Consider the following 72,089-nt stretch of genomic DNA (forward strand, 5'->3'; position numbering starts at 1 on the left):
TGTGATTTTATAATTGGTACCATTTTTTTTAATCTTCTAAACATTGTATCGATACCGGTACTTTACCGACAATCAATTATTTATAATTGAAGCGGCTATCAAAACTAAAATGAAACAAATCGACCATAATATAAAACCCATTTATGGTGGTTGTTACTAGTCTTTGATTGGACGAAGAAGAAGATGATGAGAAAAGAACTAAGATTTGATTGGTTTGATTAAAACTGTTGGTACTTAATATTTTGATTATCAATTGTTTTGAAAAACCTGTTTGAATCACTAAGGATATACCAATAAAAAACGGTTAGAGTTATGAGTTTTGAAAATCTCAATAAAACCCCTATACATTACAGACGGGTACCAAGTACCCGTAATACCCGTACATATACCTGAAAGTACTCGTAACTAAAATCAGTAAATGTGGCTCGTACCGGTACCGAATAGACGGGTGCGGATACCGGTACAGATACTAAACAGCTGCGGGTACTCGGAAAAGATCTCGTCCCTAGTTGCTATTGGAAAAAGTTTGATTAATTTAGATTTTGAGTTTAAGTTATACTTGTGAGACTTTAAACAAGCGGATTTATAATATGTATGCAATTACGTTTTAGTAGTACAACTAGCATTATTACCCGCGTTTCATAGCGGGGGCTTTAGTTGGTGAGTCATAGTAATAGTAAATTATGTTCGGGCATCATGGTTATTTTATCGTTTAATGAATGACAAATATTATATAAAATCAACATATGTCTGTTTATACTCACAAAAGTCTTTTGACTCGACTTTTTCATATGAAAGTACCTCTACTTATTGAATCTACCTATCTACCTATACTAATAAAAGAAAAAATTCTAGACACATGTTATTATGAGGTTATTTCTAACTATTAAATTCCCTCCAAAATCACTTCCATTCTATTGGTTCAACATATAGTATTGATTATAAATTCAACATACCGTGTTAATTGTTCAATCTTCATTAATTAGATTTTAATGTCATAACTTATATTGTAAACATACTTAATATAAAAAAAATATTAATATAATAATTATGTGTCATAAAGATATTTTCTTTAAAATTAAAATGATATAAAAAATATTATGTTTAAAGAGTACACTAGCATTCAATTTTTGAGACATATTCATATTGAAGAAAACTATAATAATTTTCTATTATTATTTTTTCACAAATATTTAATGTTTAATAAATCTTAAAAATCATAGACAAATTTTTCATTTTTTATATAAGACTATTGTGACAGAGTGTGTTTATAAGGATATCATGAAAGTTGTTCAAAAGTAAAATCTTGTGTATTTTTTGTCTATGGCCGGGTATGGAGTGAAACATTTTTGTGAAAGACTTTAGCTACATCTTTCATATCTAAATGTCTCGTTGCTTTAAATGTTGATTCCAATGGTATTGTTTCATTATTGTATAACGATGGTAAAACAGTCGATTCTCAATTTAAAATTCAAATGCATTTAATGATTTAAGCAACTATTATTGTAATATATTTTTTTTACATAATATATAGAGACTTAATTATTTTTTTTTATTTATATTAAATTATTCATTGTAATTTATACATTAACTTATCTCGTGTAATACACGGGTTTCTAAAACTAGTTAATTATATAATACAATTGATAAGTTTGGTGTCGCTAAGCCCTGATTGGGCCACTTGGCGGCACCATACTTGTCAACTGTTGTTTTTTTGTTTCAATTTCTATTTTTGTTTTTTTATCGTTTTTTTTATGTTAGTTCTAGTATCATAACGAAATAACGGAAGCCGACCAAACGTTAATTTTGTGGTTGTTTAATTGACTTTCGGTACCGTAACAAACGTGATGGAAACCGACTGATTCCTCCTAGACTCATCGCCTAAACGTCCGGGACCGACAACGCTCGAGTTTTACCAACGCCCTGAGTATACCAACGGACATCACCCCATTCGTGCACCTCAATTTTTATATTATTCGTTTTTTCGCTCTGGTACCGTAACGTAAACTGACTGAATGCCAATTTTGTTTTTTTATATAGTTCCGGTATCTAATAAACGTGACGGAAACTGACCGAATTCACGTAGACTCACCGCATTTTTTTAAATCCGGTACCGTAACGAACGTAACGAAAACCAACAGATCAATGTTTTTTTAGCTCCGGTACCATAACGAACATGACGGAAACCGATCGAATTTGCATGCAGTCACCGTCTCAACGCTCGTGATCAACAGCGCTCGGGTTATCCAACGTCTGGGTTTTACCGACCTACGCCATGCATTAGTCCACTTCATTTTTATTATATTTTTTGTTTTATTTTTGGTTTTTAGTTACGACATCATAACTCACGGACCCGAAACCGATTGAATTCGCATCGATTTATAGCCTCAATGTCCGTGTCCGACAACACTTGAGTTTACCAACTTACCCGGCACATTAGTTTATATTATATTCCATATTTTTGTGTCCAACATATTGATTTATGCATTTGGTAAAATACATGCAAAACCAAAAGAGGTTAGAAAAACTTGAATATTATGACTTAGTCTCAATAATGATATGAATTAATCTAAAAAGGGAGTGAAAGATCGAAAAGGTCTGCCCATAATTTGTGGACATACATGGTAGGAAATCCTTCAATTCCTTAAAGGCCGGATTATGGTCTCGATCGCAACTACATAGACAAAACACAAACAAGTAAACAAAATGTTAAATACTAGAAAATCGAATTTAAAACTTGCGCAGAATGGGAGATAAAAAGGGTAAAGACTTGCGAGTATCCATACTCACTTCTCTATTCTGCGTTTTCGCAGTCTTCGGTAGTGTGTTTCTTGTTCTCTATTTTTTCAATCCGCATGCGACTCACCCATGGTTTGCGGTTGCAGCCATACTCTTTATAGGGTCGCCTTGGATCTTTTGGGTGTTGACCTATACGTACATGTGCACAAAGGCTTCTTGCCGATGGCTAGTAGGACCAAAGGGTGCAATATCTCAAGAATCAAGACCAGCACTATAACCCCACCCCAACGTGGTTCATGGGCATATTAGGTAGGCATGACATTTGTTGTGGTAGTTTGTGGTGGTGGAGGATGGCCGGAGCCGAAATTCGAGTTCATGAGAATCAAGTAAAGGGCTAGAGATTCCATCCAAAAAAATTTGCTTGTAACATTTTGATGGATGAAGAACTAGCCGTATTGATATTGTTCTATGCTTTTTAATTGTTTCTCCTACTTAAATTATGTTGCGTCATGTAATACGTCAAGATTTATGTTGATGAGAGTTTTGTTATTCTTGAAAAAAATTATTCTGGTGTTGAATAAGGAGAATGTGTCGTAGCTTGTGATGGTTTAACTTGATGATCTTGGTAATGATGTTTGTGCAAATTGTGAGTTTTTTTTTAATTTATTTGGAAAGTGGCACACATCCTTAATTAATTTGATTATAACTTTGTTAGTGAAGAGATGTGATCCCGTATTCGGGCACGAACTTAAATAAACCAAAGTGTCAAAATGTGAAAACGCCGAAAAGATAACATGCCCACTGGCGCTGAAAAGATAACGTACCCACCTCCACACATAGATGAGGTACACATGGGACCATCATCAGTAACAGAGTTGTGCATGAACAACCTCCGACAGGGTAGCTCCACCGGTTTGATTATCTATCCACTCTTGCTTGGGGTAAAATCAGGGAATGAAGCATTTATTAATCGACTTAGTTGCTTATAATGTATTAAAAAGTTAAATGGTCTAGACAACTAAGTGGCTCTTAAAAGTAAACTTGAAATAATTTGTAACATAAAATCTAAATCTGTCACAAATTAATAGTCATTGCCTAGCAATGACAAGAAAAAGAAAAGGAAGTAATAGTAGTTAGTAAAGAAAACAAAAAGAAAACACTTGTAACTGGTTGCACCGGTTATTTTGCTTACATGGCATTCTTTTTTATTAGCGTGGCTTTAAAAAAACATTTTTTTAATATTAACTGGATACAATAATATTTAATTAAAAAAATGCAATATTTGGGCTAATGTGAAAATTATATTAGTACCGTTACAATCATAATATCAATTAACCGGATAAAAAGTTAGTCATAGTACAATGAATATAATTAATAAACTTAATATATTTGGAGATGCTGTTCGTCAAATAAAAAAACATATGTGGATAGATATTAAACGAGGCAATAAGTTAGTGCCCTTGCATTGATTTTGGATTACTGATATGATTTCTGATTTCAAGTTGTTTATTGATTTTGAATACGTGTCCTTGCATTGCCGTTTCAGGTGTTGGGGTTAAATATATGTTTAATCGTTCGTATGTTTGTCTTATATTAAAGTTCTTTTTATTACTTTCAACATCTGCTAACCTCTTTGACATGTTCAGATAAATGAGTTAACAAGTCATATCCTAGTTACACGGTATTAGATGTGTGCAAATTAGAGTTTATGTTATTTACACGAATAATATATAAACAATTCAACTCGACACGATTAACGAACCCGAACCCATTATGAAATAGCATATTGAAAAATTAAACCTTTTCTTACTCAAAAAATAAGATCTCAAAACATAAAGATTCAACCCTAGACCAAGATTGCAATAAACACCAAAAGAAGAAAACAATAAAACTTCAAACAACATTGCAAAAACCTTAATCTTTCCTAACAACATCTTCTTTCTGTAATCCCATCTTCATCATATCCTTAAACTCATCAAAATTAATCATACCATCACCATCCCGATCCGCTCCAGCGATCATTTTTCGACTGTCGGTAATCGTACAATTCTCCCCCAAACTCTTCAAAACATCCAACAACTCTTCAGCAGTGATCAACCCATTTTTATCAATATCAAATATAGAAAATGCATCCTTCAAATTCTCCAACACCTCACTCGAATTGATATCCTTCGTGTTCAATTCAATAAACTCCCCTAAATTAATAAACCCGTCGCCATCCGAATCCACCTCCTTGATCATGTTCTCTAGCTCCTCTTCGGTCGGGTGGTGTCCCAAACTTCCCATTATGGATCCCAATTCGGATGCGCATATTTTCCCATCACCATTTACGTCGAATTTTTTGAAAACTTGTTCTAGCTCCTCCTCTATCCGCACCCGAGAATCTAAGGGCTTGGTGGATGCCTCGGGTGTGGAATTTGGAGGGTTTGTTCGAGGGCTAGAGGGTTCTTCTTCGTGGTTTTGATCGTGGGCGCTATTGTTTTCTCCGGTTTTTTTCGATTTTTTCTTCTTTAGGAGATTCTTCAAACCCATTAAGGACCAATTTGTTATGATTTGGTGGGATGATGGTGTATGAAAATTATTGTTTTGGGTTTGTTTGTGTTTATGGTTGTAAGGTGGATGTGCATGCATGCATCCAGGAGAATTTGCATGTGATTAGGGTATCATTGAAAAAGTAAAATATATTGTTTTAAGTTATAACAATAAATTAATATATTGTGAATTAGGGAGATGAAATTGGAAATTTAAGTATATTTATTAGTAGCTTTTATCCCCCGTCTTATGTGTTTGCTTTACATTATTCGTTTATAGTATTTATATATTTTTTGGATGTTAATTTTATTTATTGTTAGAAAGTTAATAATATAATTAGAATTTGATTATGAAAGGGTTTCACAAATAAATGAGATGTTATAACCCGAATTAAAAGCTATCTGGGTGTGGCGAGACCCATGACTCGCTTTTTTTTACTGTAAAGTTGTTTCTTAATTATAAATAATAGCTTAAAAAATCATATATTAATTTTTAGTATATCCCTATTTTATATGATTTTCATATCAAATATTTGGTGAGATTAATTTATTAAAATAATGAGATGTTATACCCGTTTAAGGGATACCCGTAAATTCGAGTCAAATGCATGAGAAAACTTCATTTACAAATAAAGCAATGTGGTAGCTTGAGAGCAGATGAGGAGTGACCAGAGAGCTTTTAAATGTTTCGTTTATATATATTTAAGATTAGGGAGACGAAGTTAGAAATTTACGTATATTTATTACTTTAAAAAATGTTAACCCAGACCACAAAAGAAAATATATATGTTTAATCTAACTTAAGAAAATATGTATGTTTAATCTAAGTTATAATAAAGTTGTATAGGAGTTAAACCGAAGAGTGGGAAGCCACCAAAATTCAACATGTATTTAGTATGAAAGACATAACTGACATGTAATCACGTAACTTCTTATATAATCATGTAACATATTTATACTTTATATTTATATGTTCGAGTCATATAAACCTATACAACTCATATAGGGGCTATACGAGTCGTATGAGTTCGAAAATATGTCAGTTATGTCGGAGTGTGTCAGGTGTTGTTTCTTGTATTGTATAGCCCCTATATGAGTGGTATAGGGTTATATGACTCGTAGGGCACCTATTTAACTTGTATAGAATGATTTTTTTAGTTACTTTAATATAAAATATTGAAAATAACTGCCGAGTTGGTTATAAAATAAAATAAAAACACGTAATTTACAAGTACATATTGAATTACTACAGTTATAAAAAATTAATTTCGTTTGATGATGTAGATGTTTTGACTCGTGTTAATTCAGTTTTTGAAATATAAGCGTTATAAAAATATAGTTGTTCGATGACGAATAAAATAGAAGTTGCCGGGTGACGAATTATTTAGCGTGTATAATGCTTTTATCTTCAATTAATTTAATTTTCGCTATAATTATTGACGTTTGTAAATAAAAGTTATAATAATCCACACACGATAATCAACTAAACAACCAACAAACATGTAATCATAAGGTCTAAAACATAAGGTCCCAAGTCCCAACATGAAGTCCAAAAAATAAAGTCCAAAATACATAAACATCTAAACACCTTATATCTAGAATAAAATTCTTTGTTAGCAAAGGTAGTGCATATAATAAAAAAAACAGTTAACTAAAAATACTTTATGATTTTACCTCATTGGTTGAAAAAATAGATATCCTGCTTGAATTTTCAACACCGGTAACTCCATAATTTTCACCACGGTAACTCCACAATTATTCACAAAAGTTACATTCTTGATCATTATCGTCAAAGATCAAGGTAAAAAAACTCCATTCGTTTAAAACTTGCAAAACTACTACATGATCTAGATAATAAATAATAAGAGAACCAAGACTAAGAAAGAAAGAGTGATAAAAATTGAAAACATATACACCTATTTATATTATTTTCACCAGATTCTAAAATCTCAATATTACAAAAACGACTCGTAGTAGAAAATCATAAATCATCACACAAATATTTCATGTTTTAGGCGTATATCCCAATACTACATTATGTCAAACAACTATTGGTATAATCTTACAAAGCAGCACGCAAATCTTACATTGTAGAAGCAAGAACATCTGGAAACTGGCATGTACGGTCGTATAGCCCCTATACAACTCGTATAGTCTAGAAAATAAATGCAAATCCCCGACCAAAGTGCGTATACAGGTCGTATAGCCCCTATACGACCCGTATAGACAGACCAAGGGGATGGTGTTTGAATATAACGACCCTTTAGTAGAGTTGAACACTTGAACTCTCATTCAGTTAGTTTTCTCATAGAATACTGCAAATACGCAGGCTATACACACAAACGAAATTCATTCAAGTAACGATTTTTGCATAAATGTCAATAAATTAGCTTTCTTATAGAATAATGTATTAGAATAACAATAACCAACTTCTAAATCAATGTCCTACCTCCTTACCCTTGTGGTTTTCAACAAAAAAATCAGCACAACCACAAGACCGAATTAACCCGGATAACAAATGATTCCAAAAAAACTAGGATTATGACTTACGATATACGATTTTACAATGTATACAGCAATGGCTGTAACTGCAGATACGTATTCGACTAGTCGTCATAGAGGTTTACGCGACAGTCTAGACTGCTGTCGGTTTATATTTGCCATCATTAAAGCTCCTTTAGCTTCTTCATAATTCTGAACCTCCTTTGTTTCCTGCAAAATATTCAACTGTTCACATATATAACCCGTTTTCTAATAACCCGGCCGGGTTTGACGGTTTGCGGTCCGACTGGAACCGGTGAACCGCCGGTTGAACCGATAAAACCTTGTTTTTATTAAATAAAAAAGTTTTGGTCCCGCTGTGAATCGAACCCTGGTGCTTTCCGAGATGAAAAGAAATCCTATATAGTGAAAATAAGCATTATAAATGGAGATAGAAGTTCCTTAATATTGCTTTTTCTATATATAAAAATTATATATGTATATATAAATAGGGTGTGTGTATATATATAAATATATTTAAATTATTTATGGCGTTATCCGGGTCAAACACCGGTCCGTCCTCCCGGGTCGGTCCGACCTTTGACCCGGTAAGGCGTCTGGGTCGACGTCCGGGCCAGGTCTGAAAACATTGGTCAAGCTCGAGCTGGAAACGAGCCGCGCTAGAGCTCTCGTAAGTTAAACGAGCCGACTCTTGGCTACATCCCTAGTCATGAGTCTAGTGATCAATCATAGCTGGCCTAGTGACTTGTATCTTTAACAATATTAAGAAATCTGAAAAGGGAAGAATATAGAAACCTTCGAGGATATGGAACTGTTGGACAATTTTTGTGATTTTAAGTGGGCCCGATGCTGTTGCTGCATTTGAACAAACCGTTGCAGCCAAGAATCAAAGTTTATTCCGTTACTCATATGACGAGGATCGTCGTTCGTGTTGGAATGCACCCCAGTTGGCATGTAATTTTGAATGGGATTAAACGAATATGAAGGCACCGTCTTCAAGCGTGTTCTTAAAATCTTAAAGGCTGCACTTTGCTGCAATGATTAAAAAATAAAAAGATGCATAAAATAAATAAAGAGTGGAGTATATATATATATATACGATCATTTCAGAATTTCCAAATAATTTATGAACTCTTAACAATCAATCCTCTTATCTACTTATTATTACTATAATATAAATAAGTTTGGTGGTCGATGAATTTTGTTTTTTAGTTCAGTTACCATAATAAAATGTAATGGAAACCGACCAAATGCTAATTTTTTTTGTTTTGTTTTAGTTCCGGTAACATAACAAACTTGAAAGAAACTGACCGAGTTCACGCAGGCTCGCGGCCTTATATAAAGCCCATGACCGACAATGCCTGAGTTTTAGTGTTTTACCAATGGGCAAGTTTACCGACCAAATTCGTGTCTATATCATAACGAACGCAGCCGATACTGACTGAATTCGTGTCGATTCATCAACGTAACGCTTGGATTTTACCAACGTCCGTGTTTCAATGCTGGGGTTTTGCCAGCTGCCCCGGCACAACGCGCCAGGTAGAAAAGACTAGTTTTATATATTTGGCATTCAGTAGGTATCGGGTTGCAGCGCCAAAACTAAACCAAGAAAAAAACCCATAACGAACAAAAAAACAGAATACACCCCGCACGTCCCCGCCGCGAACGGACAGGATTCAGCCGGTATGAACAATGTCGGCACTAAATCGTAAAAAACAAAATCTCTTTAAGTAAAAAAAGAAAACACAAAACAATAAAAAATATCTGCCTGCCAACCAGGTGCCAAGTGGACCCACTAGGTGCTTGCGACACCAGATTCAATATTTATCTTTAGTAGCAAGTAATTTTTATCTTTAGTAGTAATAGTAATAGTAATACCAATGGTAATATACTAGGTAATATACTAATATATAAAATACATAAATATATAAAAATAACTAGTTCTTAAGATTTCTTGAAGTACTTAAACTTTTTGAAGTTCCAAAGGGATCCAAACCTATACATACAATACACACACACACACATATATGAAAATACAAACATGCAAACAAACAAATATAAAAGGAAATTGCATTAATGAGACATACCTGAGGAAGTAGCATCAGAAGACCATACAAGGCTTTTAACAGCCATATATATCTACCAGGTTCAAGAAGCTGCAAGAAAGACAATATAAATATAAATATATAACTTTTAATAAATATATTTGCGACATTAATAAATAAACAAATAAAATCAAAGCACCTGCAGCCTAAGATAAGCAAAAGTAGGAGTCTCCAATAGGTGTATTAATTTGTCCAACTGAACCAAGAATCTGACATTAATATCCTCTTCAGTCAGAGACTGAATAACAGAACTTGTATGCTCATAAGCCTAAATCACAGATCACAGATCACAACACAAATTAATAGATATTGAATTTGATCAAAAAAACAATAAAATAAAAGAAACTGATTCTTGCCTGTGCTAATAAGCAAAGACTTATGATAGCCATTGATGAATGGCACCACGAGGCATACAGTGAAAGAAAGAAGTCTTTTCCAGCAGCGTTTGATAGCGAAAGCTTTAAAAGATTTCGTAGACCAGCCAACTCGGATGAAGTAAGCAAAATTAAATTTAAAGCCTGAAACAAAATATATAATATATGTTATAAGCTACAGATGATTTATTTGTTTTTTATCTAAATAAATAGTCATTCAAGTATGTTGTTTGATGCAAATTTTTATATTTAAGCATGACAAGTCTCGAGAAAAAGATAAATTATTTCTTTTATTTTTAGTGTAACTAAATAAAAATAAGTTCTTAACATCAGTATTCTGTATTACTTCTAGTTAGTACATAGTTTAATACAAATAATAATTAATAACCTTTATTTGCGAATACAAAAACTGAACCTAGTGAAAGATAAGCAAATCTGAAATAAGATTATACAGAAGAAATATTTTTATATTTCTGTTAATGTTTAAAACAAGGAATTGTAAAAGGAAAACCTGAACCAAAACCGATGCATAATCCAAATCTTCTTCCCGTTCAAGAATTGTTGAGAGTTCGCGATAAACCCTTTCAGCATCTAAAAGCACACAAAGTCGGCGGATTATCAAAGCACCACGCCTGCAAAAAGAAACCATTAACTTAAGGAAATAAAAAAGTAAAAAGAATAATACCGAATAATGTGGGTTGTGATTTTCAAAAAATCAGAAAATCTAGCTAAAAGAATAACGGGTCAAACGGGTTGAAAGTCACCCACAGTCAATTTTCAAGCATGTAACCCTCAAAATCACTTTTATTAAAAAATTCAGATTAAGATTAATATTGTAACAATACTGTTTTAGCAGTTACAAATAACGCATTAACTAATATTTTAGCACCTACAACCTAAATCTATTTTGACCAGTCACTTGACCCGCCCATCTGTTTTAGCAACCTAAATCTATTTTATTATTATTTTCTTGTTTAAGAAAATAATAATAATAAATTAATAATAATAACAATAATAATAATAACTCGCTTTTCCAGGAGTGCATCATCTGTTCGAAATTTGTGAACTAAGAAAACAAGAAGCTGAGAGAAGTTTTGTTGATCTTTTGCTATGCATGCATGTACCTCCAAAACGAGGAGCACTACCTGCAAAAATACACAAAACACAGTCAACAATAATTATTATTATCTTTGAATTACCTATTTGTCTAATTATATCACCAGATATGTTTTTAAAACTAGCAAATTTAAATTGAGTCCATAAGAAAAAGGTTTTCATTTTCTCTATATTAAAGAGATAGTTGACAAACAAGTTTTTTAAACATGCTGAGATTGAATTATGTAACTGAAAACAGAATCTAAAAAGTGTCGAACTAAAAAGAAGGATTACCTCATCAGATGGATCTGAGAGTGCTTTCAAGAGTGTGTCAAAAATATCATTCAAAGACGAAAGAACCTGCCACACATTTTCAGATCACAATAAACATATACCTTATTTCAATTAATAATAATGATTAATGACAAAAGAACATAAATTCAGTGCAAACCAATAATTTTTCGTCTAACTTACACTGAAACCTTAAAAGATTACAATAACAAAAAAAATAGTAACTACTTTAAGAGACAAATACACATTCTGAAGGTTTAAGGTTACCTCGGGACGATGTCTATTCAAAAGGGTCGATATCCAGTGCAATGATTCAATTCGAGTAGCCTCGTATTCACTAGATAACTGCCTGGTAAAATGATGAAAGGGGATTTTATTTACTGCCATAATAATCTTGTCTTCAAAAGTCACATCCATTATTTATAACCCAAACTAGTTTTACCCAACCCACCCATCATACCTCTTTGCAATGGAGAGGATTGCTCCAACATCAAATCCTTCAGCTGGGTCAGCCTTAATTGCACAAAGCTCATCATTTGTTTCACGAGCTACCTAATAATCACATATATAAAATTTTATTATTATTCATAATGCTCATGAAGTCATTATACATATATGTATGTATAAGATTATTATCATTTCAAAACTTGCACAACGCTTAACAACTAACCAAGTAATCATTTTATTTTACTTTATATGCATAGTATTATTTGAGGTTAGTTTTGTTATTTATTATATGTGATTTTAAACAAATAAATAAAATGATTGGTTGTTAGGAGTTCTTGAAGGTCATAATTTTTGTAGTCCTGAAGAGATCCAAACCCTATATATACACTCAAAATGGAAGTAGAAACTTACAACTCGTATTTTTTCTTCTTTATCAGCAATGCAAGGCAAGATAGCACCCAATATATCAGCATAATAAGGAACAAGCTGGTCTCCGCCAAGTTTTACAAACTCATTTATCTGCACAAGTTGTCTAATTAATGTGTGAACAAACTACAACACATGAATAAGCCCTATAATCCTAGAGGTTGTGACGATCCACTGGCACTTTCTTATCTGTTTTCTAAAACTATTTATAAACAATTAACGTGTTAATTATGATTACAAAAACAACATTTTCACAGTACTAGATACTGTAAAAAAACCTAGATTTGTGCTGAATATGGATACGCACATAGGTCCGTTTAACTTCATTTTTTCATGATTAAATCCATAACTTTATAACTCAACGATAAAGTCATTTAATTAATCATGTGGAGAAGAAAAAAACTAAGTGTGAGAACTTTAATGTTAAGTTCTAGAAGTTAAGAAATTAAAATATGCAAAAATAAAAGCCAAGGACTAATGTGTAAATTCAGCAAAAGTCCATAGGATTCTTTTTTTCTTTATGATTGGCCTTATAATAATTGCAGTCCATGCGTTCAATACTATCTGAGGCCGACTTTCAACCCGATTGACCCTTCCCCCTTTAACCATATTTCCAGATTGACTCTTTCCTCTTTCAACTAAAATTTTTATTTGACCAGTGAATGGGTAAAAAGTGGCATACCATAAACTCTCATAAGAATGTCAACTAAAAAAATGATACATATGATCCAATTAAAAAAAAGTTACCCAAGTAATTGCAGTCCAACGGGTAAATTCATCAGGGGAAGATGCACGTTGTACAAGTATTTCAGCCATCCGACCATAATCTACAGACTTCAAGAGTAGCACTGCTCGAGTCAGGAATTAACAAATAAACAATATAATAATAAAAACAAGCATAACTTTTAATAATCATAGAAATGATTACAGATTTTGTATAGCAAAACTCTTACTGGGGAATTCTTGATTTCTTGAAGAAATTCAGAAAGTGCCAAGTCAGCTTGTTGCCGGATTTCAAGGCTGGAATCACTTAACATATTAAATAAACCTGAGAGCTAGTCATGTCAGTTGACTTCATAAACGCACGCCATTAAAAGATGTGAAATGACGATAATATCCTTTTACCATCAAGAAAATCAGGAAGAAAACCGAGCATATCTATGTCTGGAACACTGTCCAAAACTGTAATCCATCCCACCAAAAACTGGCGCACATATGGATTCAAGACATTCATACGCTCCCGCAACAATGGAATAAATTCTTCAATGCTGACAATGAAATACACTAACATTAAAATAAAATAAAAGGGTTATTTTTAATACATAACACCTGACACAAATAATAAAATCAGCGATTTCAACTAGGCCTGTAAACGAACCAAACATTCAGTGAGCGGTTCATTTATGTTCGTTCATTTAGTAGACGAACAACATGAACAGAAGTTTTGATCATTAAGTTAAACGAATGAATACGAACACTTGTCTCATTCGTTCCTTTTGCGTTCAACATTCATTTACGTTCAGTCTTTTAAATTTGTTTATGTTTGTTCGCTTACGTTCATTTATGTTTGTTAGTTTACGTTAGATTAAGATCATTTGTTTATGTAGTTAATATATATCCATTTAAATTTTTAAATTTTTTAGGCCCATTACAATTTAGTCTAGTTTTATTAGCTTTTAATGCCGATAGATTGTTTCTACATTTACTTCTAATTGGTCTTAGCTAACTTATGTTTGGTCTTCTATGTTCAATTATGTATGTTCATTTACATTCGTGAATCATTTGTTTATATTGTTAACGAACGAACATAAACGAACACGAAAGCGCTCACTTTCTAAACAAATGGAAACGAACAAGAAAACTCCATTCGTTAGGTTCGCTTACCGGCCTAATTTCAACCAGTTTTTTTCTTATGATGGATTGATTTGGGTTGTGTTTTATCTCAAGCAGGTCAAAACAAAAGAATAGCAAAAGGAGGAACTTGTCGAGCAGGTCAAAAGTTCCCCAAATTTTATCTTTAAAAGCATACAGGTATACAACCTACTAAATTGTTTTATTGGCAATTCCGATGATTATTGTAATAATATCTTTTCTGTACACATTATTAAATTATTAAAGTTTTAGATATTACAAGAATTTAAATGCAAAAAGGAAGTGCAACTGTCACTTCAGCAAATGGTAAACAGGATATAACTAGTAATAATATTAGATTTAAAACTATAAAAAAACAGAAGATGATAGATCACCTGAATTGATCACTCTCAGTCACAATGTCCTGTTGCATATTTAACAAATAAATCCATAATCCACCACATATGAAACTGATTAACAAATATCACAAAAAGACAAAAAAAAAATTACCTTCACAAGTCTATCTAAAAGATGAGCAGCACTCTGTACATTCGGATCCGAGTCTGCTGAAAGTTTACACAATGCATCAAATATCTTGTTAAAGTGTACAATAAACTCTCCTCTTACAACCTGCAAAAAGGCATGAAATACGCTCAAATTTTTGTTATTTTTAAAGCTTAGAACAGAAAGAAAAAACCTTGCTTGATGAAGTCTGAATTCACTCTCACCTTTGCAATGTTATATAGCGCTTCACAAGCATAATAACGAACTCTGCTATCTTGGTCAGAAAAAGAGTTTATCACAGGTGGTATTATTTGCTGGCAATTTGTAAGGGAGAAGAATGAGAAAAATTGAATATATTTATCATGTACTAGTAAATAATGAAAACTTCTTATAAACTGAACTCCTTAGTAACATACTGACACAAAATAGCGAATAGAGCATGATACAAGATGTGTTATTTTTAACGCAAACATATTTTTGTTAATTTTTTAGATTTATCAGATAGTATGCTTAGACTTTAAAACAAAAACCTCATTCTTGTTTCAGTTGCATATAAATATAAAACTTAATAACATCATACAAAATTACTTCTGTACTTGCTTTCGGAGCTGGTTGAAATTTAGACAGATAATGTCGCTCATGGTTTCTCGTCCGTACCACATTCATAAAGCAACTCAAAGTCTTACTGTTTGTTTATAAAAAAAATAATCAAACTGTATACTCATAAAGAACTACATAATCCGATTACATATGGGTGCTAAAAATCCAAGTTTCCATAAATCTGTATAGTAATTGATTTTTGTTAATATCTTGGCATTATTGAATAGCAGATGGTATCAAGGCTATCAAATGTGCTAGGTGCACTCAAGGCCCTTAGGCCTCGCCTGGGGCCTAGTCGCAAAAAAAAAAAAAAAAAAAAAGCGAGGGCCTGAGAAAAAAAAATATGCACTTGCATCAAAAATTTAAAATATATTATGTATATGAAAAATAATACTATTCTTCTATCAAATAAACAAGAGCTATTATATAACATTTAATATCATCTAATTAGTACCAAAAGTTCTAAAATAGTCAAGAGTCAAATGTAATTCCAAAACTTGAATAACAAAAGGTTCAATGTAATTCCTTTGACCCCTCCTAGATCTAAGTTTCAATGGAACTCCTTGGGTTATGTTCCTGTCATAGACAATGCTGAAGCGCTCGCCTAGAAACTAGAAGCGCATTTATTGAGCCTCACCTGAAAAATGGGCCTAGGCTCAAGAAGCGAGGGATTTTAATCTCACAAACCAATATAATGCACTAGTTCTCTCACATCAATAAGCTACTTTCTTTCCTAAATCCTAATTAATCTTAGCCCAACAATATTCCAACTATGCAAGAGAAAAGATAACCAGAATATCAGACAAATAAATTCAAAAGTCAAACCTCAAGATGCTGTGCAGCTTCCGTGCTCAATCCAACAGTAGCTGCAGCTAAACCAATTAATCCACCCTGCAGCAAACATAAACATCACACAAATATAGAATAAAGAAAACCGCATAGTATTATTATTAACAATCTATATATATGAATAAAAATGAGGATATATATAAAGGAAACCTAACCAAATCATATCACCTAATTATGGTACAGATAATTACAATAAACCATAGCTAACATATTCTATATAATAATTAACAACAATGAATCTCAAAACATACCGGATGTCAACGGCGAGTAGGCAAACTCGTGAGTCAACAAATTAATCACACCAGTAATCTTATCATCACATTAACATAGAATAATAATGAAAACTGCAATGTATTATACATTATTAATCAAATATATATAGTTATATACAGATACAGTGAGGATATCACAAACATCACATTACTATAGAATAATAACAAAAACTGTACACTATTTATTATATATCATTAATCAACTATATATACGGATACAATGCGGACGTATACAAAGAAAACCTAACCAAGCCATATCTCCTAACTATGCTAATTGCAATAAACCATAGCTAATACATTATATCTAACAATGAATCTCAAAATCAATGAATCTCCACTTTCATCATTATACCTTCCGTTGGTTCGCTTGAGCCAAGTAAGCGAACTCACGAGTCAACAAATTAATAATAGCGGTAATCTTATCACACATTAACATAGAATAACAACAACAACAACAATAATAATAATGAAAACTATTATTATTAATCAACTATATATACGGATACAATGTGAATATACACAAAGGAAATCTAACCTAAACTAACTGAATCATATCTCCTAACCATAACAATTACAATAAACCCTAGCAAACACATTCTAACAAATCTAAACTACCTTGCAGTGATTCACTTGCGGCGAGTACGCAAACTCATGAGTCAACAGATTAATGACAGCAGTTCTCGTGTCATATATCATTAATCAATCAACTATATATACAGTAACAATGCGAATATTAGCAAAGGAAACCTAACCTAACCTAACCGAATCATACATCCTAGCCATAATAATCACAATAAACCCTACCTAACAAACGTAAACTACCTTCCGATGATTCGCTTGCGGCGAGTACGCAAACTCATTCGCCAGCAACTTAATCACGGCAGTAATCTTATCATGATCACCAACCGCCGTCAACTGCTTCACAATTCCTTCAACCTACAACCACAAATCAAAACCTAGATCCAATCATCCTTCATCCAAAACCCTAACTATCACAAACACTTCAATTACTAACCTCCAGTGCCGCATTCTTCCGTTTCTCGTATAACTTATCCGATAAGTTACGTAACACAGCTGCCGGAATCGCCGTTAACGCGTCCGCCATTACAATTTCACAAAATAAATCGATGAATATGATGAACTACAGTAAAATTGATGAATATGATGTAAAGCTATAGATGAATTGAAGCGAATTGTGAGTGAATTAGTGAAGTAATTAGCGAATTAGTTGAATCTGGATGAAGTTCATAGTTATAGATCTAAATAATTAGGATTTGATTAGTAAAACCACTAAATTCGGTAGAGTTTGTTGACTGTTTAGTTTAGTTAAAGGTATCGAAGATGTCTGACGGGTAGGTAGTTGGTTACGGGTAGGTGGTTGGTTATTCTTCGGTTTGAATTTGATGGTGGTCCGTTTGGTTTAGAGGTGCGTTAATAAAAGTTAAAACCAAGTTGGATTGAAAATGATTAGGTTTGGTTACTAAGGTTGTAATCGGTTTATGATTGGTTTCGGTACGGGTTGAATAGTCTCAGTTTGGGTTTTGATTGGTTTCGGTTTGGGTTTTAGATGGTTTGGAACCGGTTTCGGGTGGATAAAATTACAAACTGGTTCTGAACCTATGTAATCAGTTTCAAACTGGTTCAGTTTCGGTTCAATTTTCGGGTCAGTTCGGTTAACCGGTTTGTTTGGCCACCTCTAGAGTAGGGATGAGCTTGGGATGGTACCGGTACTGATCCTGAAAATCCCGATCCCGAAATTCGGAAATACTTGGTACCGGTACCGAAATGTTCGGTTCGGTACTGGTGCGGTATTGGTATTTCGTGCAAAATTCGGGAAACACTGGTACCATACCGATACCGAAAAATCAAAACTTGGTACCGACGATACCAAATCGGTACGGAATTCGGTACCCGTACCGAAAACGCTCATCCCTACTCTAGGGGTTGGTGATTATTTTTCGGTTTGAATTTGACAGTCCGTTTGGTTCAGAGAATTTTTTCGAAAAAGAAAAGGAAATTTATAACTACGAAACGTGTTAGCATGTAACCGGAACTGGACGCGTAATCAATGACGTACGATAGACGCGTTACGGGTGTCGAACGTAATGTCGGCGTCTTATGTGTTTTCCCTGTCGGACGCGTATATCAAAGACTGATGCGTTACCGATGGAGAAAACGAAACCGACGCATGGTGCGTGACTATCGTATGAAATTGATTACGCGTTACGGACATTGATTGCGAAAGCTTCGTCACTCCATTTGGTTTAAATGGTAACCAACATTCAAAACAAGGTGCGTGTTCCCGGTTGTACAAAACTGAGTTATTCGCCATGGGTTAAGCTTTTCATACCTCATGCTTGTGGTCGAGACCATGTTGACGACACTACACTATCTCCGATTATCAATCCCACTTACAAGCTTGGGTGAAAATCGATGCCATAGTCTTTTAATGGATGTATGGCGCCCTATCTGATGTCCTCATTGTTTGTATCATTGATTGTACAAACAATCAGGAACAAGATTCGAGCCTTTTTTTTTAACAATAAGGGCACCCGTGCTACAACCCTGAAACACAAATTCACTAATTTAACACTAACTGCTTGTTCGTCCATGGACGAATATTGTTATAAGTTAAAACTTAAAAGACCCTATTGATTCGCATTAAAACAAAATGGTATATATCTTGTTAAATATTGATATGGTACCCGTTTTAAACCAGCTCGCCTCAAATTGGATATATGTTGTTTCAAACTTTATGTTAATAGGCATAGATTTTCACATAAAACATGAAGTTTAGTAAAAGATAAAATGTTGTATCAAGCAAGACTGGTACAAAATCAGTAACGACAAGTAGTGAACCAAACATAAAAAGCATTATTTTCTTTTTTGACACCGACCATGGCTTGTCTCGAGGTTTAATGCACTTAGGTTTCGTAAGAATTATATGTCTCTTTAAAACACATTTATATACTCTATATACTCTTACTCTTTAAAACTTTAGATACTATATACTCTTATGAAAAAAAGAAAATGGCAATAATAACCTCAAACTGTTTTGACTGAAACAAAACTAATTAATTATTTTTATAAAAAAGATAATGCGTTTGCCGGGAGTCGAACCCGGGTCTATTGCTTGGAAGGCAATTATCCTAAGAGCATTCCCAACCCATCCCCTAAAATTATGTGAGGAGGGTTTGTAAATTATAGTGTGTGGTTGTGAATGATTGTGAGTATAAATTATAGGGTGGAGAGAGAAAAGGTAGTGATTTTTTGTAAATTTGAGGAAAAGGTATTGATTTTTTGTAAATTATAGGATACAGAGAGAAAACTGTAATGAAAAAGGTAAAAAAAAATATTATTTAATTGAACATGAGAGAGAAATATAGTGTTTTTTAGTATAATTATACGATATATATACATATAGGGATAGGGAACGGGATGAGAATGCTCTAACCGTTGGACTACAAACGCTGCCTATTATTATATTTTATGTTAATGTTTTTTATTATTACACATTTAGGCTTAAAAGCTTTGGTTTACACCGCTTATAATCCATAAATTTAATAACAAAGTCGTTTTTTTTTTTTGCTTTTATGGGTTTGATTTCTTTCGTTACATGCAAATCCGAAACCAAACCTTAAATTCGGTTTTTGAAAAAACATAAAACAAGCTCGTGGACTTTGGGTTGGGTTCGGTAATTTCGGTTACTGATTAGTTTCATGAAAACCCCTAATTAAATCTGTTTAAAACTTCGTTTTATTGTCGTTTACTTGCGTATATCTACACACTCCTGGCATAGAAGACGGTATGTATGCGTACACACTAATTTCTTCAAATGTAACTTGTCTAAAAATGGTTATTATGTCATTGTGTGTATATTTTCATTTATAATTCTCTACTTCTTGTTTCAATGATGTTTTATAACATTGGTGCCAATGTCAATCAGTTTATTAATAAAGCCTTTCATCAGTTTTAAACTTTTAATGGTTTGAATCGATATATTTAATTCACCTAATTTGTATTAAAATTTTTTGAAATAATAATATTGCGGTTCAAGATATAATACATAATTACGCATTTCAAAAATGAAAAACAACGACTACATTTATAATTAAAACGGTCTGTTTGGTTCACGTGATAGGCTGGGGCGCAACTAGTTTAATGGGTTGTGTCGCTCATCTTGCTGCAACTAACATCAAGTTTTTATTCGACTTGCAGGACTTCATCTGCTTTGACCAAGTCAGCTAACCCGGATGACCCAACCGATTGTTTTGAGTAATTTCTTGGCTTCCATAACCAAATCGTTCAAGCGATAACCAGCATTGTGTCAATTAAAGCAGCAACCGAAACAACTAACAAAGAGTTAAAAGACACCCATATCTTGCTCGTTTACTTGTTGGGCCTAACTCAAGTCTTGTGTAACACCCCGGCTAAAGCGGAAACGCCTGAGTGTGACGTACAGATTGCTCAACACACCTGACACTATTATGTGACCATAATAACATTATTTCATTTAAATCTTCATGTAACACAAATTTATCAAATAATACAAGTTGTAACAAATAAATAAACAAATGATAAGTTGTTCTTTGAATATCCTATAGGCATGCTATGTGTCTTCTAACTTTCATCCTCGTATCTTTACACCTGTAACATATGTATAAAATAAAATCACCTATGAACATAGCTGGTGAGATTCCCACAGTTTGATATAATACGTAAAAATCATACAATTCCATGAAACTTGTGAAATGAGCACATAAGGGTTCTTTACACTCGATGCAATGGACCTGAGTGTAAAGAACAAACGAAGGTCCTTTCCAGTTGGGGCTACCAACGTACTTGGATATGGGGTCCCTTTTCCACTCGATACAAATGGACCTGAGTGCAAAAGGGGGCGTATGATCATACTTATTGAGGCAACCACTGAGCAAGTAATCAAGTAAACGCACAAGTCCATGTAATGAATTGTAGTTTTGTATATGACTCGATAAATCATTGAGTAATAGGATACATATGCTACCCCAAAAGTAATAAAAGCGTTGAAAAAGGGGTGTGAGAAACTCACCTTGAAATCGAAGCTAAACTTGTAATATAATCCAAAAACATGATAACGAAACGAAGCAACCGAAAGTGTTGTAAGGTTGTAAACGGCGTATGAACCGAACGCGCCACAAAATCCGACTTGAATGATCCACACTAGATAGGATAAATAATACGAGACTTTAATCGAGAAACTAACGGGATTATATATTAATAAGTTATGTTGAGGTTTTCAGATTTATAATACAAGTTTTACCAATCTTGATTGTTATATTATCATTTTAGTTAACGGACTTGCGATTACAATATTACGTTATTCTTTTATAGGTGGTGACGTGAAGGTTATAAAGTTCGAGATTCTTGAATTAATAATTATAAGTTTAGAGATTTTTTTTGACGTGTTAACAAAATGAGTTTTTATATTTTAAACGTTACGATTTAGATTATTAACGATTTTTAATTAACGTTTTACGAGCGTGGAAGTTCGGTTTTTAAGTGAAAATGGTGAATTATAATTTATATGAAATTTATATAATTTTTATTTTAATTTAAACTGATTTCTATATTTAAAAGATTTAATAAATAAATAGTTATATTAAAAGATTTAATAAATAAAGGTTTATCTAAAAACAATAAAGGGTTGACGAAATGATATTAAACAATTTTTTTATACATATATTGCATGTTCACCTTTAAAAAAGGGTAACCAGCTAGCTTAACCCGGGTTCGAACCCACAGAAACAGAACAAACCAGATGAGCTACATTGACAGTAAGTTTAAAGGATGAAACATTTTATTTTTATACATATATTGCATGTTCATCTCTTCCCTTAGAACCCTAGATTTCAATTCGCCATTTTAGTTCCATGTTTGCTCAAATTAGCATAGAGGTTTTGTTTGTCGGTTAGAAACTATGCAAAACAATATAAAATTTACCTCTATATGTTCTTGATTCATGGTGAACCACGGGTTGCCGGAGATACGAACTTGGTTAAAGGAATTCGTGTTACTGAGAGTTTATTAGGTGGAAATAATGATATGAACGAGTTTAGAAGATGCTTTAGGACCTACTTATACTAGTAATTGGAGCGTAGGCTCGTTAATGGCGTTAATTGACTTTGGCCGGTTATCGGCGATGATTACGTGATTTAATTCCGTCCTTACTTGCTGTTATATCGTAATTATAATGTTGTTTAAAGATTGCTATATTAGTCTACGGCCGTTACACTATTTAATTGAGTCAAATAGCAAGTCTCGGGGGTGTTTGTGGCTTCACCGGCGCCGAATTTCTGGCCGAGAAAACGTGAGGATGGGGAAAGGGTGGGGCTGGTTTGGGATTATATAATTATAATAATATAATTTTAATTATATTTACACATTAGCCCTTCATCTTTTAAGTTATTTTAAGAATTAATTTAAAGTATAATTACACTTTGAACCTTTTACTTTGAAATATGTTCAAATGAAATAGGAATTATAAAATTTTGATATTTTCGTATTAAGCCCGTATAGTTTGAGGACCGCTTTAAGTAACAACTTTAAACCACGGAGGTTCGCTAATTGAACAAAATGAATAGTAAACGAACGAACAATGACCTTAAATCATCGTGAATATTATATTAACGATAAGCGATGAACAAGAATAACATGAAACGACGAAACATGTTGATTTAACGAATTGGAATTCAAATCTAAATACGCAAGAAATACATGCAACGAAACTTGAGATTAATTAATAAAACTAATATATATATATAAACAAAACCAAAAAAAAATTTTAAATGGGTCGGTTTTTTTTCGGGTTTAAAAAGTAACGAATGTTACAGGATTCACAACTTTTAGAAATTTCGTCCCGAAATTAAAATAAAAATAAAATTTTAAAAGAAAACAACTAATACAAGGAGTTACTAAAAAAATTTTATTTTTTAACAGTTTTATAAATACATAATTAAATAAAAACAATAATGTCAATCTTTGAATAACCCAAAAGACGCCACAAATGAGAATATGGCAAGGGCACTTATAAGTAGGATGTACCAGCGGCGTATCCACCATGTCCTTATCATATTTCATTTGTCCCGTCTTTCAAAATCGTTCCAGGTTTCGAGTTATTACACAACTGAACTTATTATGTCTTCCATGCGAGGACTTAGATAATTACATGTTGACCCATAATTACCTTTATCGTCAGATGGTCCACATAATCTGTCCCATTGTGTGGGTTAAGATAAAATAAATTCTTATATGAAAGCTTTTAAATCAAGAATACTAAACTATAAGGATTAAAAAGCAACAAGAATTCTATTAACAAGTCCTTGAGGTCAAGGATAACCGAAAACGTTACGTCCAAATGAAACCATGGAGGTTTAAACGGGTTAAACGATGTTATTGATGTTTAAACGAAATGAGCAAAAAATAATAAGAATAATGAAAAAAAAAACATCAAGGTCATGAACATCATTGTAATTAAACGATACATTTGGTTCGAGGATATCAAAGTGAATAAATGTGGCATGGAGCTAACAAATACAAATACAAAAGTCGGTAAAGCATTGGGTTCGTGATTAAAATAAATAACGAAACTTTAGTAACAGAACATAGTAAGTTCTTGTAGTCAATAACGACTCGTAAAAAAAATGAATTTTTTTTAATAAAAATAACAATGTGAAATAAAGGTCACATTGAGATTAAGAATCATAGAATAAATAATCAAAACTTCGTGATCAAAATGAAACATTCGTCTCAAATTGATAAAACAATAAAATAAAAAATAAGTAGTTGAAACTTCAAAATCAGATTAAAACATTGGTCCAACTGATGAAACTTTAAAATCAAGAATACATCAAACAATCTAAATGATAATAAACTCAACATGTGTTTAAACATGCTCATGGTCTCCAACTTCCACTAAACGATTATGTTTATGGGAAATCAGTTATAGACCATGAGATGGAAATAACAAGGTAAACCGCTTCAGAATGTATCTATGAATGGGGATAGTTCACAAATTAACGAATAATAAGCTTAATATTAACTTCGTAGACAACCTTTTTGAAAGGAACTTGATACATAGAACTTCGTAAAAATGTCCAAAAAATATTATAACATATAAAAGAAAGGAAAACAAAAAGGTATCTTGCGATGCCCATCTTCTCGAAATGGGTTTTTGTGGTATGAAGGTTATTGTGGTGCGATGGTATGTTACTAATCCGAAACTTGTTGGCATTGAAAAAGGGGGAAACAGAAATGATTGATGACATTATTTGCAAAAATCGTTTGTAGGGACGCGAAGTTTAAACTAAAAGGAAATCTATGATAATAATCTTGCATATATACTTAGCTAGTTAGAAAACTTGGGAAAACTTTCGATGTAAAAGGATTTTCCTGGTTGGGTGACGTTTTAGAAAAATAGAAGTCGTTAGATAAATAATAATAATAATAATAATAATAATAATAATGCTAATAATAATAATAATAATAATAATAATGTATTGATAGTAATGATAATAATAGTAGTAGTAATAATAGTAGTAATAAAAATGAACCATTTGAATTTACGTAAAGTTCTTTTAATGCAAAAACTACTTGAATATTTTTCATATAACAAAATGTATACTTATTAATGATTTATTTAAAATAATTAAGGTTTGAAAAAGAATGTTTGTAAAAGAACTAAATGTGGAAAAAGAGTGTAAGAAATAATAACAGGTTTGAAAAGATGAAGTATTGAAGTCGAAAGTAAAATAAACCTTTGAGAGGTCAAGGAACGCGGGGTAAGGTTTTGTATGGCGAAACAAGTTTAGCCTTATAACGGGTGTGCTCGAGTTACTGCAATAGAAGCGAGTTTGAAGTTTGAGCATGAGGTAAGGCAGAAGGTGAGGGATAAATGGTTGGGTAACAGGTCGCAGGAATAAAGATATATATAGTTATGAGACAAAAGTTGATGAGTTGGCCGAATTTAATACTATTAGGGACATTTCAACATTGCGGTAGCGGAGAGGGGGAATCGTACTTGTTATACAAAGGGTGGGTTCTCGTGTAAATATCTTGGTTGGGTTGGGTTTGAGTATCCAAGATTTAGGTTGGGTTTGGATTTACTTAGGTATAGCTTTGAGGTTTGAATTGTATTGTTGTGGTTGGTAGTGAATCTTGGTTTGTCATAGTCGGGATTGCGACGGTCAAATGCTTAATGATTTGGGTTGTCGTTTTGTGGGTTGAGTTTTGAGGCAACGTCGAGAAAGGCGAGAAGACATGTTACAAAGCGTGAAGAATTTACGTGACACGGAATATAAATATGAAATTCGTATAAAAAAATCAAAAGAAATTTTACATAAAAAAATTCCCAAAAATCGAAATCCATCTATAACTATGTAAATAAATAAATAAGTACAATCCAATGAAACAAGATTTGAAATTGAAATCGAAGTGCTCACGAGTCAGTACTGATCTCGTAAATTTTCGAATAAAAATATATCATATTTTGAAATAAAAACACGGAATTAATACAACCTAATATGAGTAATGAAATCGAATTGAAAATCGAGTGTTTATGTACCACCATAACTTTTCGAATTTTCAATTAAAACTATAACAAACGAATTACGTAAAGAAAACGAATTGAAAAGTGACAATTCATACATCACCATGACTTTTCGAATTCTCAATTTAAAACACCCGAGAAAACGAGTATTGAAAGATCGACTATTCATGTATCACCATGACTTTTCGAATTCTCAATTTAAAACACACGAGAAAATGAGTATTGAAAAATCGACTATTCATGTATCACCATGCCTTTTCATATTTTCAATTCAAAGTATAAGAAATAATGAATATATGCAAATAAAGAAAACAAATGGAAACTCGACTATTTATGTATCACCATGACCTTTAGAAATTTTTTTTCTTCAAATTATAATAATAATTGAATTTATAAATTAAGAAAACGGGTTGAAATTCAACAATTTATGTACTAACATGACTTTTAAAATTTCAATGAATATAAACACATAAAACGAATTGAAACTCGAGTATTCACATATCCCAATGACTTGTCAAAACCACAATATAAACGATTGAGTATTCGGAATCACACGTTGTATGAATCATTATAATTTGTATGTTCCAATAAAGGTATAAATGTGTAATCAAATCAAACCGAAAGTTGGGTATTCGTGCATCACCATGACTTGACAGACTTTCAGCTAAAACGTACAAATCAAAATACATAATCAAATCGAACTAAAATCTGTTATTCGTGTATCACCACGACTTCTCAGACTTTTAGTTAAAACACATTGTAAAACATTGAGGGTCGGAGTCACACGTTGCATGAACCACCATGACTTGTGTGACATCATAGGGAGTGCAACCATATCCTTATCACAAAGGGGACATGGTCTTTAAGAAGATGAAATATCGGAACACCGAATTTGAGAATTGCTTGAAATTGCTTTTGAGAAAACTTGTTTTAGGCCTAAGCCTTGGACTTGTGTGTGTGTGTGTACTTGTGTTCATGAGTCATTAATGAAATTAGCAGTACAGTAATCCAGTAATAGTAAGTGCGTTTAAACAATCAAGTAAAGGCTCACATAATTCTATCATGCAACCCTAACAAATAAACAAATAAGCTATAGCTACCTAGAACACTACGTCTAATGTCCTATCTTATAGCCACGGCTCTGATACCAATCTGTAACACCCCGGCTAAAGCGGAAACGCCTGAGTGTGACGTACAGATTGCTCAACACACGTGACACTATTATGTGACCATAATAACATTATTTCATTTAAATCTTCATGTAACACAAGTTTATCAAATAATACAAGTTGTAACAAATAAATAAACAAATGATAAGTTGTTCTTTGAATATCCTATAGGCATGCTATGTGTCTTCTAACTTTCATCCTCGTATCTTTACACCTGTAACATATGCATAAAATAAAGTCACCTATGAACATAGCTGGTGAGATTCCCACAGTTTGATATAATACGTAAAAATCATACAATTCCATGAAACTTGTGAAATGAGCACATAAGGGTTCTTTACACTCGATGCAATGGACCTGAGTGTAAAGAACAAACGAAGATCCTTTCCAGTTGGGGCTACCAACGTACTTGGATATGGGGTCCCTTCTCCACTTGATACAAATGGACCTGAGTGCAAAGGGGGGCGTATGATCATACTTATTGAGGCAATCACTGAGCAAGTAATTTTGAGCAAGTAATCAAGTAAACGCACAAGTCCATGTAATGAATTGTAGTTTTGTGTATGACTCGATAAATCATTGAGTAATAGGATACATATGCTACCCCAAAAGTAATAAAAGCGTTGAAAAGGGGGTGTGAGAAACTCACCTTGAAATCGAAGCTAAACTTGTAATATAAGCCGAAAACATGATAACGAAACAAAGCAACCGAAAGTGTTGTAAGATTGTAAACGGCGTACATAAATCCTCAAGGGGTGATTAAATGGTTGAGCTAGGCCTTGCGAGGTTGTCAGCTCTAATTCCGAGCCTACTCAGGTTTTCATCTCGTTGTCTGTTACGCCAGAGAGTTCTGCTCTTGTGGTTGCACAACAAATGTCAAGTGGCAATGGTGGTATGGTTTCCCAGGGGAACGCCCAAGCTAAACTTTGAAGCCAACACGGGCTCGGTTAAAATAACATAGTTTGGCCAGAGTGGGGCAACGGGGTTCTCTAATTTGAGGAATGCGGTGGCCTAAGCACTAAAGAAAATTTGCCGTTCTTAAAAGAAATGATGAGTCGTAATGGTATCGCGAAAGGACCGTATAATGTGTTTGGAATTTAGTTTGAAAACGACTTATTGACTTATTGGTTTTTTTTTGAAAAAAATCAATAAGTTAAAAAGGTGTTTGTCAAACACAAAAGTCATTATTATTTTAGCTTTTTAAAATGGCTAAAAAACTGTTTTCAAAAAACCACAAATCCTGTATTTTCAAAATGGTTTTTTGAAAAATCAAATAAGTCAATAAGTTGTTTTCAAACTCAATCAAACATACCAACATCAATTAGTCCGTAATCAACCGAAAAATTGCTAGTTTTGACATCGGCATATACGACTCTTTTCTTCCTTATCACACCAAAACTATCTTGAATATGTTTCCAATTACAATTTAAAATTTTTGATATCAGGATCACATAATACCTTGTAACACTCCAAATACAACTTTATTCATGATATTCATATAAAATTAAGATCTTGCTCAAGCTTAAGTTATGAATTGCAACTTTGAGGTGTGTGGGGTTTCTTTGGAGTTAGTGTCGTGTGAATAAATGAACCTTTATATAGTAACTAACCCAAGTTACCTCTCATGTCAAAATCAATGTAAGTTAACCCCTCAACAAAATAAAATAATAATAATAATAAAAAAAACCATAACCCAAAATTTAATAAAAAAAACAATAAAATTAAATACACAAAAATGTTTCTACCGTCTTTCTCGTTCTAAGAAAAAATGTTGAGTGAAAAACGTTATTGTGTCTTTTTGTTTATTATTGTGTTTATTTTCGTCATTGATTGTGTGTTTTTCCTTGACATTGTGTTTTTTTTCATGATATTATGTTATATTACTCAACATTTTGTTATATTTTGTTCTGCATTGTGTTATAATTTACGATCTATTGTATCTTTTTTAGTTACAATTGTGTCTTTTGTTTATTTTTGTCATTGTGTCTTTGATCTCGGCATTGTGTCTTTCCGTAGATTTTTTTTTGAACGGGAATGAGGGGAAAACATTTTACTTTTTAAAATTTTTTCGTTTCTTATTTATATTTTGAGTTATGGTTTTTTTATTATTTTTTAATTTATTTTTAAGAGGTTTTTTGTGTCGTCACAAATAATTCTCACACTTTTCATTTTTGTCTTCCTTTATATTTTAAGTTTTTAACTTTACCTTACAATAATAACATCATTAGTAAGTTAATAATTATCTTTGTAACAAAAGTATTAATACTTGCATTTATAATAATAATAACCATACTTTCTATTAATATTAAGCAGTAATAGTACTAATAATAAAACCAAATGTGTTAAAAACCTTTGTTGAAACACAAAATTTTAGCTCAATACCACCATGATCACTTGCAATAAACCTGCAATCAAATTATTAAATTTTTATTATGGTTTATAATCATTGTTGTTTCACTATTTGCATAACTACTAACTATATACAATTGATTTTATCAATTTTGATTTAAAAATAAAATAAAATTCAATAAAGAAGGTGTAGATGAAGACGAATAATATATTACAATAGCATAACACCATATTTCAATTTATTTCATCAAACCGGATAACTCAATATCCTTATTAAAAAAAAAGACAATCATACTCATACATAAGAGGGAGTAATGTATCGGTTTATGAAACTAGTTTTTCACGGAGAACAAGCCAAACACAGGATTCAAAACGCTATAGCCACCATCGACAACCAAGTTATGTCCACTTATGTAGCCAGACTCGTCACTCGCTAGAAAGAGAGTTGCATTCGCAATGTCTTGTGGTTCAAGTGACTTTCCCGCGAGGTTTGAGTGAACCCCTGAGGAATCCTCAATGTGGAAGATTTTACGTGATATTGCAGTTGGTATAACATAGGGAGACACGCAGTTAACACGAATTTGATTCCTCCCAAGTTCAGCAGCAACATTCTTTGTCAGTCCCACCACACCATGCTTTGAGCTTGTGTATGCATGAGATGTAATCCCGCCTGTGATTAAGGCTGTCACTTTTACCCGAAGCCCTACCCGAGAAAACCTGTACCCGACACGAGAAACCCAAGCCCAAGAAAAGGCTAACCCGAACCCAAACCGAATTAATTCAGGTTGGTTCTTGGGTCCAAATTCTAGGTTTCGGGTCAACCCGAAAAACCTGAATAAACTTTTAGTTTTAAAACCATATATATATATTTTAGGTAGTATAGGTTAAGCATTAGATGCTGACGTTATCAGAATTTAGTCTGAATCGATTGTTTATTGTTGTCATTCCACCTACTATGAATTCGATTGTTTATTGTTTATTAATGTTTCAATTTATGATTAAAAGCAACTATAATCAAACACCTTAATCATGGCATACTGAAGATGATTATGTCAGTCTTGTGTGTTACTGTTGAACTTTGTTAAATTTTACTCTTTTTAGGATGTTTAATCGGTTTATTTTTGTTTTGTTATTGATTTTTACATTACGAGTACAGAACATGTAACATTTAAATTTAGCAATGTAGTTTTTTTTCCCTATGATACTTGAAACCTGATTAACCCAGCCTAAAAAACCCGAACCCTAATAATCTGAACCCGAAGAAACCGTGAGAGATTTGGGTTGGGTTTCAGGTTTGAATTTAAAATTTTGAAACCCGAAAAACTAACCTGAAGAACACCCCTACCTGTGATAGAAGCCACACTTGCAATCGTGATGATGTTGCCATTGCATTTTGGGATCATCACACGTGCTGCGTGCTTGGTTCCTAGAAAAACTCCAGTCAGGTTGACACCAATAACACGCTCAAAGTCTGATTTTTCGTTCTCTAAAATACTTAGTTTTGGCTCATCGATAATGCCTGCATTGTTAACCATGATATCTAATTTCCCGTGCCTCGTTACAGTAGTGTTCACGACATTCTCTATGTCTGATTCAAGGGTTACGTCGCAGTGAACGAAAGAAACAAACTTGTCACCTAAGTCTTGACAAACGAATTCTCCGAGGTCATCTCTCACATCAGCAATCACTACTTTTGCTCCATGTTTTACGAACAATCTCACGATACATTCTCCGATGCCTCTAGCTCCACCGGTGACAATGGCTACCTTGTTTTCTAGTCTAGAACAAATTTCATATCATAAGTTAAATAAATATAATATTGGAAAGTATATTACAAGGCTAGAAAGCTCAAACTCATTAAGGTTAAACTATATATATGAGAAAAAATTTTTTCTATCAAGAAAACATTTAAAAAAATGAATTTATAATTGTGACTTACAATCACCAAATTGGTTAATTTTTTTTTACTTTTTACTAAAATAAGTAAATTTTTCTATACATATTTAAATTTAAACAACAAACAAGCTAATCAGATATTTATGTCAAAAAAGTCATTGGACGTATCATAAAGTTCAAGAAGAAAATAAAGTCAAATAGTTGTCTACTTAAAAGTTTGAAACATGAATGAGTGATGGGATGTGAATGCTACAACTAAATGCATCATTATAGTCATTTAGTCTTGTTATATGTGTTTTGATGTGTCTAAAATATACATATTATTATAAAAATATTCTCTATACTTTACTTTTGAGCTCAGTTGTTATTGAATATTATTAATATTTGACTCACATGTGAGTTTAGTGATTTCTTAAGACAATGAGCTAAAATGGAGTACTTTTACAAAATTGAGACTGACGAATGAATGATTGATCATATGTTTTATATTACTAATTATAATTATAATGTATTAAGTATTATATTTAGTATTTAAAAAGAAAAAAATAAATAAATAGAGTCACGTGAAATCAAAAGAAGAGTAAATTAAATATTTCATAAAATAAAATAGAATTTTAATTGTTTATAGGAAATGCATTATGAGATGGTGGATTTCTAAAGGGGTCCCATGTTGAAAATTCATTCATGCTAGTCAAAGATGGTAAAGATCAAGTGGACGTATCTGTACATCAAAAAAAAAAATATTTGGGCCATTTATTGGGATGAGGCTTAACTGACGAGCCCAAAAGAAATCAGTCCACAACACAATCTGATTAACCTACAGCCATGATATTAGGAGTGGTCGGCAACATCATTGTGATATATATAATTCTTTTTGGGTGTCGAAAGAGAGGAGAGTTGGGACGACATCCCGTGGCTGTCCTTGAGAGCAGCCGCAAGTTAGAGAGAAGATTGAAGATCATTATTGTTTGGTGTCCGGGTTCACATCTATCCATTCAAACACGGTTGTCTTATTTTTACTTTTATTAATTTTATTATAAACTTGGGGGTTGAACCTATTTATTTTATTTTCTTGAACATGATTGTTGGCTAAAACCTTATCAGTTGCCTAGGTTTTTGAATGAATATTTGTTGAACTTTGGATTGCTTGTCGGTTTTATTGGTTATTGGTGCTAGACTAATATTATTGTAACCAACTTTTTGATGCTTTTAAGATGAATATACATGCTTATTATTAATTTAGTTTTATTCAATTGTTCCATATGTGTCTTTGTGAATGTTTTTCATGTGTAGACGCATATTAGGTTACCTACTGTGTGTTCGTAATTAGTTTATGGTTTATAGTCGACATAATCCATAGGAACTATTTTTTGAGGGTTTAGAGATTTTACCTATCTTGAGACTGAGAGGTAATAGATAGTTGGGGTTGTCTTATTCATTAGGCGGTTTGGGTATAGATTACACGAGAGTGGGTTTCCCCCTTATTGTTTTTTGATTTTTGCTATCCTAAGTCTTTTTGAGCATCTTTAGGTTACTCCTTACGTCCTTTATACTCCCGGATGTATTGTGATTAGTGAGACTGAGAGGTGATCTAGTCATTAGAGTACTTTAATATTGTTGGAGAGACTGAGAGGTAATCCAACCAACTGGTATGCGTCATACGCTCCTCAGGTATTCCTTTTAGGTGACACCCAGAGAATGATCAGGGATCCACTAGGATGTCTAGGGCGTCGTATCTTTAGATCCCGGATCCATCATAGTTTCCATAGCCGATAAGCATCCAAGATTCACAAATAGGATTTCAAGCCTAGGTAACGCCTTTCTCATTAGTGGTTTTTATCTAAGTCTTAGAATTTTAAGTTTAATTTATTAGTTCATTTTAGCTTAATTAATTAGTCTAAATAATAATTAGTTTTAAAATAAAATAAATAAATAAATCTAAAAATATTCTTTTTCTTAATTATTAATTTATTTAGCATTTAGAATCTAGTTTCGTTAATTTAATTAGTGTCTCTAGGGTTCGATATTCCCGGACTTCCCATAGCTATTCTTCACCCGATAGGTTCACTTGCCTGTTGCTAGTGGTTTGATTTAGAGTATTCTAGGTTTTTATTACTCGTTGTGCTAGGTTAATTTATTGCATTATTTTTATACCACTTTTAGGCACATCATGTTTTAACTTCTATAACCTGATTCTAAGATTTTAATAAAACAATAAAACAAAGGCTTTTTGGTTATTTCGATTTATATTCTTGTTGGTTTAGTGTGGTGGTTATTTTGCGAAACTAAGATTGATCTATTGAACATCACTTAATTTAACATATGTTGAATCCTTAAGTTCCATCATCGATCGTATTGTCGACATACAACATAACGTCGGTTTTGTTGGAAGATTGAAGAATAAAAAGAAAACAGTGCCTCGTTTCCTTTATAACATCGAGTTAACCGAGTTTAGTTATATAAAATTGATATAGTATTATTTTTTGTGTTAACAATAAAAAAAATAAGTTTTTTTTTGTAAGACTAATTTGATATATAAAAACTCACATGACTAGAAAATACCTAAACATTTGTTTTAGTTATAGTGTTAAAAAAGGGAAAACTAGATTTAAACAGTCATTACAAATAGTTGTATGCTGACGGTTCCATCCTTTAACATATTTGTTCTCAACAAGCCATGCCTAACGAAAGCTTAACTCAATTAGTCTCCGGTAACCGGAAAAGCGTTTTTGGCTAGAAACTTCATTTTCATCGGAAAACTCAACATGAACACCACCTGAACACCACCTGAACACCACCACTGACCACCATCGCTAACAACCACCACTGCCGATCGATACCCACCACCTGAACATCACCACCACCGTCGATCGACAACCACTACCTGGACACCACCACCACTACCTGGACACCACTATCGACGGTAGTTCTAGGGTCCCGCCGACCTCAATAATTGTGGCTTTTACTAACAAAATGTTCTTAAAGGTCCGATTGGTGACCTCAATAATTGAGGCCTTTACTAAAAAATAAGGTTTCTAAGGGTTCGATCTAAGGTTACAAAGAGGTTTGGGGTGAAAAATATTGAGTTTTCCGGTGGAAAAGGAGTTTTCTGACGACCAGAGACTAACAGAGTTATGTTTCCTTTAGTCGCGGTTCGTTGAAAATAAATATGTTAATATATAAGACAGTCAGCAGTCAACTCATTAGTTGAGTTACCAATTGTAAATTATATTTTTTAAATAAACAATGTTCACTTGTTAACTAATAAAGCCAATTTATATTTAACTAATTATATCAAAGATTGTGAAACTAATCTTAAATAAACGAGCATGCTATAACTTTAATTAACATATGCTTTTATTAAGATATAGAAGAGTAAAATAAAATGAAAAATTGACAAAACAATTTATTTAGTATATGAAAATAGTGAAGAATATGCATACCTTGGTACATGAGTCGAAGAAGCCATTAATATTGCCACCAGATTCTTATCTCTTACCCAATTTCGAATGGTTAGACACTTAGATGTGAAAATTGGATCATCATATATATTGTCCACACTAGATATTTTGAAAGCACATTTTTCAGTAGTGCATGATATAGACATATTTGGTTATTCAAATTTATTTTCTTTTCCTCCATTCAAACCAGATAATCTGTTTTAATTTACATGTAAATTCATTGTGAAAAGTTAATATGATCCTACCAATACCATGTTAACTAATGAAATCGAGCAAAGCACAACTTATCACTTGAAATTCTTATGTGTGACGTGGAATTAATATCGGTTTAGAAAACTTAGGTCATGTCATTATATAAAGAGGGACAAAAAATGAGAAGGGTTTGTAGTCATAAAAAAAGCTCTAAAAATAATAAAAAATTAATTAAAAAATCATATTTCAAAATTTAATAAAAAAACAAAAAAGGTAAAAACAGAAAAATGCTTTCACCGTCTTTCTCATTCTAAAAAAAACAATGTTGAGGAAAAAAAAGATCATTGTGTTTTTTTATTTATCATTGTGCTTTACGTTTATTTTCGTCATTGTGTCTTTGATCTCGGTATTGTGTCTTTTCGTCATTTATTTTGGACGGGAATGATGGGGGAAACATTTTAGTTTTTTATTTTGAGTTATGATTTTTTTATTTTTTGAATTTCTTTAAGGGTTTTTTTTCCCCACAAATCTCTCTCACATTTCTCATTTTTGTCTTCCTTCATTTTAATTTTTCTCAAAAAAACTTATAAAGACAAAATATATCTTGTTAAAGATATTGAAGAATCATAGTCTTCAAAAGCATTTGACCGTGGGGTTGAATTCGACATGGTAGGCATGTGAAACCATTAAGAGCATGTTTGGGATTGAGTTTGAAAACAACTTATTAATTTATTGGTTTTTTCAAAAAACAATAAAGCAAAAAAGTATCCAACAATTACAAAATTTTTCTTATTTTAACTTTTAGAAATGGTTAATAAGTTGTTTTCTAAAAGCCATAAATCCGAGCTTTTCAAAATGACTTTTTAAAAAGCAAATAAGTCAAGAAGTTGTTTTGAAACTCAATCGCAGCATGCTCTAATCTTCAAAGAAATATATATCACCAAATTGGTTCATATATCACAGAATCATAAACATGATCTGGTATAGATATGTCAGAAACCCATGACCATAGTCGTGTGGTGGTGTGACGAGGCTAGAAGAAAACCTAAACTACAACTTTAAACTGATTAAACCGTAGTTTGAGATGGGCGGCCGTGGACCATGGTCCTAGCCTCCTAGGAACAGCTAAAAAAAATTAGATGCTAGAACGTCATAAAATAAAAATAAAAAAAGAGAAGAAAAAGAAGCAATAATGAACCAAGAGCATATGATGTAAAAATATGTGGTTGTATCAAATACAAATTAATTAGTATGTTAATTGTGATAATCAAGTAGTGTAATTATAGTGAAATGTAATTACAGTAATACTATGTGATATATGCAATTACACTGTATGATTCTCACAGTAAACACGTTAATTTAATTTGTACATAAACCATGACGAACCCGACAAAGTTGTCACCAAGTAGATATCTATTAGCAGCTCCTGTGACTTTCGGAAGAAAATGTAAACCATAAATCTTTGTGGAAATTAAACAAATAAATCTTGGCGTCTACTATGTATTTTTGTGATTAGGAAATAGAGAAAAGTAAGGCAAGAGATAAGAGATTCCATTGTGATGTTGAAAGTAAAATGCAATAATATTTGTTGCTAGGCGGTTTTTTTCAATTGGGATTCGGTCATCTGACCGGTCCATTTCTATGTAGTTCGCTTGGTTCTTAGAAAATTGACCGGTTGAACCAGTGAACCGGTAACCCGTTCGGTTTGCCGTCCAATCTGGTTATGTAACATTAGTGCTAGGTGACGATTGGAAGCCTAATTAATCGAAGGAAGCTTTATTATGACGGAAAAAAGAGAAAAGAAAACGAACCAAGAAACAATACTAAAAATAAGGATGGGACATGGTGGCGGCGATGGTGGCACACCACCCAGTCTAGGGTTTGAACTCGGTGGCAACGACTAGGGTTTGTATCTATGCGGTGGCGCTGCGAAGAAGAAGAAGGTAACCAGAAGCTAAGGCTCTAATACAATGTTAAACAATGGCAAAATTACTAGATCGATTAATATTCAATAATGCATTATAATATATAGAAAACGGAATACAAATCCTAAATACCTAATGGACTCGTGGGTATTGATTTGGTCATACAATAAAATCTAATATCCAATACTCCCTGCAGTCGTAGTCGAGATGAACCAGCGGCTAAGATTAGAAAACAAAAAAAAACATGAAAACTAATAATAATAAGATAAACGTACTTTGATCGACTCAAATATTCATATTTAAATTCATGGTGTCTTATGTTGCCATCTATATTGTTTGTGCCATCCATAACCTTTAAATAATAATAATAATAAAAGAACTCGCATAACAATGAACCATAATCATAGTCTTCAAAAATATATCTTACCCTTCACAAATCGGAAATCCAAATTTATAAGGTGTACATCGAGTAGTGATATGAGATATGTACCATGCGTGTATCGAGTACCTGGTACTGTATCGAATTTATTGATATGGTACGGGTACAAGTATCGGTATGATACTCGTTTTGGTATCGATCGGTACCGTAACCATGCCTGTATTGAGTGCCGAATACAGTACCAAATTTATTGGTATGGGTATGGGTATCGGTACTGTAGAAACATGAAATGAATCTGACCTGATCCATGACGATGTTCCCCGGTCTTCGACATGAACGAACCACGACTCGATCTTCTTCTCCGGTAGCTTGAGATCTGCAATGGCTTTTTGGGGGTGTGGAGGTGACTGCTAAGAAATCTCAAGGATCTCTTGTTTACAGACACAAAAATGGTTATGGTGGTGGCTCTTATTGAGAACCACAACCCTTAATAAGGAGGTGGAGACCTCCTTATATAGGGAGCCTCATGGCCACCATCATGGTACCCTAATGGGCCTAGCCCAGTTAGGGTTACCTCCACAAAACCCCCTCAGCCCAATAATATTGTATTAGTCCATATAATAAAATAAGCCAAACATAATAAATTAAGGTCGTAAGCCGGGTTTAGTACCATACCCCTACAAGCCCCCCAAGTCCAGTGTTGCTCCTAGGCGTGCAAGCGTTTAGGTGGAGCGCTGGACTTCATAAGGTGTGTTAGGATATGAGGCGGTTTTTTCCCCTTTCTTCGGCCTTGTCTTTATTGTCTTTGAGTTTTGAGAGGTTTTCTCCATGATGGTGACATGTTGTGATCCTTATGATAATGATGGTGCACTGGCATGAATAGGATATAGCACGCATCATAACAATAGTGGCGCGGGGCCTGATAAAAGATAGAGTGTGCATCTCGATAATAATGTAATGCAACTTGCGCGCGAGGCAGCTTACAAGCTATGAAAATAATGAAGCTTGCGCGCGAGGCGACTTACGAGCTATAAAATAATGAAGCATGCGCGAGTTGCGGCTTATGAGCTATAATATGATGATAATGATTGGCCCACAAGGGCCTCTTCTACGCAGGATGACTATCCCGGCTTGTCTTCAAAATAATAATGGAGGCACAAACGGCCAGATAATAATAATAATGTCATAGGTGCTTGCGCGACTCATAGCCGAGCCTGCAAAAACATATAAACTAACAGTGGATGTATTACAAGGTTCCCATCCTCGGGCAAATTATGAGGTGTGCCCAACCTACGTTGGCGCGTGGCCGTTTGGGATATTATTAGGCTCCCGACCTTTATGTTTGGCGCGTGACCATGTGGGATATTATTAGGCTCCCGACCTTTATGTTTGGCGCGTGGCCTTTTGGGATATTATTAGGCTCCCGACCTTTATGTTTGGCGCGTGGCCTTTTGGGATATTATTAGGCTCCCGACCTTTATGTTTGGCGCGTGGCCATGTGGGATATTATTAGGCTCCCGACCTTTATGTTTGGCGCGTGGCCATGTGGGTCTATGAGGATTCCCAAACCTATGTATTCGGCGCGTAGCCGTGTGTTCTGCATTAATATAAGCACAATTTTTGTGCCATTTCATGCAAATCTTATATACTCATACTTTTCGTTTTGTTTTATTTTGATTGTTAAACCAAAATCAATATAGGCAAAAAGTTTGAGGTTTTGTAAAAACTTGTGAAGTAATTCACTTGAGGAATTTGTAACCAAGCATGTGCTATTGTTAGCGTTCTGGGATTTGGCCGCGAGGATTCCACGCTTCCGACACGAGTGTTCCGTGCCTCTGACGCGAGAATTGTTTTCGCTTTGCCATGAGAGTTCCACGCCTCTAACGCAAGTGTTCCGCGCCTCTGACGCGAGACTTCTTTCAGATCGCGGAAGGTTTCCTTGTTATACTTGTAGAGGGGGGTAAATGTCAACAGCTTAAATCCTTATTTTGTTATCATAATAAATATGACTCAAGAGTTGAGGGGGCTGTTTTGAAAATTTGGAAATTAATTCCTCCATCAAGACTTTGTTGTCATGTGACATGTGATGATACTGACAATGCTTACGTTGCACTACTGACATGCTATAATATTATTTATTTAGCTAACTGTTTCTTGTTCGAAGACCCACAAATTTGTAAGGGATGCCGTGTCGGAGCAGAATAAGACATCCGCCCCCGTTTGTCGATTTTAAAAAGTTGCGTTGCGAAGATGTATGCGTTCTTTAGTGATCGGTGTTGGTCTAACGGAGTGTTGATCTGCGGTGCGCGCATGCATGGAGGCGAAGTGGTGATCCAAGGTCGCGTATGCATGGAGGCGAAGTGGTGATCCAAGGTCGCGTATGCATGGCGGCGGAGTGGTGATCCGCGGGCGCGCATGCATAGCGGCTGAAAGTTGAGCGCGCATGCATGTCGGGAGTTGAGCGCGCATGCATGGCGGAGAGTTGAGCGTGCATGCATAGCGAAGGGTTGAGCGCGCATGCATGGCGAAGGGTTGCGTGCGCATGCATGGCGTTAGAGTCTTGACCCTCAGCACTGCGCATGCATGGCGTCGGGGTGTTCCTCCGATGCGGCGCATGCATGGCCGGGAGAGTTCGTCCGCAGCGCACTTGTATGGCGTCGATGAAGAAGCGTGGATCGACTTACTTGTATTCGATCTACGTTCCTCGGGTATGAGTGTGCTATATCACCGATGGTTTTCCGAGATACGAGTTCTTCCACCTGACCCCAACTGTGGAGGTGGTGTGGTATTTATAGTATTTCCAATGATTGGGCTCATACCCAATTAGGGCCTTTTTGGCCTCCTCCTATTGCTTCGCGCCACGTGTACTTAGGACACATGGTGCTTTTTCATTGATTATTCTCTGACCAAGGTATTTTACCTGACCCATGTCCACAGTTGTCCACCCTTTATTGGCAGCTGTCAACATCAGCACATTCTTTATTCCTTAAAAGATACCTTCTGGAAGGTTGTCTGATGAGTACAATCATGGTTGTCCTTATCCTGATTTGGATTAGACTATTGTCTCATTTGTTGTGTTGTCCTTTATGCGCCTATCCCGGGGATGCGCAAGGTCTTCTCTTTATTCTCACGCGCAGATGTTTCATGCGCAGATGTGATATGCGTGAGCATGCGATATGCGTAAGCATATGTAATATGCGTGAGCATATGTGATATGCGCCACGCGCAGATGTGATGCGTGAGCATATGTGATGCGTGAGCATATGTGATATGCGTGGGCATATGCGATATGCGTGAGCATATGTGATGCGTGAGCATATGTGATGCGTGGGCATATGTGATATGCTTGGGCATATGTGATATGCGTGAGCATATGTGATGCGTGGGTATATGTGATATGCGTGGGCATATGTGATATGCGCCACGCGCATAGGTTTTGGCTTTTTGTCTTCATGACATCCTGATTTCAAGCCTCTTGTCTATATCTTGTGGGTTGACCCGCCCCGCTCGATGTTAAGGCGGGTGCATACCCCTTCAAGCCCCCCCAGTCTAATGTGTGTCTTGTCTCGCGCGAGGGAGGTAAGATAGGTATTAGACTTAATAGTTTGCTTTTTTAATAGGGCTTGTTTTTTTTTCTTTTTCTTTTCTTGTACGCGCGTTGCGAAATTCCATCCCTTTGGTTAAAACGAATCGTCAATGCATGTGGTTGGTTGGTGTTGACATGCATCAGAGATGGAGACGTTATGTCAGACCTTCGTGTGCTTGGCGCCAGCGCGCATGCGTGATGGCGCGCTGCTGCTTCATGGCGGTGGAACTCATGCATGGTGGCATGCACCATGGCGGCCAGATGGTTATCCGCGGTGGCGTGTACGCGTGGTGGCGCAATGACATTACGCGGTGGCGAGATTCATTTGTCGTGGCGCGTATGAATGTTGACGGAATGTTAATCCGCGACTGTGCGCACGTATGGTGGAAATGTATTGAACCACGGTGGCGCATGCGTGGTGGCGGTGTATCGAACCGCGGTGGCGCATGCGTGATGGCGGTGTATCGAACCGCGGTGGCGCATGCGTGATGGCGGTGTATCGAACCGCGGTGGCGCATGCGTGATGGCGGTGTATCGAACCGCGGTGGCGCATGCGTGATGGCGGTGTATCGAACCGCGCTGGCGCATGCGTGATGCCGGTGTATCGAACCGCGCTGGCGCATGCGTGATGGCGGTGTATCGAACCGCGCTGGCGCATGCGTGATGGCGGTGTATCGAACCGCGATGGCGCATGCGTGTGCTTGTTGAATATAAGGTATGCTTACACATTGAAACTTGAACAAGGTTGTAAGGAAATTATTTTTACTTAATCCTTAACAGTTGTCATATTTCAAGTTATTTTGCGATATTCTGAATATGCTGACAAGTGCCTTGGCATTTCATTATTCTTCTTTTGCGCGACGTTATCGTGCATTTATTATAGGGAATTATGAATGAATTTTTTAGCCTTTACGTGTCAGTATGTGTTACTCTGCCTATATCCATTATAATCCCATGCGCGGCCCCGACTTGACCTTAACAACTATGCTTTGGCATGTGTTTTGCCTTAGTTGTGCTTAGGTATTTTTATGGTCCAGCTGCGCAATACGTAGGATGGATGCTACGAGTAATTTAAGCTAAGGCTCATATTATTGGGCTAAGGCCCTGACGTTTTAGAGTTAAAACTCGTCAACGCGTCTGAGCTTGGAGCTCGCGCATGTATGTTTTACTTCGTTTTATTTTTAGTTTGATGTCAATACAATGTTGTCATATTGCTCAAAATTAATAAAGGGAAGTGTGAAATATGTATGCAAAAGGTAATAGAACGCATATTAGTTTGGTGAGGGGAGTTCATATTCTTGGTAAAGGTCTGTTAGGCTCTCCGCCGCCTTCCTTCTTGTCACCTTCTCCGCGATTAAGAATGTCTTTTTGGGGTTGGGCGCGCATGCATGGCGGGAGTTGAGCGCACATGCATGGCGGGAGTTGTTTCGCAGGGCGCCTGTTCATAGCGGCGGAATACATCATCCGAGGAGGCGCGCATGCATGATGGCGGGTTGTTGATCCGCGGGGTTGCGCATGCAAGGCGTCAGAGTGTTCCTCCAATGCGGCTTCCTCCGAGGCGGCGCATGCATGGCGATGAGTGTTCCTCCGATGTGACACATGCATGGCGGCGGAGTGGTGATCCGCGGGCGCACATGCATAGCGGCTGAAAGTTGAGCGCGCATGCATGGCGGAGAGTTGAGTGCGCATGCATGGCGAAGAGTTGAATGCACATGCATGGCGTTGGAATCTTTTATAGGTGGTGGAGTGTTGATCCGAGGCTGCACGCATGCATGGTGGTGCATCAGCCGCGACGCGCGGATACATGGTGACGAAACCTTCCACGGGCGGTGGAGTGTTGATCCGCGGCTGCACGCATGCATGGCTGCAGAATCTTGATCATCGGCAGTGCGCATGCATGGCGGCGGAGTGGTGACTCATGGGCGCACATGCATGGTGGCGAAGTCTTGATCTTCGGCACTGCGCATGCATGGAAGCGGAGACTTGATCTCCGGTGGCGCGTATGCATGGTAGCAGAATCTTGATCCTCCGCAGTGCCCTTGCATGGCGGCGGAGTGGTGACTCGCGGGAGCGCATGCATGGCGGTGGAGTCTTCTGCGCCAAAGGCATGGAGTCGTCTTCCAACCCACATGTTGGTTTCCGCGGGAGCGCATGCATGGCGGCGGAGTGATGACTCGCGGGCGCGCATGCACGGCGTCGGGAGTCTTGTTCGCTAGATCTATAACCTAGATCTAGATCTGTAAACCAGATCTAGATAGATCTGAAGCTCGGAGTGGAGAGAATTTAAAACCATCACAGATCCGGAGGCTTGACCGTCCGAATCAGGTAGTTTCTTTTTTGGATCTACAAATCTTTTTCAGCTTCATTTTTGCACAGATCTGGAAGCATCTTTTAGATCTATGGATCTTTTTGAGCTTTAATAGAACAAATCTTGAAGCATTTTTCTGTAAACTTCCAGATCTGGATTTTTCTTGGATGAACAGATCTGAGAACCGAGACGAAAATCGAAGGGTAGTTCGTTGCCGTCCCACGGATGGCGCCAAATGTAGAAACATGAAATGAATCTGACCTGATCCATGACGATGTTCCCCGGTCTTCGAGATGAACGAACCACGACTCGATCTTCTTCTCCGGTAGCTTGAGATCTGCAATGGCTTTTTGGGGGTGTGGAGGTGACTGCTAAGAAATCTCAAGGATATCTTGTTTACAGACACAAAAATGGTTATGGTGGTGGCTCTTATTGAGAACCACAACCCTTAATAAGGAGGTGGAGACCTCCTTATATAGGGAGCCTCATGGCCACCATCATGGTACCTTAATGGGCCTAGCCCAGTTAGGGTTACCTCCACAAAACCCCCTCAGCCCAATAATATTGTATTAGTCTATATAATAAAATAAGCCAAACATAATAAATTAAGGTCGTAAGCCGGGTTTAGTACCATACCCCTACATGGTACTCTTTGTTTTTTTTTCAAATCTCCTATTGGTACAGGTACGGGTAATAAATTAACCGAATTGGCACAGGTATGGTACCGGCATGGGGCGGGTACTAAATTGGCTATATTGGTACAGGTACCAGTAACATACCATAATTCAATAAGCCATAAAACTACAATCAAAACATAATACGAAAATAAAAAATAAACCAATAAACCATGATATCAAAGTAAACAAAAAAAATTTGTGGAAGTTTCTGATAAACCTCTACATATTCCAAAGGGATGCTAGATACCGGAATACCCATATTCATACCCTTAAGTACCAGATACGATATCCTAAAATCTTAGTATCGATACCTGTACTAAATAGACTAAATCATTACGGGTATAATTATTAAAGAAAAAAATCTCATCCCTAATGTGAACTGTTATAAAATATCTGAATTATAAACCAGCTAAACACATAATAGAATTATGAATTGTATAGTTTTTAGATTAATAGAGTTATTTTATAACACATGTAATGCCTGTCTTTTATACATAATTATGAGAAGTAAAGATTTAAACGATTCAAGCTACTTATGAGTTACTTAAGATTGGTTTGCTAAAAGTTTGAATTAAGTCGAGTTTAAAGAGCTAGAGCTTCGAACTCAAGCCTAATAATATACTTGTTTGTTAAACGAGCCTGAACCCAAGCTTCACTCATTGAGCTCAGTAGGCCTGCGAGATTAGAATATTCAAGCCTACTTTTATATATACATACAAACATATATACACACACACACACATACATACATACATACATACATGCATACATACATGCATATATATATATATAAGAGAGGGATAACTTGAGAACCTTGTTGAGTTTTTAAAAACTCTAAGAGTCTCGTCCTTAACCACACATTTAATTAAATAGTTTAGATTATGTGGTTGAAAACCTATGTAAAATGTCGATTCGATGCGTAAAAAATGTTGTATTTTTTCTCCGTACATGTAACCTACGTGTATTATATATATGTAAAAAATAAAAAAAATAAAAAAAACTGTTACGTTGAGTTCTTTCGAGTTCTTAAAAATCAAAGTGGTTCTCAAAAGAAATCAGCCATACATATATAGGGTGAGGATCTTTGATAACATTTTGAAATTGAGAACTTTTCATAAAAAAAATTATCTTTTGTCCAAAATAGTTATCTAAGTTTTCAATTTTAAAATGGTTCTCACAGGATCTCAATCATATATACATATATACATATATATATATATATATATATGGTTAGGTTAGAATAAAAACTCACTTAAGTTGTGAAAACTCTAAAACTCATTCTCAACCACATGTTTCTAATTAAAGATTAAATCTTGTGGTCCACAATTAAAGTAAATAAAAAATGTTAACATAAATATAACTTTCTCTCTCTCCTGAAAACATATAAAAAAATTAGTAAAAAAATGTTAAAAATAGCAAAACAATTTTTTTTTTATATTTCGATGTTTTGTATTAAATGTTACAACATATATTACGTGTGCAAAAAAAACAAAAAAACAAAAAAAAATGATGTTACATAGGGTTTTCATAGGTTTTCACAACTCAAATGGGTTTTCATTCTATACTTCCCATATATATATATGTATATATATAGGCTAAGTATAAAATGAAAACCCACTTGAGTTGTGAAAACTCTAGAAACTCATTCTCAACCACATGTTTTTAATTAATGTTTAAATCTTGTGGTCCACAATTAAAATGAATAAAAAATATAAATATAAATATAACTTTTTCTCTCTTCTGAAAACCCACAGGATTTAAACATTAATTAAAAACATGTGGTTGAGAATGAGTTTATAGAGTTTTCACAACTCAAGTGGGTTTTCATTTTATACTTAGCCTATATATAAGGGAAGTATAGAATGAAAACTCATTTGAGCTGTGAAAACCCGTGAAAACCCTATGTAACATCATTTATTTTTTTGCATACGTAATATATGTAGTAACATTTAATATAAAACATCGAAACATAAAAAAAATTGTTTTGCTATTTTTAACATTTTTTTACTAATTTTTTTATATGTTTTCAGGAGAGAGAAAAAGTTATATATATTTAAACATCTTTTATTAACTTTAATTGTGGACCATAAGATTTAATCTTTTTAATTAAAAATATGTGGTTGAGAATGAGTTTCTAGAGTTTTCACAACTCAGGTGAGTTTTTATTCTAACCTAACCATATATATATATATATATATTATTAACTTTAATTGTGGACCACAAGATTTAAACATTAATTAAAAACATGTGGTTGAGAATGAGTTTCTAGAGTTTTCACAACTCAAGTGGGTTTTCATTTTATACTTAGCCTATATATATATATAGGGGAAGTATAGAATGAAAACTCATTTGAGCTGTGAAAACCCGTAAAAACCCTATGTAACATCATTGTTTTTTGTTTGTTTTTTTTTGCACACGTAATATATGTTGTAACATTTAATACAAAACATTGAAACATAAAAAAAAATTGTTTTGCTATTTTTAACATTTTTTTACTAATTTTTTATATGTTTTCAGGAGAGAGAAAAAGTTATATTTATGTTAACATTTTTTATTAACTTTAATTGTGCACCACAAGATTTAATCTTTAATTAAAAATATGTGGTTGAGAATGAGTTTCTAGAGTTTTCACAACTCAAGTGAGTTTTTATTCTAACATAACCCTATATATATATATATATACAGGGTTAGGATAATTTAAAAACTCTTTTAAGTTTAAAAAGCCCTGAAAACTCATTTTATACCATTGATCTTACTTAATCAACACATCATATTTAAAGAAAAGTAGTTGAATAAAAAATTGAATAAATTGATAGCAATAAGGACAATTAAAGGTAGTTTGGGAATGATATTTTTGCATTCTCTCTTCTACACCTTTTAAAATTATCATCTCTCACCTATTTTATATTTTTCACTTTGTTTTCCAAGATTCTTATCATATTTTTTTTATTTTTTCTTTTCTCCTTCATATTTCTCTCTCTTGCTTCTGAACAAAAATTAGATCCAAGAAATAGGAGTTGAAGATAAATATAAAAGGATTTTGTGATAAAAATTTTTAAAATTTATAAATTACATATTTAAAAATGTGTAAACATATTTAAAAATTTGTTATATAATTAAGAAATATGTAGACTTATTTAAAAGTATATTAAAATTTTATGTTAAATCTGTAAAGTTAATATTTAAACTTATTTACAATTATTTTAAAAGTTCTAAATAAATTTAGATATTTAACAAATTTTTAAATATGTACTAGATATATTAAAATTGATGTTACGCAAAAAAAAATTTGTAAATCACATATTTAAAAATGTGTAAACTTATTTAAAAATTTGTTACATATTTAAGAAATATGTAGACTTATTTAAAAGTACATTAAAAAATTATGTTAAATTTGTAAAGTTAATATTTTAACTTATTTACTATTTTGTTTACATATATAAAAATATGTAAACTTATTTAAAAATTATAATTCATAAATAGGTGATGGATTATAAATTACTTTTTAGTTTAGTTTTCTTTGGTTCACTTTTATTAAGCTCCTTTTAATAAAGTCTTAAATTTCTTTTAAAACTTTAAGAAATATGAAAGACAAAAGAAAAGATTGATGGTTAATCTGACATGTTGATTGAAAGAAAGTGAAGAATGAAAATTACCTAAATAATAAGACAAAAGAAAAGCTAGATGGGTTTCTAAGGTTTTCTCAAGTCATGCGGGTTTTCATTTTATACATAGCTTATATATACATATACATACATACATACATATCATCGTCATCGTACTCAGTGTATCCCACCAATAGCAAAGCTATGGTAGGGCCTGAGGAGGGTAAGATGTAGACAGCCTTACCTCTACTCCATAGGAATAGAGAGGCTGCTTCCAGTGAGACCCCCGGCTCGATAGTGATTTTGCATCAAGCCTTGGACATAAGGCACATAACACTCAACCATCAGACCCCAGCTGATTGGTGCATGTACCCTTGTCTTTCGGTTATCAACGCCACCACATGATGCCTGATTAACCTTCCGCCGCTTTTAACGCTATTTTCACGAAATTAGTAAAATAACGTCAAAATTAGTGCAATTTCACTTTTGCCCACCCAAAGGCCCACACATATATACACTATATGCGCGCACCGCAAACAGGGCATCCATACATACATACATATATATAATTGTTATTATATAAATTAATAATAAAAATAACTATATGATATATATATATATAGGGGAGGGTTAACGTACAAATGAAATTAATGTGATAAACATGAGAATCAAGTAGAGTAATTATATATACAAGTAGAGTAATTATGTAATTACACCATAAAGTAATTACGTAATTACTCTATGATGTAATGACATAATTACTCTACTTGATTCTCACGTTTAGCACGTTAATTTCATTTGTATTTGATCCAAACCCTATATATATATATATATATATATATATATATATATATATATATATATAAAATTTAGAAATAAACTAATAAATTAAATTTCAAACAATAAACAAACCAAGCTCGAGTTTGAAAACTACTTGGGAACCAAACTTGAGCTTTAGGATAAGAGTTCAAAACGAACGAAGTTTGGGTCAACTCATTTACTTCCTTAATTGGGAAATGCGATAAAATTGATGAGATTCCTTACAACATAGGTAAAAATATTGTAAATGAGAGTCGACTAGGATTTTTCAACTTTTTCAAAAGGAAAATCGAAAGGTGTTGCGTATGTCACCACGTAAGCATCGTAGAAGGGCTCTAAAAGGGGTGTTTTGGGGCTTTAAGTAAAATGTGGTATTTGCTAGATTTGATCGGTTGGAAATTAACTTTAAAAAAAAGACAAAAACGCACACGCACTGACACAAACAAACTTGTCCTGCGTCCTTAACTCGCCCTACGTCCAAAGAGCTAAAGACCCGCAACACAGAGCCTAACCCCAAGATCGGAAACCTCATAGTTACATGAACCTATCATTTTCTTATGTCTTTTTTTTTCATTTAACTGACTTTTTTTAATACTTTGAATATTACTAAACTAGGGAATATCAATATCATTAACCAAACGTTAGAAGAGCTTAAGATAAAATATGAGAAAATATAAGTGATAATGGGAGACAAGTTGAATAGGTGGTTTTCACTAGTTGAATCATTAAACCGAATGTGCTTTATCTCATGCACTGTTGTGCATTCAGGCGAGTATTCAAGGGCGTTAGCCTTATGTGAAGCATTTTCCCGAATCGAAAGACGAGTGTATCCCAATGTGGTTAGTTTAGCCAGTAGTCTATTTGAAAGATTTGTTTGCCGTTAAACCCACCAGGCGTTAGGCCACTTCCTCTTCGATGTGGTAACACTTTTGCAGACTAAGTGGCGTTTAAAAGGTGTTAAACCACGTCGGTGAGGTGTGAAGGGGCACCAAGAAGGATGGGTGGTAGCCCAGTAACGCCAGATAAAGGCTGAAGCTAGGGTGGAACATTAATGAAAGCCTTGACGATTGCGTTAATGTGGAAGCACCCCTGGGCGGCGTTTATCGGCAACAAATAGCATTACTAAAAGCTTTTGACAACAACAACAACGATTAATATTTTACAACCTTTTTTAGTGAGAAAAAAAATTGCTAAAAGGGGTCATTAAATGTGATGTGGATAGGCACATATATGGTTGAGTTAATCATCTTTCACTCGAGTGGTGTTGTCTAACCAAAAGTAGGTATGTTATATATATCCTCATTCATCACATAAAGACTTAAAACGTGAAAAACGTGTACGTTAGTAACTCTTGGTTGGTCACTTCTAATTTAATATTGGAGTGATGAAATTTGTAATTTATGTGTATATTAATATATGCATTCTGTGCTTTGGTTGATTTGGAAAGCAAGAAACATGTTCGCCTTTAGAAAAGATGCACGCTCTCCTTTGAAGATGGTAGATGACGTCAAACTCTTCGCATTAACTGGATTAGACATATGACCAAGATTCGTAATTTGTCTTAATAGATTGATGTCGTTCTTCATGTTATTTTCCTTGTTGTGAACTATACGTCTTGCTTGTATTTTCTGCTTTTTCCGTCCTATAAATATATTACGTATGTATGATGCATATATGGTTGTATGATTGTGTGCTTTACGCATACTGATTTTAAGTAGAAAACGTGAGAAACATCTGTACGAAGCGCTCATGGAGTGTAATGAGAAAGAAGATATTGTTGGAGATCCGCTCATTATATATAAAAACAAGTTAGAATAAATTACAAGAAGAAAGAAAATAAGTTAAAATATAGATTACAATTTAAATAAGAGTAAGAACAAAGAAGAATATAGACTCGTGTTCAGCACCGTTCCTTCAAGCATATTGTGTACTGCTGTGTTTGTCTCCAATTACAATAATTGAAGAATTGTATATCGCCGGGGATGTCTTGAGTGACTGAAATTGCACCTGAAACTTTAGCTAGATAGAACTTTTTAAGGTTTGGTTATTTTTGTTTATTGTTATCATATTTGCGGTGTTTTCAGTGTGTCTCATTCGCCTAAGGCCGAAATCATAGTTTATAGTCTGTCTAACTCAAAAGAAAAGTTGTCCAAATAACATATAATTGTATTTCTAAGTTGTTGGTAATCAAATCCTATAAGTACAAAAAATGTGAAAAAAACATCATAATTGCATTAAAGGCATGAGTTAACCGTATTAACTATCTTTAATAGCAACTTAACGGTTTAATTACTAGTTGATTAAAACGCTTTGACCTTGTAAACCTTTTAAAAAAACTCGGTGAGGTTTTTTACGAACGATCTTTGGTTCAAACCATAGGCCAAAATGACCAGTTAAACCAGATGGTGAACAATCAAGTCCAACAATCGATATAAACAGACACGGGTTTAGAGTAAACTTACCAAGGAAAAAAACTCAAAACCTTAATTCAATAAACTCTCATACATAACCATAACTCGGTTAATGTATATATAAGTTGTTAGGGTTGGAGACTCGAACAAAGGGTATTAGGGCAGCCGGCCCTAATTAGGGTTAGCCGGCCCTAATGGGTCCCATCTTATTTTGTTTGGGCCTAACTTGGAGAACAAGTTAGGAACCCTAGATTTAGTCTATAAATACCCTAGTTGTAATTGTAATCTTGTGTGCCTTGAGCTTAATAAGAAAACCTAGTTGCAGCCCGTGGACGTAGGTCCCCTCGCGGGGACCGAACCACGTTAAATTCTTGTGTCGTTTATATTTTCGTTTATGTGTGTTTATCGTTGTGCATGTGTGTGCTGTTTCGCTTCCGCGCGCCGCTTTGTTCCTAACAAGTGGTATCAGAGCTTTGGCTCGTTGTTTACACACGGTTTTGCACGGGTATCGATCGAGAAAAAAGGTAGAAGAGGCTGGTTTGAGAAGGGCTGCTACAGTGCCGCCGCTACAGTGCCGCGGTGAACAGTATCCGGCATGAACAGTGTTTCCGGCCGTGAACAGTGATTCCGGCGGTGAACAGTATTGTCAGAGATCTTCGTTTTTCTGGTTAACAGGGCTGTTCGGGGCTGTTTTTCAGGGCTGTTTGAGAACCGAGTTACGTGAAAATCAATATTTGGGTTTAGATTTGTCTGCGAAGTTTATTGTAGGAGCAAATCGGTCAGTTGACAATGTTCGGTAGTGAACATCCGTCAAGTTCTGGCTCGTACCATTGATGTGTTCACTGTTTCGATTTGTTTCCTGATTGCTATTGTTATAGCTGGAGACGGGATGGGTATGATCGAAGGTTTGACCGGTTTGGATTTCGGTTGGTTGGTTTTGTCAAAGGAACTTGGATGTGGTACTGTGGGATAAAACAGGTGAAAATGGAACTAGCAGGTTGGAATGCTTTGGGTTTTAAGTATTCTGATTCTGGTGTGCTGGTGACGACATAAGTGAAAAAAAAAGGGAAGTCAGGTTGAAAGGTTTATTCGGTTAGGATTAGCTGATCGGGTGTACAATCGCGGAATCCTTGGTACCGTTTGCTTTCGGTAAAGCTCTACTGCTGTTAGTTATAACCGTTTGCCGGTTAGCTGGTCTGGAACTATGAAATTATTTCTTGTTCGGTGGTGATCAGCAGTTCGACATTTGAGGGGATCCGGGATCTTGTGCTGGGTGAACACGTTTACCGGGAAAAGTACGATCGGGGATAATCTCATGGAATGTTGGTTTTGGTAATGGGTTGGGATAACAGGGACAGTGGGAGCTGGGCATAGTTGACTTCGTGGAGCTGCATGGAGGTTCGTGACATTCTTTAGAGTCAATGTCAAAAGATAATGAATTCTGCTTCTGAGAATGTGTCTGGGTTGATGCATTGGGACTCAGTGAAGGCAGTGAGACTCTTGGGTTCGAGATTCTGGTATACTTCATTTCATGTTACCCACTGTAGTGAAGTATTGGTGAATCTTATTGAAGACTTTGGGAAGGTACAAGTTTATGTATCGCTGGAAGAAGGGAACCAACTTCCGAGTATTAAAGTCTTGGCTCGCTGCATCGGGTAGAGCTAAGTGGATTCATTTTGCAAGTGTGAATCCTGGAGCCACCGGGATGTAGCTGAGTGCATTCGGAGGTTTAATCTAGGTACAGTTCAAAACACCGTTGGGTTTTGAATACCGGAATTCCGAATGGGAAAATCTCTCCTGGGTACTTGCAGGTTTTGGAGAGTGGTGTTTTCTCTGGGAGTCTCTGGAGCCGGTAGTTCGAATCAGTGGGAGCCGGTTGAGATTGAGGATGAGTCAATGGCGGGTTTTGCCATGGCTGGGTCATTGATGACTGTTGGGTTGGAGCTCAATGGAGCTTCAACTGGCTCTTCAGGTAATTGAGGAGCGGGCCGCTGCAACTAGGAGGATTAGATTGAAGTCTTAGCTTGTTTATGGGAACTGAGGCTTGGAGGACTTCTTTTATTTGAAATCATAGCTTGTTCTTGGGAGCTGGAGGCTTGGAGAACTTCTGACCGTGAAGTTTTAGCTTGTTCTTGGAACTGGAGGCTTGGAAGATTTCTGTTTTTAAGATTACTGGAGTTACAGGTATAGGGTTTGCTTGGATGGTGGATTGAGGATTGCTCGAGCCTCCAAGTGGGAGATTGTTAGGGTTGGAGACTCGAACAAAGGGTATTAGGGCAGCCGGCCCTAATTAGGGTTAGCCGGCCCTAATGGGTCCCATCTTATTTTGTTTGGGCCTAACTTGGAGAACAAGTTAGGAACCCTAGATTTAGTCTATAAATACCCTAGTTGTAATTGTAATCTTGTGTGCCTTGAGCTTAATAAGAAAACCTAGTTGCAGCCCGTGGACGTAGGTCCCCTCGCGGGGACCGAACCACGTTAAATTCTTGTGTCGTTTATATTTTCGTTTATGTGTGTTTATCGTTGTGCATGTGTGTGCTGTTTCGCTTCCGCGCGCCGCTTTGTTCCTAACATAAGCTAACCCTAACTTGGTAACAAGAAATTAACAAAGAACTTCTTAAACCTACAACCGACTTGTTGAAGCCACTTGGATAGGCCCACCTATTGTGTGTGCTGAAGATGAAATTATGACAACAAACTATAGATTATTAGTTCTGTAGTCTATTCAACAATTTCATGAGTCAAAACTAGAAAATAACATAAATACTTTTATTAATATAAATTTGGACGCGGGCACCTTATAGATCCAGACATGTGTGATCAACGCATCATCTCAGTGATAATCGAGGCTCACGAAGATATGTCAATCAAGTGATCAACAAAACAACAATATCCAGGTTTATTTATTCAACATCTTTTACAAGCTTCATCTCTCTTTCAAATTAAATGACTTCTTAGAGTCTAATCCATGTTTACATTACTTGGCCCAACGACCCAAACAGAAGGATCAGTTACACAATAATTTTCTAAAAATACGTTATCTAAGTCGTATCAAAGTTATGAGTGTCACATTTATCAAAACGGGTTCGAATTAAAACATTGCTTTAAGAAACATGTCAAGTGGGTCCGGGTAAAAATGGGTTGGGTCGAGAGGTTCACGGCTACATTATATATTTGTTTTGTCAATGACCTTTTTGTATTGTTAAAATTCGTATAAGCCCAAAACAATGAGTTTGATTAATTTATCGTAATTTGGGTTGTTTGATTTAGGCTTACTAACTAACCCATTATCACCTGTCATTATTGGGTCATATTTTTTACTTTTGGCCCATTGGAATCATTCAGCAGTCTACACTCTATCCCAACCCAAACGAGCTCAATACGAAAAGAAAAAAGAGTTTCTACGTAGACATAGCACAAACCGGTTATTCGAAAACCGGTTAATTTAATAGCTGGTTATTAGTCAATGGTCAATTAGCCGGTTGGACCGGTTAATCTGGTCGCTTAGTAACCGGTTTTGAAGCAAAAAAACCCTAACCCAAATAACCGGTTTCGGGTATAACCGGAAAAAACCGGTTTTAAAAAAATAATTTAAAAACCTAAAACCAGTTTCAGCTGCGAAAATGAAAAATCAGTTACTAACCGACGTTTTTTTCGATGTAGAAACCGTTTAGTGACCAGTTGACCGATTTGGATGTGTACCTTGAGTTTCTAGTAACACAAGTTGTGATGATTGTGTTGGTGGTGAAAAAAGTGGTGATAGAGGCGGCCACTAGGGGTGCAAACGAGCCGAGCCTGAGCTTGACTAGGCTCGAGCTCGGCTCATTTAACTTACACAGAGCTCGAGCTTGGCTCGTTTCAAGCTCTATCTTCAAAGCTCAAGCTCGGTTCCTGAGTAGATTCTCGAGCTCGGCTCATTTACTATTTATCAGTTATTTTTTATATAATTATAATTATTTTTATATATTTTTTCTATTATAATTTTATGTATATATTATTTAGTTATTTTTATTTATGTTTTAATAACATTATATTTATTAATTAATAATTATTAAATATATATTCTAAAAAATTATATAAATGGCAGACTCGTTTTTGCTCGCGAGCCGGCTCGAGCTCGAAAAGTGAAGCTCGGGCTCGGGCTCAATTATTAAACGAGCTTACTTTTCGGCTCGGACTCGATTTAACTTTTTAACAAGCCGATCTCAAGTAGCTCGCAAGCAGCTCGGCTCGTTTGCACCCCTAGTGGCCACGGTCGTTTTCGTGTCACTAGTAAAAAAAATAAAAAATAAAAAACTATGTAAACTATCCAAACCAACATGTTCAATGACTTCGGTTTTTGAATGTGATGTTCAAACTATCCAAGCCGATCTTCATTTTCATACGGATCACAAAACTTAATAATTATTTTATTTATTTATGGTTAAAGAGTGACAAAACATGAGATGACATAGTTAAGTACATCTTTTATTTTCGCTGTTATTATAATGAAATATTGTTGTTTTAGGGGAAAAATATTTTTTGCTTTAAAACGGACACAAACAAACACACTTGTACTAGTGCATAAAAGCATACCATCAGTGGTTCCGGACCAGGTGAAGCAAGCTGTTAAATCGTTGTCCGCAAAGAAAAAATGATGCCAATAGAAGACCCAATCGGAAGACGCGAGTGAAGCCCCATTGAGACTGCTCCGGGTGGAGCAGTGCCACCCGAATACTCGAATGATGACCCTATCGTGCTTTCATACCGTCCTCGAGAACAAGAACGTTCTCACATTTAGAGAGAAAATTTTTTTATTAAGGAGCATAAAAAAAAGTTACAAAAATTACATTAGGATTAATTTTCTATATACCCTTAATTATTCGTTTTTTTTACTTTCAACTAAATCCTTTTGTTTTATATATTTAATAACTTATAAAAATAAGTAATATAATTAATGCATTCTCACATATAAATAGATAACAATTGACTGATAATGAAGACCCAAATGGTCACATGTGTTTACAACTTTGCATCATGAACTTAGGACTTATGGTCCCGTATTAATAGTAGCCATACCCCGTTACATCTTGTGTCCCCTGCTTACCTCTATACAAGTGTCACGTCTAACCCTTAAATTGCCGATGACTTGACGCCTAACATCTGAGATTACAATTGGACAGGATACGAAATTGGGTACGTTGTACCCAAGGTTGCCTGGGTGGGGATACAAGGCTCAACTGCCGTCTAAAACCCGTTAGCACAGGGCTCGAAAGTTTAGAAAAGAATTTTAGATACATAAGCAAAAGATTATATTAAAAGATGATAGTAAAAAAAAAAAAAAAAAAAAAAAACTAACCAAGCTTCACATAGACAAAATTAAATGAAAATATGTGGGTGTGAATTAGGGTTGCTGAAAAAGTTTGAGGCTCGAAGCTCGGACTTGTGGCTCGCTCGATAAAAGCTCGAATAAAACTAGCTATAAGAAGTTGATTTGAAACATCCTGAGCTGATTTGGATCATTTTTGTAACCGAACCAAAATCAACCCAGGTTCGGCTCGAGTCATGGCTCGGCTCGATCTTAAGCTCCTTTAACTTCAAAATCGAGCTAGAACCTAGCTAAGTTTGCCAGGTATAATTTCGAGCCCGAGCTCGAAACCACCCTGGCTTGACTCGGGCTCAACTCCTGAACTGCCCTAGTTTGAATCCACTCGGCCCAAGACAGATTATTATTATTATTATTATTATTATTATTATTATTATTATTATTATTATTATTATTATTATTATTATTATTATTATTTTATAGCATTAACATATTAGACCCTTTTATAACTATAAATATAAGCTTAATTCACAATAGGTTTTTTTAAACTTTAAGTAACTTAAGCCAAATTGTTGTCGATCTTTGAAAAATAATTATAAATAAATGCCTATTTTTTCTGTACTCTGAAATCTCATATACGACATTGCAGGTTGTGTCGATCTGGTCTAGGGACAACATTCTGGTTCGGATAGACTAACATAATAATATACTGGTTTGGATTAGAAGGTTTAGCACAGAAAAGATCAAGTTGGTTGATTACTTGGTACAAAAAGGAACATGAGCTCGAGCCATGATTATCTTAAGATCAACTTGTTTGCATCCATAGATTTTGACCCAGCCCATTCAAATTATCATATGCGAAGTAGTTGAAATGAGTATGAAAATACCTATCGAAAGTCTTAATTGAAATGTTTTGATCCTGTCACTTAAGTAGATAAACTAATATATAACTTCATAATACATACAAAGTGGTTCGTCGTCGTTAATGACCCTACCATAGTGTATGAGATATGACATTAGAGAATAGGGTTCAATGCGTATTTGAAAATAGAATCCTATGTCATTAAAGAGATGTAAACTCATTAATCATTATCATATTAATAAAAAGTAATTAGTCATTCTACATAAATAAATTAAAATTGACGAAAAATTTGAATATTGAAGTCTAAAGCCTCGATGTGTTTACATAATCAACTTGAAACTTATGGTCCCCTATTTAAAGTGGCTTTAGCCCATTAACTTTTGTGTCCCGGGCTTTCCTCCCGACAATGCGACCACATTTAACCCAAATTCAAACCTAAATCGACAACGACTTGATGGCTAACATCTAACACTCTAAGGTCATCCATAATCGATGGTTTGTAACTTTGTATCTTCACGGACATTGAAAGAGAGAGGAGATAAAAGATGTGTGAGAGGCGGGGTTAGCTATGAGAATAGAAGAGAGAAAGATGTGCAATCTACGAGGTATGAGAGAGGACAGACGTTGTCCGAAGATAGAAGCCAGACAAGCCTGTCATGGCCTCCTTCGTGAACCCATTCGCACTCTAATACTATGGAACCAATTTCTCATTTTTATTTTAGTTACATTCATGTTTAAATGTAATGTTAGTTTTGTTTGGGTTGTATATGAAAGAGTTTGAAAGAGCAACCTGAATTCTTTTCTTTGTGTAAACTCTTGTTATATAATATATACTGTGATATAGGTTTAAACACATGACATTTAGTAACATACACATGACTAATAAGTAATGACCACTAGAGTAGACAAAGGGTAATTGCTGTGTTGACTGTTACAACCAGTTTTTATATAGGTGTTATGATCCGAGAATATATGATGTCACTCGAATTTCAAACACAAAAGATACATATAAATTATTTTTTTGGTCATAAACAACATAGGTTCACCCATGATTTGCAAATGGAAAGAACAGAGAGTTTTAGAAATTGACTTGTTGCGTTGTTTAAGGAGCCGAACTCAATCTCTATTAAGTTCAACTATTCATTCTCGAGTTCTCTTATGTGGGATAGGGTGGGTTGAGCTCATTTGGGCTTGATCTCTACAAGTTAGCATGCGAAACTAGTGTTCACTTAAGATATATTGATCGCGCAAAAGTCCTTTAAGTTAAAAGAACCCAACCTAACCCTCTTTGAATTGCCACATGTGAAGTAGTTGAAACAAGCATGGCCGGCTTTAAGGGTGTGCCATGTAAGCACCCAACCGGGTCACGCTTTTTTCGGGGGCATAAAAAATTTTAAAAATTCCGATGTTATATATATAGAATATCTGAGCGCTTATAATCCCGCTATTTTATAATACTCAAACACCTTTTAGACCCACTTTTTTTAAATTACCCAAAAACTTATAAGCCAATTATAAATTGAAAAGAGCCCATTACTTTTAATTAATCAACAAAAGTTAAATAAATAAGAATAAAAAATAAACAAATAGGCGGGATAACAACAAAGTCGACTTTGAACACCAGCAGTCACGGTAATATCTACTGATAGAAGTTTTTCGAAATTATAGTTCTTGAAATCTTATTTACGATCCACAACGCCCCAAGAAAGACTTAGCGTGTTGGCGATGACAGCTATCGAGAACAAAATATTAGCATAAATTATAAAGAGTTGATTCACCAATTTGCTATCAAGAATGTTAGAAGAGCTTCACAAATCCTCGGTTAGCTATTAGCCTAATCAGTATGTCATAAACTCATTCTAATGTCATGATTTTGCTAATTGTTATGTTCATTACTATAACTTTAATTAACGTATAAAAATGTGTTTACATTATTTATATTTAGTATGTTAAGACTTAAAATACATATTTTTTCCGGCTCGATCAGGGCACGTGAATTCTCAGAAAGTTCTGATTTCACAATTTCACATAATTAAATTACGTATTCATAATACATCTAAGGTGGTTGGTTGTAGTAAATGACCCTACCCTATGTATCAGATGTGACATTTGAGTATAGGGTCCATTGTGTGAAACAAAGGAGCAAACCATTACAAGGCAGACTCATAGAGCAACAATAGCCATAGGTTGTTGCTTTAGTACGTATGGTGTTTAGTATAAGAAAGCAACCAAACAAGCCAAGCTAAAATTGACAGATACAACATGTATCTATATCTCTATCAAAACTATACACTATGGGTGCCTTCGCCTCGTGTCAAAAGGTTATTCGCTCGTCTTGATGACATGGTGAGACAGGTTTGGGTCATGTGGCCACGTTATGTTTCGCATGAAACGTTTTGATTGTGGATTGATCCGAATTGATATTGAGACAAGTTGTAACAAAGCGCTTATTTAGCTTGATTGAACCCGATGCTCAAACTTGAATTTTACTTATAAATAAATAAATTTAAATTAATAAATAATAGGCAAATTGGATTCTAATAATCGCAACTAAATGTTATTGGACGATAATAATTTCAACTTCGTTTATTGCCACTGGTGGTCCAAAATTTAAAAAAATTGGTTCTCAATGGTCCTTGTTAAAAAAACTTAACGGCGTTAAGTTTTTCCCGAATTTCAAATTGATTTTTTAGGGTTTTTGATCAGAAGAATGATACAAGTCGATCAATGTAAAACGTAGCTCGAAACGATGCACCAAGCAGCTTAATTTTTGTTATTTTGAAGTTCAAACACCCGATTTGAAGCACTAATCAAGCCGCTTGAAGCATTGTTTCAAGCTACGTTTTACATCAATCGACTTGTATCCTCATTCCGATCAAAAGCCTTAAAAATCAGTTTGAAATTCAGAAAAAACTTAATGCCATTAAATTTTCTTTAACGAAGGACCATTGAGAGTCAATTTTTTTAAATTTAGAACCTACTATGGCAATAAGCAAAGTTGGGATTTCTATCAAGCAATGACATTTAGTTGGGATTATTAAAATCAAATTTACCTAAATAATAAAATCACAAGAATAGTTAAAACACTAAGCAAGTTTTTCTGACATAGCTAAAACACATGAAATTAGTTCGGGTATATAATTTAAGTATCTAGTTTTATATTGAAAACTCATATTTTAATTCGTTTAAATATAAATTAATGTTTTTGGTCAATATGACCAGTCGTATATACTGCATAGCTTAATGTTTTTACATCTACTTTTCATTTGGTTTTTTTACTGGTGTACGAAAGTTATTAGTCATGCGAGAGGGGATGGTAACCTAAGGCGTCAGCGCGGTGGTGACTGCAAAGACTTTCGACATTGTTTATAAATTATTTTATTTATTTATTATTTATTTATTTACTTTTATATAAATGTATTTAAATTCTAGGAGATATGGTGAAAACAACTTTTGAGAAACTAAAATTAAAATATATCCCTTAATGACAAGTGAGTTCCTCACGTGCTCCTGTTTAGTCACGCACGTGCAAACACGACCCACGCACTAAATGCAACTATCAAAGCACAAAACCCAAAAGCGATTTGCGTTGATTTGAAGGTGCTACTTCGACTAAATTAGCCTCTAAGGTATAATATTTTTTTAATGACTAACGAGTAATCCAATAGCAAAATGTGATCCTATACATTAGTGATTGCAGGCAAGACTGTGAGCCAAACCCGTCATCTTTTGTTATGCTATGCAGTTAATGCGGCAAAAAATCGAATAGCAGTCAAGAGTTGCTATTTGAGATATGGCTTATCGCGGTGGGATAGCGGTGAGAAAACGGTAATCTTAATATCATGATACACACACACATATATTAATAGTAATATCAAAAGAAAAAAACAAAAAAAGTATCAATAACTGAAACATGATTCAATCATAAGCAATGAAATCTTCCTCCGAGTCCACATCAACTAATGAATTGTTGGTAGATGAAAGAGCGAGAACATGATTTTTCTAGGGCTTGGATAAAAGAAACAGTTATGAGTAAATAAAAGATCAAATTTGAAGTTCGAGCTATTATGGTCTTTTCTTAATTTAACCCAAATACACCAAACTTGAAAATCAATACTCTGACCGCTATCTATGAATAAAAAATCGGTCAAATCGCGGCCAATAGCACTGCTAATAGCGGTACCGCTATTTTGGACTGCTATTTTGCAAAGATCCGCTAAGCGCTATCCCACCGCTATTGACTGCATAGCTGTTATGAAGAAAACCTGTCGCCCGAAGACCTACCGAGCCGCTACAGTAAAACCCGGTTGATACGAGATTCAAACTTGAGACTTTACGAATTTCAACCCAAATCTTTACTTCTCATCCAATTCCTATTGAGCTAAAACTCATTGGCTACCCACGAGTCTAATATGGTCTTCATTCTCAATTTGATTAAAATTTTTATAAATATTAGGCAAATTGGAAATAAATAATCCTAACTTTTGTGTAATAGCCGATAATAATTCCAACTTTAAAAATCACTATCGTCGGTCACAACTTGCAACTATTTTTGACTTTTTGTCTCAATGGACCCCCGTTAAAAAACACTTAACGCCGTTAAGTCTTTTCCCAAGTTTCAAACCGGTATTTTAGGGCTTTTAATCGGAAGAATAATACGATTCGAATGATGTAAAACTTATCTCGAAACGGTGATTCAAATGACTTGATTTTTGTTAATTGGAAATTCAAACACCCGAATTAAAACATTGTTTCATTGCTTATATCACCGTTTCGAGATAAGTTTTACATCGGTCGACTCATATCGTTCTTTCGATCAAAAGCCCTAAAACATGAGTTTGAAACCTGGGAAATAACTTAACGGCGTTAAGTATTTTTTTAACGGTAGTCCATTGAGACAAAAATAGTTGAAAGTCGGGACCACTGGTAGTGATTTTTAAAATTAGGATTATTATCGGCCAATATACAAAAGTTTAGATTATTTATTTCCAGTTTGCCTAAATATTATAAAATGACTTTTACCTCGTAAAAATCATGGTTTTCATACTTTATATACATTTTATAAATCTAATAATTATACACACATATATATATATATATATAGAGTTAGGTTAGAATAAAATCTCACTTAAGTTGTGAAAACTCCATAAACTCATTCTCAACCACATGTTTTTAATTAAAGATTAAATCTTGTGATCCACAATTAAAGTTAATAAAAAATGTAAAAGTTTATTTACATTTTCTCTCTCCTGAAAACATATATAAAAATTACTAAAAAAATGTAAAAAAAATAGCAAAACATTTTTTATAAGTTTTCGATATTTTGTATTAAATGTACAACATATATTACGTGCGTAAAAAAAGCAAAAAAAAAAAAACTGATGTTACATAGGGTTTTCACAGGTTTTCACAACTCAAATGGGTTTTCATGCTATACTTTGCCATATATATATTAACTTTTACGATCTCTCGTGATATACAGGGTCCGAGGTCATTTCCTATTGTTTTAAGGGCATGCTTGAGATTGCGTTTGAAAACTGCTTATTAACTTATTGGCTTTTTTAAAATAGGAGGTACTTTTATATTTGCTAAACAATTTTTTAACTTATTGACTTTTTGAAAAGACCAATAAGTTAATAAGTTGTTTTCAAACTCAATCCAAAACATGCTCTAAATTTCAGTTTTGAGACATTGTAAAAGAGTATATAAATATCCTATATTATTATTTAAATTAGACTTTTAATCAATAACAAAAGGAATTACTAAATGTGTTTATGCTTAAAAATACACTTCATGATTGTTGATATAACATTATAACCACAGTGTCGCCATAATAATTCGAATAAGTGGTGACTATTCAATTTATATTGTGCTAGGCACACATAATTATGAAAAAGAAAGAATCCCACATGTAAAAAAAAATGGTAACGACCCCATATTTCAACTTTATGATAAAAACCACATTATCACATAGTTTATTCTATTTCAAATATTGTAATACGATCCTCTCTAAGATTTCAGATGTCATGAACGATTACTAGAAAACGACCCCTTATATATAATTTTATCCTCATATAACGATAATTGTGATAACAAATAGAAAATATAAAGTTACAACATAAATAAATAAACGTAAAACAAATAGTGTTACCCTATAACCGGTTAATGGATTAAGGAGTAATTGGATTATGTCTGTTTAAGTTTAATGGACTATTTTGTTATTTTTTGGGTTTTAAGGAGTATGGGCTATTATTTGGTGAGTGTTTTTTTTCTGAGTAGTAGACTTAAAAAAGGTTTTACTTATTGTTTTAAAATTGGGCTGCCGTCAGAACAAGCCCTAAAACTTCACGCAATGGGCGCGGTTGAGGGGACGTAAGGGTGCCGATGAAGGGGGGACACCGTCGGGGCGCGGTGGAGGCGGGCGCAGAGGGAAGGTGGATGGGGGAGCCCACCCCAACGGGCAAAAAAGTATCCGTTAATAATAATAATAATTAACCATTTCTCTATAAATTCAAACCATTTTCTCAATTTTACTCAAACAACTTTCATTTTCACACCAAATTATAACAATCTTCACACAAAAAAAAAAAACCATGAATCCTAACTCGAACCCAAACCCGTGGGATCCGAGTTGTATGTGGTGGGCTGGTTTGTATGGTTTTTATTTTTTATTTGTATGGTTTTTATTTTTATTTTTATTTAAATTTAAATCTTAGTATTACTGTATTATTATTTAATATATTATTTAAAGGGCTTCGAAGCCTCCCTCACCATAGAGGGGCATTATGTCCTGGGGCTTCGATGCCCCCCAGTGCCCACGTGGCGCTAAGTGGCACTGTGGAGAGGCTTCGAAGCCCCCCACCATAGCATATGGCCTAAGTGGTCACCTATCCCCGCCCCACCTAAAGGATGACCTTGACGATTGCACTGGTAAACTTAGTTGTCTTGTTATCAACATTCTGTTCAAGCCACATGTTGTATAATCGGGATCACAATAAAAATATATTTCCGTTTCAACTTTTATAGTTGCGACTGTAGGTCCTCTAAATGGATCTCAAGATTTAACTCGGATCAATCCGTGTTGTTGGTTAGCGGAAATCACCAACGACATTCGGATCTCGGATCTTAGTTTTGTTTAGTTTATTTTCTAGAAAGTAAGAAGAAGAAGGGAGAAGTTAGAGAGAGAAACTTCTTTTAGTTCAAAAGCGAGTGTTGTGAAAGAGTCGTGTGGAGAAATGGGCTTTTATAGGGTCCATATTTCTCCACAGTTTACATTTTAACCGTACAAAATAAACGTACCGAGTACGTAATACATCGACTAAAAGTAAACTAGAACGACATACACAATCCTAATAACAATATAGAATATTGGCCCTACAATCTCCCTTTAGTATTGAGTATGTCGAGAAACCTTCGTCAAGTTCTATGCTTCGCCTTTATTTCTTGAACTTAGTACTTGTCTTGATCCAGTAGCTTGAACGAGATTGGATCTTGAACAAATCTTTATTTTCCGGTCTTGTAGACTTGAACTTCAATCTTATTTTCTGGGAAGGATCGGCAACAGCAAATTTTAGAAACATCAGATGCGGGAGGCTTGACATCTAATGTTCTTTTTGTTGACTTTCTTGAGCCGACTGGTTTCTTTCCTTTTCTTCAAACACGATCAGCTCATCTTTAGGTTCAACCACCAACTTTCACGTTCTCGTTTTCTTTTAAGCATTTCCGCATCTGTAACTCCAAGCAGACTTGATATAGATCCACCTGTCCATGTATAACTGCACAAAACTTAGAACGATAAGATTCGTTCACAGACCCTCTCGAGGGTCAACGAAGAATTCGTTCACAGTCCCTCAACTTGTAAGTGATTTGTTTAAGTCCTAGGTTTCCAACAAAATTTGCATGAACGACCTTAACAACAAAACACATGATTTTGAATAAAACAATGTTTAATAAATTATGTACGAACACAATAAAAACTTAAAATCTTTTTGGCTTTTTCATATATTTTAATTACAAAAATATATACGTAATATTTTGAAGTTGAAACATAAAATAAAACAAAAATAAAATAAACAATAAAAGATAGGAGTAAAGATAAAATTAATATTATATATCAAAAATATTTACTTAAATGTTTACTAAATTATTTTTCTGAGAAAGATCACAACATGGAATCATATTGATTTGCAAAGTCCTAGATCACGTTTTCATTTTGATATTATTGTGACACAAGTTCATCATCAATTGTAGATATTGTACACCTGTTTAACTTGACAAGTGTTTTGATGTCAACGTGATACATTTGAGGTTCAATTAGGCACGGTACTTATGTGGTCCCTACTTAATCGGACATGTTACTGATTCCATCATATCTCGGGCCTAGTTTGTGTTGACATATCACCTCAACTTGACTTAAACCTTTCTTAGTTGATCACAGTACTCTTATTAACATACTTGACACTTTGTACACTCGACACTTTGTGCTTTGCACACTTGACTCGATCTAGAAATATTAAAATAAAGCAGAAGTTCAGGGCCTTAACAATCAGGTCGGATAATGCCATATTATCGCTAAGAGAAAGTCCAAGGCTTGAACAAAATAAATGAAGAAATAAAGCAGAAGTTAAAATTCCTAGAATTAACTCTTTTTCTGACTCTTTTTCTTGATTTTTCTTTTTCTTTTCTGACACTTTTGTTTTTCTTTTTCTTGCTTTTCTTTGAAGCTTTTCTTGACTCAATGAAAATTAAAAATTGACACATATTTCATAAGACCACTGTGATCAGGTAAAGAGAGGCTTGGGTATGACATGTGTAATCACATTTTATCCGTCATTGATATGACTTTAACGCAATCATGCAACCGCTTCTTAAATGTATAGCCACTAGCATCGGCAAGATTTTAAGTTTATATCACTCAACACTTACTTGTTTGTCAAGCCTATCTACACATCTATGAATGACCTTGTAGCCTTTTGATCTAATCTTTTCACGCGCTAGGATCATTACATGCCAATGTACTATCACCTTCCAATGGTCAGATCAATTTCTCAAGATTTTGTAAAATTTTAATTATCCGACTCCCCTCTAAGTAGGAGCTCTCTCTAAACGGGACAATTCCTTTTAGATTTTCTTAAAAGTAATATAAAATCTTTTTGGTAAATCAAATGATTTGTTTTTGCTTTTCTTAAGATGAATTGAAAATCTTTTTGGTGAGTTAAACTTAACTCATTTTCTCCCTCTAAAATTGTGACATATTTGAAAAATATTTACAACTTTATATACAAAAAGATAGATAGGTTGTTTTAATCAAAATCGATCATGCCGAGCGATTCGACCAGAAATTCAAATCGGGCATGATCGATGGTTTTAGTGAAAATGTTAGCAAAGTTGTTGTTAGATGGACTATCTTAAGCAAGCACTATCACATTGTATAACAAAGTTGAAGAGATTCAAACCGAGATCCAATAACTGATGTTGGATCTATCACTTGAAAGAAGCAGTTGGACGAGGTTGGTTTGAGAAACGCTCGAAAAGTTGTTGTTGAACCATTTAAACAAGGCCTCCCTTCCTTGAAGGTTGTCCTCCCATGTCGCTTATGAAAGACTCGAATCCGCCATCGAATGGTTTAGCATCAAATACCAAGGGTTCGTCTCCCATCATATGCCGGGTGCAATCACTATCTAAGTACCTAATACTATTGATAGTCCTCCTTGATTGACCCTGCATGCACTAAGCATTCAAATAGACATGGGGTCCCGGGATACTTTTGTCCTGGGAAGGTCAACCGAAAATCGACCACACTTGATTTTATTTCCTGAAAACCATTTATTTCTTGGTGGAGCCTCACTTGATGAAGAACAGGCCTTAGGAATCCAAGCAAAAACTTGTTCCTTGGTTTTGTCAATTTTGGACTTTTCTTTTCTTGATTTTGAAACTATTTTTGGTAAATCCTCAGACTTTACAGTCTTAGGATCCTTTTTGATTTTATCATTCTTGGTTTTCCAAAAAGGTTTCTTTTTGTGTTTTAATTCATTTACTTTGGATCTCACATCCATTTCACTGGGTTCACTATCAGCTTGATCAGTCCTTGAATCAGGGCTACTAAAAGCTCCTTTTGGGGACTGACTATGCCGCCTTTGAATATCAAGTTGTTGCTTGAACGAGTGCTTGCAATGTCTTGCAAGGTGAGAAGAGTGACCACACACAAAACAACACTTTCTCCTGGGAGTGCCAAAGAACTCATCTGAACTATAATGTGGTTGGTGTGGTGGGAAAGTGATCCTTGGAAAGGAACATGATTATAAAACACGTTTGTGTAATATGGATCAACAAAATTTTGTTGATAATGACCATAGTAGTTGTTGTCACAGAAGTTGTATGGCTGATGATTTCTAAATTGATTGGTTGTTTGAGAAAATGATTGTTTATTTGGTGGAACATATTTACACGAAGTACTTGTCTTTTCATTTTCAAAAACTTTGCTTTTACTTGAATTATCCTCAGTCTCATAACTTGATGATGAACAACTTGATATGTTCACCTCAACAGGCCTACTTTCGTTGACACATTTTTCAACAAAAGTTTCATCAAAAACGGTTTCATAATCTGAGTCAGAAGAAGAACATTCATTTTCATTGCAAACGTTTGTACAACTATTATCACTTGAATTTTCACAAAATACATAATTTGACCCTGACTTTAAACTTCCCAACATGGATTCACAAACTTTATTACAAACTGGATTGTTAATAGTTTTGGTTAGATTCACACATGATTCAAAACGTGGTTCTAACTTTCTTTTTAGCTTATAACCCAGGTTAACCGTCCTACATTCACCACCATTTACATCACCAGCTGCTACATAAGACACATTGATGTCAGATTTATCAGATGATGGGACTGGAGCAGCAGTTTGAGAGGCAGCAGGAACAAATTTCACAGGCTTTGATATTCTACCAACCCCGTATTCCATTTCCTCATCTGGAAAAGTATTATAGCTAAAGTGGGGCAAGCTAGTGTAATTATCATTCATCGGTGGAGGTACTACTGAATAATCATATCCTAGCCCCGCTTTAACTTTAGTACTTCTCTGGGCTCCAATAAGATCATCAAATTTCTCAGATGATGCTTCAAATCTTTCAACTTTCTTTTCCTTTCCCCTTTTGTCAGAAGCATCAAGTTTCAAATTCTCAATTTCCTCTTTTAGTTCAGAAATTATATTTTTATAATAGATAACATCATGCTCCTTTATAAAAATCTTAAGTTTAAGATTTGCCACATCATCATGGTGAGTTTTAATCTTTTCAACGTAAACCTTGTCAACTTTTACATATTCAGCATTTAACTGACGAAGTTTTGCATTTTCTTTCAAAATTTCGTCTTGATGATATCTATAGTATGTGACTTTGTTGATGCATGCTTGAGAACAAAGATTGTGATTTACCTCATCAGCTGGTGATGTGTCGGGAATGATAGGACATGCATGACTGCTTTTACCGGCAGCACTTGTCCCAACTTTATTTTCTTTGGATTGATTGTTCATTTGGAGCTTATCTTCCATTATTTCAAAAGACTTGATGGTAGAAGCCAACTCTGAGAGTGTCATGGTATACAGGTTTGTGGTTCTCTTGATGGTAACCACATTGATGCTCCATGTATAAGGTAATGAATTCAACAACTTCATGTTGATCTCAAACAAACCATTGATGATACCAACACTACTCATTTTGGAGACGAGTGACTCAAATCTGTTGATGAGAGAGGCAACCGATTCTCCTTTAATATGTATAAACATGTCGAATTCTTCTTTTAATATTTTCTTTCGGCTTTCTCCCATATCCAGATTTCCTCCAAGCTCAGGTTCGTAAGACAATTTTTTTTAACTCGGTTAGTTTTTTTTTTTTTTTTTGAAAGAGAAAAAAAATTTAAGGTTTTTTTTGCTACAGTGCCGAGTCGCTGTTTCGCATGAGTCGCTATAGTGTTTCGCATGAGTTGCTACAGTACCCGACGCGAAGCGATTGCTACAGTACCCGTGCGAAGCGAAACGATTGCTACAGTACCCCCGTGCGAAGTGAAACGATTTGCTACGGTACCCCCGTGCGAAGCGATTGCTACAGTACACCCCCGTGCGAAGCGATCGCTACAGTACCCCATGCGAAGCGAAACGATTGCTACAAGACCCTGTGCGAAGCGATTGCTACAGTACCTCGGCGATGCGATTGCTACAGTACCTCGGAAGCGACTGCTACAGTACCCGATGCGATTTTATTTATTTGTTTATTTTTTAAGAATATAACACCCAAACTTCCAAAAAGTCAAAAAGACTTTAGTCTAAAAATCAATAAATCGGCCTAGATCTGAGTTTTTAAGCCGAATATGAGCTTGGACACATTAAAACACTAAAAACTTAGATTTGGTTACTCTCGTGTATTTCCAAGGTGTAAGTGACTCCAAAAGAGGTGAGTAACACGAAATCAACCTCAAATCCAACAAAAACTAAGATCAAAACCCGAAAAGTTTGACCCAAAAACCACAAAAAGTCGAGCCGAAAGCTCTGATACCACTTGTAGGTCATTTAGATGGATCTTAAGACTTGACTCGGATCAATCCGTGTTGTTGGTTAGCGGAAATCACCAACGACACTCGGATCTCGGATCTTAGTTTTGTTTAGTTTATTTTCTAGAAAGTAAGAAGAAAAAGGAAGAAGTTAGAGAGAGAAATTTCTTTTAGTTCCAAAGTGAGTGTTGTGTTGTGAAAGAGTTGTGTGGAGAAATGGGCTTTTAAAAGGGTCCCCATTTCTCTACAGTTTACATTTTAACCGTACAAAATAAACGTACCGAGTACGTAATACACCGACTAAAAGCAAACTAGAACGACATACACAATCTTAATAATAATATAGAATATTGGCCCTACAGCGACAATCTGATGGATAAGAAAACTTTGTCGATTGAAAGCAATAGATACTCGTGCTATTAGAAAACTTTGTCGATCAAAAGCAATAGATACTCGTGCTATTAGTAAACTTTGTCGATCGAAAGGCTGAACAAACGCACCAGACTCTGGACCATCTTCTAGTCCTGCACATACCTTTTATCCTTTTTCCTAAATTGTTGCGTGGGAAATTTTGTAAGGAAAAAGTGAAGCAAACTACATATTCATGGGACATAGGGATAAGACTAAATATCTTTCATTTTTCATAAAGGTTCATGTCTCAAAAGAAGCCAGTTAATCTCTTTTTGAACCAGAAATTATTTATATGAAGCCAACCAATACTTTCTTTGAATTGATAGTTTTAGTGGAAGTTGAAACTTAAAAATCAATATTTATTTTAAAATAGGAAAATTGGTTTTTATTGGTCCCAACTATTTTATTTTTGTCGGCGCTGGTCCTAATTTTCATTTTGGCTGGCAACGGTCCCAACTTTAACATTTGTTTCTTCCACCAGTCCGCGACTGACGGAGCGCTAACTCCGTTATCTTTTTGCTTATGTGTCATCTGAGTTGTCAAAAAAACATCTTACGTGGCGGCCACTATGGATTATTGATTTATATTGATCTAAATCCCCAATTAATGTCCAGAACCCTAATTGAATCATCCTCTCCGCCTTAGTTCCCAATGGATTATTATTATTGCCAGACATCCCCGCGCCACTACCACCAACCTGAATAAATTCAAAATTTCCCTTTAAGCAACAAACAAACAAAGAAACGCACTTCATATTATTATTACTTTCCCTAATTTTCTCAAACATTCAAATTTAGTATATACAAAAACACCCACCACACCGCACCTGACTGCACCTTGTTCATTCTCTCTCTCACCACATAATAATTTCTACTGCATTCTCCTCAGTCAACGATAACGAAGCCGTACATAGAACCGGTGGTGATTTGTTGTTAATTGAGGATATGGATTCATTGAATGGATGTTTAGAATCGTTTATTACTGAAGAAACTAAGTTAGGGTTTGAGGAATTTGGGGTTTTTAGTGGAATTGAATGGAATTGAGTGGAATTGGTTGATTGAGGAGATGAATTGAGTGAAATGGTGTTTGGAATCATTGATTAGTGAAGTAATTGAGGCAAAAGGAAGTGGTGGATGGCGGTGACGGTGTTGGTGGTGGGTTATAGGGGAAATTGGGGGATTTTGACGGTGGAGGAATGGAATTAGAAGGGTTTGGGTTCCGGCATTGGGTGGAATTGTGGGAGTTTGACGGCGGATGATCGGAATTGGAAGGATTTGGATTCCGGCATTGGGTGGAATCGGTGGCGTTTGGATGGTCTAAAACCCCTGAGTCGTTGAAGAGTTAGGGTTCTGGATACATGAACAGTATAAGTTAAGTATGTATCAATAATCCACAGTGGCCGCCACGTAAGATGTTTTTTGACAACTCAGATGACACATAAGCAAAAAAGATAACGGAGTTAGTGCTCCGTCAGTCGCGGACTGGTGGAAGAAACAAATGTTAAAGTTGGGACCGTTGCCAGTCAAAATGAAAGTTGGGACCAGCGCCGACAAAAATGAAATAGTTGGGACCAATAAAAACCAATTTTCCTTTAAAATATAATAAACAAACAAAATAATCTCAAGGCAAATTGGGAATAAATAATACTACCTTTTGTGTATTACCAATAATAATCCCAGCTTTAAAAGTCGCTACCAACGGTCCAACCTTTCATCTATTTTTGTCTCAATGGTCCTCCGTTAAAAAACAGTTAACGTCGTTAAGTTTTTTCCGAGTTTCAAACGATGTCTTAGGGCTTTTGATTGAAAGGAGGATGTGATTCGACTAATGTAAGATTTATCTCAAACCGGTGATCCAAACGAAGAAACAACGTTTCAATTCGGGTGTTTGAATTTCCAATTAACAAAAATCAGGACAATTGAATCACCATTTATAGGTAAGATTTACATCAGCCGACTCGTATCATTCTTCCAATCAAAAGCCTTAAAACATCGGTTTGAAACTCGGAAA

The 72,089-nt window shown here is 34.7% G+C and overlaps 1 protein-coding gene and 2 pseudogenes across 1 annotated transcript; all 3 read right to left on the reverse strand.

Moving 5' to 3' along the window:
* Positions 1 to 4,653: 4,653 nt before the first annotated feature.
* Positions 4,654 to 5,271, reverse strand: LOC143619148 (putative calcium-binding protein CML25 pseudogene; annotated as a pseudogene).
* Positions 5,272 to 7,850: 2,579 nt separating this feature from the next.
* On the reverse strand, positions 7,851 to 17,700 carry LOC143619194 (protein VAC14 homolog). The gene is made up of 20 exons (XM_077091190.1): positions 17,602 to 17,700; positions 17,409 to 17,522; positions 16,291 to 16,356; positions 15,090 to 15,179; positions 14,872 to 14,991; positions 14,757 to 14,785; positions 13,636 to 13,778; positions 13,464 to 13,558; positions 13,258 to 13,344; positions 12,496 to 12,603; positions 12,098 to 12,189; positions 11,905 to 11,986; positions 11,641 to 11,706; positions 11,281 to 11,396; positions 10,763 to 10,883; positions 10,234 to 10,395; positions 10,017 to 10,145; positions 9,860 to 9,928; positions 8,568 to 8,804; positions 7,851 to 7,982 (listed from the first exon to the last, which is right to left on the reverse strand). Exons 1-20 carry the CDS (start codon positions 17,689 to 17,691, stop codon positions 7,884 to 7,886), a joined length of 2,115 nt encoding a protein of 704 aa, XP_076947305.1. The 5' UTR covers positions 17,692 to 17,700; the 3' UTR covers positions 7,851 to 7,883.
* Positions 17,701 to 29,994: 12,294 nt separating this feature from the next.
* On the reverse strand, positions 29,995 to 31,474 carry LOC143619078 (borneol dehydrogenase, mitochondrial pseudogene; annotated as a pseudogene).
* Between the last annotated feature and the right edge of the window lie 40,615 nt (positions 31,475 to 72,089).

This window comes from Bidens hawaiensis, unplaced genomic scaffold, assembly GCF_021521415.1.
Source record: "Bidens hawaiensis isolate Kalapana, Puna unplaced genomic scaffold, B.hawaiensis_p1.1 tig00002414_1, whole genome shotgun sequence".
Lineage (NCBI taxonomy): Eukaryota > Viridiplantae > Streptophyta > Magnoliopsida > Asterales > Asteraceae > Bidens > Bidens hawaiensis.

Bases quoted from the DNA above. Each gene is read 5' to 3' on its own strand.
- LOC143619194 (XM_077091190.1), bottom strand. From the start codon at position 17,691: ATGGCGGACGCGTTAACGGCGATTCCGGCAGCTGTGTTACGTAACTTA. The intron at 12,604-13,257 runs GTAACTTTTTTT...CAACTTGTGCAG, and splicing joins GTTGGACTGCAATTACTTGG to ATAAATGAGTTTGTAAAACT. The intron at 11,397-11,640 runs GTAATCCTTCTT...GTATTTTTGCAG, and splicing joins TCTCAGATCCATCTGATGAG to GTAGTGCTCCTCGTTTTGGA.